The 72,089-nt window shown below is 43.6% G+C and overlaps 3 protein-coding genes across 3 annotated transcripts; all 3 read right to left on the reverse strand.

Moving 5' to 3' along the window:
• Positions 1 to 2,318: 2,318 nt before the first annotated feature.
• LOC120033946 (all-trans-retinol 13,14-reductase-like) lies at positions 2,319 to 7,517 on the reverse strand. Its single transcript, XM_038980349.1, has 11 exons — positions 7,352 to 7,517; positions 6,446 to 6,628; positions 5,817 to 6,058; positions 5,493 to 5,688; positions 4,982 to 5,179; positions 4,693 to 4,812; positions 4,405 to 4,543; positions 3,724 to 3,833; positions 3,201 to 3,367; positions 2,731 to 2,890; positions 2,319 to 2,473 (listed from the first exon to the last, which is right to left on the reverse strand). The coding sequence occupies exons 1-11, from the start codon at positions 7,515 to 7,517 to the stop codon at positions 2,319 to 2,321; spliced, it is 1,836 nt and encodes a 611-aa protein (XP_038836277.1).
• Positions 7,518 to 10,105: 2,588 nt separating this feature from the next.
• LOC120034524 (MAGUK p55 subfamily member 2-like) lies at positions 10,106 to 26,210 on the reverse strand. Its single transcript, XM_038981115.1, has 12 exons — positions 26,180 to 26,210; positions 23,649 to 23,752; positions 18,770 to 18,922; positions 18,419 to 18,574; positions 17,869 to 18,096; positions 16,128 to 16,259; positions 15,842 to 15,947; positions 12,391 to 12,462; positions 12,077 to 12,238; positions 11,644 to 11,846; positions 11,385 to 11,513; positions 10,106 to 10,282 (listed from the first exon to the last, which is right to left on the reverse strand). The coding sequence occupies exons 1-12, from the start codon at positions 26,208 to 26,210 to the stop codon at positions 10,106 to 10,108; spliced, it is 1,653 nt and encodes a 550-aa protein (XP_038837043.1).
• Positions 26,211 to 40,756: 14,546 nt separating this feature from the next.
• pyya (peptide YYa) lies at positions 40,757 to 44,657 on the reverse strand. The gene is made up of 4 exons (XM_038980863.1): positions 44,538 to 44,657; positions 43,493 to 43,680; positions 41,468 to 41,548; positions 40,757 to 41,181 (listed from the first exon to the last, which is right to left on the reverse strand). Exons 2-4 carry the CDS (start codon positions 43,678 to 43,680, stop codon positions 41,157 to 41,159), a joined length of 294 nt encoding a protein of 97 aa, XP_038836791.1. The 5' UTR covers positions 44,538 to 44,657; the 3' UTR covers positions 40,757 to 41,156.
• Between the last annotated feature and the right edge of the window lie 27,432 nt (positions 44,658 to 72,089).

Below are 72,089 nucleotides of genomic sequence, written 5' to 3' on the forward strand. Positions count from 1 at the left end.
GCCAATATGACAGACTGGGATTGAAACCTGGGTCTCTAGTGTGCTTCTGGACTGTGTTAGCCCGATGAGCTAAAGCCTAGGCATTAACTTGAGGAACTAACACTTGTCTTCAGGAGAGGTGTCAGTGCAAAGTTACTCACTCATCACGTGAGTGTGATTCGTCAACTTTTATATAGTATACAGTGCATTCGGAAAGTATTCAGACCCCTTGGCTTTTTCCACATTTTGTTACGTTTATTATTCTTATTCTAACATGGATTAAATAAAACAATGTCCTTGTCAATCTACACACAATACTCCATAATGTATTAAAAATTTAAAACAGAAATACCTTATTTCCATAAGTATTCAGACCTTATGCTATGAAACTCGAAATTGAGCTCAGGTGCATCCTGTTTCCATTGATCATTCTTGAGATGTTTCTACAACTTGATTGGAGTCCACCTGCGGTAAATTCAATTGTTTGGATATAAGGTATTTAAGGTCCCACAGTTGACAGTGCATGTCGGAGCAAAAACCAAGCCATGAGGTCGAAGGAATTGTCCGTAGAGCTCCGAGAAAGGATTATGTCGAGTCACAGATCTGGGGAAGGGTACCAAAACATTTCTGCAGGATTGAAGGTCTCCAAGAACACAGTGGCCTCCATCATTTTTAAATGGAAGAAGTTTGGAACCACCAAGACTCTTCCTAGAGCTGGCCACCCGGCCAAACTGAGCAATCGGGGGAGAAGGGTCTTGTTCAGGGAGGTGACCAAGAACCCGATGGTCACTCTGACAGAACTCCAGAGTTCCTCTGTGGAGATGGGAGAACATTCCAGAAGGACAACCATCTCTTTAGCACTCCACCAATCAGGCCTTTATGGTAGAGTGGCCTTATGGAAGCCACTCATCAGAAAAAGGCACATGGCAGCTCTCTTGGAGTTTGCCAACATGCACCTAAAGACTCTCAAACCATGAGAAACAAGATTCTCTGGTCTGATGAAACCAAGATTGAACTCTTTGGCCTGAATGCCAAGCGTCACATCTGGAGGAAACCTGGCACCATCCCTATTGCGAAACATGGTGGTGGCATGCTGTGGCGATGTTTTAGAGGCAGGGACTGGGAGACTTGATGAAACCCTGCTCCAGCCAAGACAACGCATGAGTGGCTTCGGGACAAGTCTCTGAATGTTCTTGAGTGGCCCAGCCAGAGCCCGGACCTGAACCCAATCAAACATCTCTGGAAGAGACATGAAAATAGCTTTGCAGCGACGCTCCCTGTCCAACCTGACAGAGCTTGAGAGGATCTGCAGAGAAGAATGGGAGAAACTCCCCTAATATAGTTGTGCCAAGATTGTAGTGTCATACCCAAGAAGACTCGAGGCTGTAATCGCTGCCAAAGGTGCTTCAACAAAGTACTGAGTAAAGGGTCTGAATATTTATGTAAATGTATATATATTTTTTTTTTAATCAAATTTGCTAAAGTTTCAAAAAGTCTGTTTTTGCTTTGTCATTATGGGGTATTGTGTGTAGATTGACGAGGGGAAAAACAATGTAATCCATTTTAGAATAAGGCTGTAACGTAACAAAATGTGGAAAAAGTCAAGGGGTCTGAATACTTTCCGAATGCACAGTAATACTTGTTGTGAATGTTTAAGTGTTTTTAATGGCATGGGAGTTCAATGTCCAGTTCCCAGCATAGTGTTTGTACTGAGACGTGAGGTGCAGTGAGAGTGACTTATTTTCCCCTATCTGCATTTGAGTCGATAGAACAGGACAAGCTGAAACCTACCTGGCGGCTGTCTACAGTACTAGGTGAAAAAATTACAGCAGTGTAGTAACAGTGATAGGTATTACAGTAACAACATTACTTGGTTACAATGGATTGTAACAAGTATTATTTAAAAAAAGTCTGGTTGAAAGTACACGCAGTGGAGAGGATGAATTTAACAGACTTTCAAAGGGGGGGGGCAAAGTGCACCTTAATTAATGAGTTGTGTCTATACTACAGAAGCACTTCAACGGAAACAAAACATAAAACACACCCATGTTTCTGCCTGCGATCTGACTGAAGTGTGGTAATCATTCACGACTGCGAGGAATCCAGTGAGGTCATTTTTTCCGAACATCATTAAACAAAGCTAAAGAGATGGCAACATGTAACCATAACAGGTAATAAAGAAAGACACCGTGTTTTAATTCAATATAAGACAACATGGCACTGTTACATGAAACTGATAGATAGGGGGAAGAAATGTGACGTACTGTAGGCAGTAGTCTACATGGTATTGGTTTATGTAATGATTTTGACTGTGGTCAGTGCTGTGTCCAAATAGTTTCTCAGGCCTTGTTACGAGCCTTTTCACGAGTCTGCTTTTTGAGCTGTTTCTTCAGAGCTAGGAGGTCCATGTAGAGAATACGGTCCAGAACTGTCGAGGCACACAGGATTCCTCCGTGCAGAGCACCGGCCATCCCGTTACAGAACACGTCCTGGCCTGGGGTTCAGAACAACACAAAGGGTTTGCTGATATGAAAACTACGGACAGTAAGTTTGAACAATGTGTAGAACCATCTGGAATAGATCAGAAACAGTGTTATCTATGGTCGCACCTTAAAATGACTTTCAGTTCTTGCATGTTACGCTGCTGACTAACTCATAGAACTGCCACAGTCAAGCATCACCTTGTGCCTTTGTGACCAATGTACTCAAATACAACTCAAATACTACCACAGTGACCCCTTTCTTTCTCACCGGTGAGGTAGAGTCCCTTGACGGGGGTGGTGGGCCGGGTTCTGGCCACCGTCTCCGGGCTGAAGCGGTCCAGGTTGTGTTCGGCCCCATACATCTCCCCACGCGGGGCGCCCAGGTAGTGCATGTTGGTCAGGGGCGTGGAAGCCTCCATATACACCACCTATAGAGAGACACAAGGTACCTAGTGAGCAAACTCGGTTGAAAGACGGTTTTTCAACATCTTTCAACCAAAAATACGTATTTTCAACAGCTTGTGCTGGTAGGTACAGAGACAGCCAGCAGGTATGAGACATCATTACAATTGGATGACATCATTGCCTCAAAGAAGACTTTGATTCCAAGCACAATGGGTGTGATAACGAATTATAATGCCTCTTTGGATTGTCCAAGAAACTCTACTCTACTGTATACATCAGTAAATTGAATACGACAGTGTATTTTGTTCAAATTACGCTATACTTTCAAAGTACCTTATCCCTGAGCTGAGGGAAGATAACCAGTGCCCAGTCTAGGAGCTCCTTGGCCATGCTCATCTTCAGGTCTTCGTAATTGGACCCTCTCTTGTTTATCTTGGTATCTTTCCAGTCCTCAAACCACTCAAACTTGGCCATGGTCAACAGCGTCATACAGGACTTCCCTGTCGGGAGGTGGAGAGAGAGTCTTAGAACACAATCATTTGAGCTATAAAAACTCTTTCTCATAATTAATACCTTATTAAACTATCTGCCTTTGTTTGTGTGAAAATCGACTTTCAGCAGCATTGAAGTACCGATCATCACTGCTCATCTCAAAATGTTTTATTTGATATATTATACGTCACTCTGTCTTTTCAGCGTTTCTGTTGGTGTGACGGGTGCTCTATGAATTCAAAAAATACCGTGTTGTATTCTAGGTAGGAAGGATTTCACTGTTAGTCTACAGCTGTTGTTTACGTGACAAATGGAACGTAATTGATGTATTATTGGTGCAGGTGTGTGTTGTTGAGGCAGCTACCTGGATGGCGGGTACTGGAGGTGGGGTCTTTGGCAGAGGGGGAATGAATGAACATCATGGGGATGTTCCCCACCACCTCATCTCGGCTCAGAGAACTGTAGCGTTCCATCCTACAATCAAAACATCACACGTACCGCTGAAATAAGTAATGTGTTTTAAAAAATAAAGGCATGTAATACTGTGATTAGGGCCTCAAAGTGTCAGGGGCCTCAGCTGCAGTTAATTTCATTTCATTTTCTCTGCTCATTCAGGAGTAAGTAGTTAAGGCCTAGTGCACTAATTTGCCGTGGAAACATTTGTATTTATTTGATTTGTATATTCATTATTTTATTATGATTTATCAGGGGACGCTGCAGCACCCTCAGCACCCCTACTTCCCACGACTACGGGTGTCACACCTTTCCCCCATCCCTAGCAAACACAGCTCATAAAAGGAATTGCATTCTACACTGAAGATCATGATTAGTTGATTACTGGAGTCAGGCGTTTTAGCTGAGGCAAAAGAGTGACACCAATCAGGCCCCCAATGACTGGAGTTGCCCATCCCTGAATTAAATAGAACACAATAGAACACAAATGCTGTATTATATTTCGCTACAGAATGAACAAAAAAAACTAATGAACGAGCAAATGAAAGAATCAAAGAGAATGCAACTCAAGAGACCCCACTACTGTACTAACAGTGTGTCCAGGTCGTTATCTTTGTACATCCAGTAGTTCATAGAGGTAATGCCCAGCTCCTCCTTCGTGCCGTCCAGACCCACAAACACCAGGAAGTTGCCCATTCCATGCTGCATCCTCCCCAGCAGGGCCTGGATGTCTGGGAACATAGAACACATCTGATTAGCCCAACTTAGTCAAACACTGTCTACTAATCACGTGTTCTCATGTTTCAACCTGTTTCCTGATGTTTCAGTAACAGTTCAGCATGGCTAGAGTTCAGTAGTATTCATGACCACCACCACTCACCCGGCTTGGCCTGTATCTCTGGGGGAAGGAACTTCTCAAAGGTGTTGAAGATGCCAGCATTGGAGATGACCACTGGAGCCAACACCTCCACCTCCTCTTGACCTTTCCTCACCGTCACACCTGACAACCAGAGGTCAATCAGAGGTCAGTGGACATAGACCAATGACTCACTTTGCAACGAGTCCAATGTAACGCCAAAGATTCCCATAGAAGACGGTCAACAGTAAGCATATCTAATAGTACAATGAGTCATTGATTTAGTGCTTTCCCCCCTGAACTAGACACTGACCATACGCTGAGCCCTCCTCATTCAGAAGGACCGTCTGTACAGGGGCTCTGACCAGCACAGCGCCACCTGCCTTCCGGATGACTGGGATGATGTGGAAGGCGATCTCACTGGCCCCTCCAATGGGGTAGTAGGCTCCCCTCTTATAGTGCTGCAGCAGTAGAGTATTCATTAGGAAACTGGATTCCTTAGGGGGAACACCTACCAGCAGGGGAAACAGTTACATTTCACATTAGAGCAGGGGTTCCAAACCTTTTTACCCCAGGGACACCTATTTCACATTTGAAAATGTCAGGGCGCCCCCCCCCCCCCAAACCACTGCATTACAGAACATGCAGAGCGAGACAAACATAACCACATGCTCTACATTCAAGAAGGACAGAAGAGCACTCAATTGTATGTTCTAGGACTACGTTGTAAACTAGCAAGAGTGTGCCAGTTCAGTTCGGAAAATAGTTGTCCAATGAAAAAGTATTGGAATTCACCCTGGGAGTGGGTGTGTACAGGGACTGACCATAGAAGAGGTATGCGGAGAGGGCGTGCAGGTCTTTGTTCTTGGTCAGAGTGGCCATCTTCTCTGTGTGTTTGGTGATGGCCATGCGGAACACTGAGGAGATGCGCTCTAATAGGCCGGTCCGAGACAGGAAGTCTACCAGCCACATGGGCATCATCTTGAGGCCGGCCAGGAGATTGATACGACGAGCTGCCTTCTGCAGCATGGGGAGACATGAGAGGGGTTATGATCTCACACACACACACACACACACACACACACACACACACACACACACACACACACACACACACACACACACACACACACACACACACACAGTACCTTCATATACTTGAAATATTCATTCAAGGCCTCCACATCATCAGGAAACTGCCTCTTCAGGCTCTCTGCCATCTCCGTCTTCCCCGAGAGGATGTGGTAGTCCCTGCGGTCTTCACCCTGACCTAGGATCAGTGTGTCAAAGTGCTGCTCCAACCTGGTGAACTGGATCTGGCCCTCACTGATCTGGTCCAGGGCCACACGAAACATGCTGTTCTCATGGAGCTGGCCCAGGTAGTGGATCCCTGACAGAGGGAGGGGGTAGAGGTGGTGAGAGAATATTTGCTGGATCATTTGTGTATGTATTAGAAGCTTTGCCCAATGATCCTCCCTCACGATTGTGCCTAGATTGAGTTTATCAAACACCACTCGCCATTTCATTTTGCTTAATCTCTGCAACCCTGAACCAACTCTTGCGTGAGCACTGGCCTCTGGCCGTCTGTCACCATTCACCAGAGACTAGTTTTCGCTTTGTAAGTTCTCAATGATAACAAGTTCTGCTTTTTCACTGAGATTAACAAACATGGAATAACCTTACTAGACCGAACATCTTGAGTGCATACACTTTAAAACTTCTTCTTAAGGCCTTATTGAGTGTAGTCCATGGTCGGTTCCATCACAGTGACTCTTACCTACGTCAAACTCAAAGCCCTGGTTCTCAAAGCTGTGAGTGCAACCTCCAGCCTTGTCATGCTGCTCTAGAACCACAACCCTCTTCCCTGCTTTGGCTAGAACCGCCGCTGCTGTCAGCCCCCCGATACCGCTGCCAATCACTATAGCGTCAAGGTTCTCCGGGACACGGTCCATTCTGAAACCTGGAAATGTTGATAGGGGGGGTAGTTAGTATCATCATAGATATAGGCAGAAAGAGGATATCCTATTCATAAAAGTGAAGTGTGTTTGTGTACTTTCTGCTCGGTCATTTTCACATGTTGGTGTCAAAGTCGATTCTAAAAACAATCATTCAGAATAACATCAAAGTGATTTAGACAGACAATCACCGGGGAATCAACCATCTAATTGAGAAGACTGGCAGAAACTTCACGCAACGTGAATGCACTTTTTCCTTTTTTCGTCATCCACTCACCAAAAAAAAGGTATTTTAAGGAATGGTGAAGTCAAATGGGATATTTCCAAGAGCTGCTAAGTTGGTCACACCACGCACATGCCTCACACCTGTTGTTTTAATACAGTATGTAATTCAAATGCGTAGTCATGTTTGTACCCTTGTCAAGTTAGGGTATTGCTGTCAAGTAACCATTCATTGTTTAAGCACATAATGTTGAAGCCTACATTATATTAGGTATGGCCTTTTCAGACACAAACACAACAGTAACAGATCCAATTTAACTTTGTATACAGTAACCCAATCCAGATATGGATATATTCCTGTCTCTTCTATTCATAGCATGGCGTCATTTTCAACAGCAGTTCAAAAACACAGCTAACTATTCCCCCATCTTACTTAGTAAAAATGTCAGCAAACATAGCGTCATCAACAACATTTGAGTCCTGTACCGTTGACAACCATGACTCACCTTTCTTCAGCACCTCATCTCTCTGCTTCTTGTCTGTCACCAATGGCCCCGGTGGTCGCAGGCACTCCTGGGAAAAGACCCTCTTTCTCTTGGAATAATTCAGAATGTAGACGGTCACCCAGGCCACCACCAAAGCAGTGAACACACCAAGCAGCATTGGCCACATCCTGGACAGTTCGGCAGAAGTTTAGAGGCAGAAGAAGCACAGTTATCTGTCACGTCCTGAAGGAAACACCTACGCTTGTTGGAACTGTTTTTAGTATTGTGTTCGTCGGTTGGTAGATGGCTGAATGTCCTGAGCTGGAAAATATCCTAAAGACACCTGGCCGCCTTTGACCTACAAAGGCAAAGAGATTCCCTGTCTGTTGCGGAAGAGACTGAAGGTTGAAGCAGTGGGGGAACTGAGGGATGGAAAGAAAGAAGAGAATGATATATATAAAACAGATTAATAAATAATCTAGATCACCCACCATTTGTGCTTTGGCCTTGGGGGATGAGGAGGGACAATGGCAGGGCTCTTAGAAACACAGGGGAACTGTTTCTATCAATATTATCTGATGAGGCATTGATAATCTAATATTTGATGCTAGTTTCATTGAATATCAGTTGGAACAATCCATTCTTTTTAGTGGCAGTGGGAAATGGAGTCAGATGAGGTCATTATGGCTTGGAATGCATATCATCATATCATGTGCTTGGGCTACCACATGTGTTCTTAACACTGGAAAACCTTTGCACGTGGGCCTAAAAAGTGGGAGAGTTTCTGCTGTTTCCTAAACTCCCTAATATATGTAGCTTTACTGGGATGCTATGGGGTGGCAGGTAGTCTAGTGGTTAGAACGTTGGGCCAGTAACCGAAAGGTTGCTAGATGGAATCCCTGAGGTGACAAGGTTAAAAAAGAAATCTGTCGTTCTGCCCCTGAACAAGGCAGTTAACCCACTGTTCCTAGACCGTCATTGCAAATAAGAATTTGTTCTTAACTGACGTGCCTAGTTTAAACAAAGGTTCAATAAAAAAATGGATCCTTCCACAGAATCAGATGTCAATTTGGTCTCATTGATTTTAAGCATTTAATTGTGGCCTCATCAAATGTACAGTTCATTTTCCTATAAACAACACACCATCACTGTAGCTAGCGTTTGCCTCTAGTCTATTGTATATCTACATTCACAGTCTGTCATTTACAGTACATCTAGAAACTGTGACTGATACACAGTCAAATACAGAAGCATCTTGAAATTGTTCAATCATGAATTCATCTAATTGAAATCCCCAAACTCATATTCTAGGTATTTGAAAATGCCATGGATACATGTGAGCATCGTGGAATGTAGAAACCATACTAAAAGTAAGAAACTATGACCTTACACTCATCGGGAGCACACACACTTGTCATTGTTGTGTGTCGTTCCTCTGGAGTTTCCAGGGTCATATTCATCAGGGCACATTATATCTAAATGTTTCGCAACAGAAACCAAAAACAAGCGTATCCTATTGGGAAAGTAGTACATCCACAGTCTGTTATTCTTCTGTTTCGTGTCTAGTGAATACCACCCACAACTCTGGGGTCATCTGCCTTTAGCTTTCTCTTCCCAAACGAATTATCACCAAATTTCCCAAAGCCTGGGGTGCATCGATTTCAACTGACCAAATAGACAACGCATCCTGTACTACTACTGCATCACAAGGTCCTCTGTTACGAAAGTGTAACAAAAAGGTCCGCCCAGTTTAACAAGTAAACGGCTCCAGGATTTTACTTGCCGGGTTCCTTGCTGTTGGTTACCAAGAAGGCCTGATGAATGGCTCCAGAAGGCCTGATGAATGGCTCCAGAAGGCCTGATGAATGGCTCCAGAAGGCCTGATGAATGGCTCCAGAAGGCCTTCTTTGTAACCAACAGCAAGGAACCCATTGTGTGAAATTCTGGAGCCGTTTATTTGCCAAATTGGTGTGTGCTGTACTGTACAGCAGACCTGGGTGGAAATAGTATTTTTATGAAATAAAATAGAAGGCTTTTGACACGTCAAAAACAAATAATAAAAAAGTGCCCGTGTAGTCACATAAATAAAGGTTGTACTTATTACAGTCTATCTATCGTACACGTCTCTCTATGTATCTACATGCTATCTTCAAATGATTTGAATGTTTTATGTTCACACCTCAGTGCCTTGCCTTTTTTGAAATGATAGAAAAAAGAAATACCCAACAGTAGGTGTCAAAAAGGGTTTCAACTTGAACTCCTCATACAAGAAAATAGAATGTGGTAATAAAAATAAAGAATCAATGTAGCGAACATGATTATGGTGAAGACACTCTGCAACCACAGGAATGCACACACACACACACACACACACACACACACACACACACACACACACACACACACACACACACACACACACACACACACACACACACACACACACACACACACACACACACACACACACACACACACACACACACACACACACACACACACACACACACACACACACACACACACACACACACACACACCAGAATCACATAATGCCCAAACAAGAAAATCCTTGACGTTTTGTCGACAAATTTCCAAAACCAATATGTACACAGCAAAAAGAATGCTGTCAGTTCAGTCTTATGTATGGAGTCCAAAGGTCAGAGGTCCAGAGGTCACTGTGAGGATGAGCCAGACAGTATCATCGGATGTCTTGTGTTGACGAATGAGAGAACATTCGTGTTCAACACCACCCTCTTGTCCTTCTGTCTCCCACTAGAAGACCCAGGTGACTGGGACCCACTGCTGGGTAGCAGAGACCTTCTCCAGAGCTGCCTTCAGGTTCCTGTAGCTCTCGTCCAGGTTGTCGTTGACGATGGTGAGGTCAAAGTAGTGTCCGTAGGCCGTCTGGATGCGGGTGCTCTCGTCCACTGTTCTCTTTAGCTCTGAGTCCTACAGAGAACAAAGACGGTGGTTGTTAGAACTTAAGAGTAACAGGAAGGGAAGAGGCCCTGCACAAGCTAGTTAGTTATGTTTATGAGGCGTTAATAGCTACGAACCTGGAGGTTCAGACATGTAGCTATTGAGCAACGTTAGGGCGTTTCAGCAAGTTGTGACCTTGGGTCTATAAGGTTCTATCTGTGCAAAGCATAGTTCTACCTGAACTAGTCATGTTCACTGTTGCTATTTGAATATACAAATGATAGAATAACACTATTGTACCCAGATAAAGTCAGAATACATCCTCAAACACATCAAGAAATGTATTATGATCATCAGACGAATTACTGGCGTCACTGAACAACGATGTGACATCGTTTACTTTGAGATTTCTGACAGTGTTGTCGGCAAAGACACGTCCTGATTCGTCCGTCTGTATTTGTTCAGGCTTGTGATTGGATAGTTCCAAGTTCAGATGGGTTGATGCAGTTCGAACTTTCTAGTTTTGACTTTTTTTTCACACTTTTACTTTTTCAAAAATCTAACTTCACAGACGTACAGTATAAAGAACCATCTAAAGATCTATTAAATGTGGCTCACTCATTTTTGACAAAAAAAAATCAGTTGTGTGAAGTTGGATGGATGTCCTTTAGGTGGTGGACCATTCTTGATACAAACGGGAAACAGCGTGAAAAACCCAGCAGCATTGCAGTTCTTGACACAAACCGATGTGCCTGGCACCTACTACCATACCCCGTTCAAAAGCACTTAAATGTTTTGTCTTTCCCATTCACCCTCTGAATGGCACACATACACAATACATGTCTCAATTGTCTCAAGACTTAAATGTCCTTCTTTAACTTGTCTCCGCCCCTTCATCTACACTGATTGATGTGGATTTAACAGGTGACGTCAATAAGGGATCATAGCTTTCACCTGGACAGACTATGCCATGGAAAGAGCAGGTGTCCTTAATGTTTTGTATACTCAGTGTATAATGGCTAAACAAAGTGAGGCATGTTGGTCTTCCTGAATGAAAGACATAGCCAGTGGCTGTCATTGATTGTTTTCCGTTCAGTCATTATCCTCTGCTTGGCTTCACCCTGGTGCTTACCGTCAGCTGCTTGGTGACGACTCCAGTCTCGATGGCCGACTGGTTCGTGGCCTTGAGGACCTCGAAATCAGGGGCCTCGATGAACACCACGTAAGGCAGGAACTCAGACGTCCGCAGTACCTTCAAGGCCTGGAAGTAGTGCAAGGAATACAATGTCTGGAAGAGGTACCAATGTCTATAGCTGTTAGAACCCTGCATTCACCCATATCGGGCTCCAGATTGTGGTGTGTGAGGTCACAATGTGGCCAATCGCTGCTACCTGAGGATTGGCGTCCAGTACACAGATGCGACCGGCCTCCGCCACCTCATGGATGGAGTCCATCTTGGTGCCGTAGAGATTGCCGTCGTACTCGCCATGCTCCAGGTAGCGACCGTTCTTGATGTCTGCCTCCATCTTGCTCCGCGAGGTGAAGGCATACATCTGGCCTTCCCGCTCCCCTGACTTTGGCTTTCTGGAGGTGTCTGGAGGAGGCAAGAATATTATCTACATTTAAGTTATTTAGCAGACAATCTTATCCAGAGCGACTTGCTGGAAACTGTTTCAACAATCACTAGTTACTGTATGAAGGGGTCCTAACACAATGGATTCAATCCAAATTCCAAAGAACATTCTTGGATTGTTAGAACGGCTAGCTTTAGCATGTTAGCATTTTTTGTTGTTGTTAATTAGTTGGAAGGTTAGCAACACTCACGGGGGATGGTGGTGCCGTAGTGTTGTGGGTCAGACAGCAGCAGTTTGTTCTTCAGGCTGCGTCGGCCCACTCCCAAAGCACCAATCAGAACCAACGTCTTCCTGCGGAACGGAGGCACCTTGGCAACATCCTCATAGATCAGTAACTCATGCCTGTCAAACTCTAAGAGATCGAGAAATAGAGAGAGAGAGAGGGTGAATAAAAACAATGACAGATAAAGACAGAGAGATACAGTGACAAATTGATAGCTTTATTTATTTGTCAACCTTTCAATGTAACTTACAGAATTTCTCAGAATTCAAAGAAATTCCCACCTGCATTCTTAGTGGTTAGATACATCATCTTTTTCTTCTTGTTCTTTCCCGCCACTCCAGTACAAAGGTTTCCTGTCACAATAACACACATGTAAACAACGATGATCCCATACAACCTTAATCCCATACAAACATGATCCCATACAAACTCCATCTATCCACATGCATCCACAGGTATTCACATGGCTTTCTTATTAATCATCCATTTGATTTTACACTAGGGGGCAGTATATAACAATGCCAAGTAGAGGTCATGGGTCCAAAAAGATGGAAACATTCCGAAACGGACCTGGGGCTTTCCCACCCGGACCCAATATGCATAAATATTTTTTTTTAAATAAAGAGACCTGTTCTGAACGGACCTGAGGACAACTAGACCCATTCAGTATAGACCTGGTTCCTGACTCGATCCGAGTAAGAGAAGCAGCAGAACCCGGAGCTGATCACGCACGAGGGAGAGGAGGGAGAGGTGTCACTCTAGCAGGTGGGGGAGGGAGTGTGTTAATGTGAGCGAGTGACACAGGGTGGAAGGAGGGAGAGACGAGAGACATCAAACAACAAAGCCGACTTGCACTATAGCAAACGAATAGCTGCCATAGCTAGGTTATTGATCATCCAATATAATTACGTAGTGCCTGTCTTGACTGCATCAAACCGGGAGAAGCTAGTTAAGCTATCTAGATAGGCTAATTGAGGCTACAGTGCATGAGCTTTCTCGTCATACAGTTACAAATAAAAACAACTCCATTCAGAATATTAAGTAGCAGCCTAACTGTTGGCTCATGGTCGTTGTTGCCTATCCTGCTCCTTAAACTTTTAATTCTGTGATTTGAATTCCATCTTCCATTGATTAGATATCTCCGAACTTTTGCCACGGAGGCTCTATGACGCTTTGATGACTTATGATTGGCCAACAACAAGCTACAAGTGCCACTATCGTGAAAAGAGCAGCAGCATATATTATACAATTTATCTCTCTCTACTGCAGCAGTCGCCTTCCGGGTATGTGCGGGTCCTTTCAGGCAAGTCAGTTAAAATTAAACATACCCGAAGACCCCTGACAATCATATCAGATCCGACCCGTGACATTATTTAGAATTCTGGATCCGGACCCACTCGGGTCCCAGATCGGGTCTCTGTATTCTGTACCTCACCCATCATTCCCCTCTACATAATAAGCTACACAATTAGCTACACATCTAGGATCTGACGATATGGCTCATATTAAATGCTGTCTGTTCATTAGTGATGAGTGAGACAGACAGACAGACAGAGACAGACAGACAGACAGACAGGCAGGCAGGCAGGCAGGCAGGCAGACAGGGGGTAAGAGTTATGAAGAGTTAATAAAGTGGGCTCCACTGGTAGGGCTGTTGGGTGACTGTATGACTGCCACATCAGCAGCTATGAGTCATGACCGCAGAAAAATTCCATTTGACCATTGAGTGATGGTAATCTCCTTTTATGCACTCTAGACACGCTTTGGTTGTACCCAACATGATTGTGCAGTTATACAATTTAAAAAAATGTAACTTTTATTTAACTAAGCAATTAAGAACACATTCTTATTTACAATGACGGCATACCGGGGAACAGTGGGTTAACTGCCTATTTCGGGAGCAGAATGACAGGTTTTTACCTTGTTAGCTTGTCGGCCCAACGCTCTAACAACTAGGCTACCTGCCGCCCCAATACATAGCCTACTGCACATTTTGCATGGCAGAAAACAAATGAAACAACACTGATTTAAGATGTCTGTGGGACATAATTGTTATAGCCTATGTTCCAAAATGAAACAAATTTGAGTAATCGCCTTTGAGTGTGGAGTGTATTAGTATGCATACTGGATGGACTACAGTAGTTACCTTACGCTACGCTGCAAAATGTCTATCCATGAGTCTGGGAGAACGTAAAGCCAGTCCTAGGCGATGCTGTCGGCTCATTGATTGTGCAGGGCGGTTTACAGTTACTCTACAATTAGTGAATTTGTATTCGATTTTAAATAGCCTTGTAATAGTTTTTTTTAAATATATATTTTCCTAATTAATAGTGTCACGTTACCTTCAGCTATACAGAAAACCTCACCACCTCCTCCGCTCTCTCGTAATTCCTTTCTTGAGCACGTTAAATTGCGTTTTTTTATATCGATGTTCCCTAACAGATTTCACTTGCTTCCCCAAATGAAGCACTGGGTGGCTGCAGGAACAAGGTTTGAGAGCCCATGGTAGTAGTTTGAGCTACTCATATTTAAGCACATGCTCCGCAATACAAACCGAAGTAGCTTACAAAACAGACCCGCGGGAAGCACGGCCTCCATTTCGCTATTTGAGGGCATACAGATGACATGCATGGGCCATTCTAAATCGAAACTACTTTTACAGTATTAAAGTCAAGATAAAGACAATCTTGTTTTAGTAAAGACAAGATTAAATTGAGAATAGTCTGATGGGTGAAAATATGATCACTTGATGAGAGAACAGCCTGAGGCAAGGAACAGAGCGTAAGCTTTTTTTTGTTACTTTCTCAAATCATCAATAGTCTCTAGTCGCATCCTGCAGCCCATAATATTTTTTTTATTTCTAAGACATTCTAAGGTTTGTATCATTCACAACTAAAGTTACCAAATAACTCTCAATCTAAGCATATGGGACCTGTTTCAAATGATCACTTTTATGCCGCACTCGCTCTGTAATGTGAAAAATATCCTTTCTATTTTATTTAGCTAAATTCTATTATATTCCTACTATAACATCTAATAAAAATAAAATAATAAGCATATCTTGTCAGCTAAATGAACAAGCGAAACAGCCTATGGCATGGAGCATAGCCAGATAACATACTGTAATGACCCGGCTGGGTCATAAAGAGAAAAGAGATGGACTCTAGGTGTGCAGGTCAGAACACAGGTTTATTCCTAAACTGGGCTATTGTTCAGGCCACAGCCCACGCCGCTAAATGCCGAACGTACACAATTATACCATGTCGAGTTAAGGGTCACTCTCATAGGAACAGATCAAGGCCCGAACAGAAGAGAGAGAGATGACACAGTAACCCCTATTTATGCATTTCCAAACCCCGCGGGATTACCCATCATACCCCCCCAACCTTTCCATCTGTCCTGACATATTTAACCCCTGCTAGTAGCCATGAGAACCATAACACACCCACAAACACAGAACACAATACCGGGTCGTTACAATACAGTAGGCCAACTCATATTCAGTTTTTCTGAAATACATTTTGATATGATAATGTTCCTAATGGATTTATTGTGATGGTGTATATTAAATAAATGTATTATACTTTTTTTAAATGCAGACGTTCCAAAGGCACGCATCGGTGGCTTGTAATGTGTGGAGGCCTGGAGATGCGTGAGACCGGCAGTCTTTTCCATGACAATAACCGTCGGACAAAATGTCGTGACTGCCACAGCCCTACGCACTGGTCCTACCTGGCGGGGCTAGCTCCACGTCTCTCTTGACAAAGGCTTTTCTCTTCTCCTCTAGCAGCTGACTGGGGATCAGCCCAGCACTGCCTCCCTCCACACAACGACGAGCCTGACAGACCCACAGGATGATACTCTCATCAATACTTAGGCCCACCAGCACGCACACCGTTTACCGACAGGCACAACTAGCCAAATATAGAGGTGATAGTATTGACAGCAGAAGCAATACACAAAACAATGTGTGTTACATACAGTACAGTACATGGCAAAATAATCCCATTGGACCCACCTGCCACCAGTTGAGGTCATCCTGATTGACGATCTGCAGGATGTCACCGGTGTAGAACTTAAGACCCGCCTCTTTACACGGGATCAGGTTGTCATTGGCCGGGTCGTAGTCATAGTGACACTTCACAAACACCTGTGGGGAACAGGAAGTCGATACATCCAGACGGTTACGAGTCTGTTACTGTTGGATAGTGTTGAACATTTCGTACCAAATTCAAAAGGAGAAGCTTGAGTCGTGCACATTTCTAACTTGCAAAGTTTACATTTAAACTTAAATACATCTGCACATCTATCACTCCAGTGTTGACTTGATATATTGTAATTATTTCGCCACTATGGCCTATTTATTGCCTTACCTCCGTTATCCTACCTCATTAGCACACACTGTATATAGACCTTTTCTATTGTGTTATTAACTGTATGTTTGTTTATTCCATGTGTAACTCTGTGTTGTTGTTTGTGTTGCACTGCTTTGCTTTATCTGGGCCAGGTCGCAGTTGTAAATGAGAACCTGTTCACAACTAGCCTACCTGGTTAAATAAAGGTGAAATTTAAAAAAAAGTTGATCGAAGTGGAATTTTTGCTCTAGAGCACGCCATACGTGCATTCAGAGTATAAAGCTGTATACACTATTCCAGCTGATCACAGCAAGCCATTATCAACAAGAATGCATAAAAACAAACCACTTTCTACAAGCCTCAGATGAACTACATTAGGCCTACTGTAAATATCAACTCTTCCTCAGGAGCCATTAACACCCTTCCGCTGACGACTTGTTTGTACTTTCAGAGTAACTTTCCATCCCCCTTTTTTCCCATCAGCCACAGAACGAGTGAAGATAAAAGGGAAGAAATCCCCCAAAATGACGTAAAGGGATTACTCAGCCCCCTCTGCCTGGTGGTATCCATGACAACCAGAGGGGGTGAACACTAGCAGACAATGTGACACTGTCATAATCCACCCCTCAAAGTATATTCTTAGAGCCAGTAAATTATGTGCAAACTGTGTAGTAGATTGAAGTTCATTGGCAGGGGCAGATTAGTGCATTTACCTACCGCAGGGCACTAGAAGAGTACCCCTCATAGCCTGGTTCCTCTCTAGGTTTCTTCCTAGGTTTTGGCCTTTCTAGGGAGTTTTTCCTAGCCACCGTGCTTCTACACCTGCATTGCTTGCTGTTTGGGGTTTTAGGCTGGGTTTCTGTACAGCACTTTGAGATATCAGCTGATGTACGAAGGGCTATATTAATACATTTGATATGATATTTGGGTACAATAGTGGCGACCTGTCTGTGGAGCTTACGGCTCGTCTGTCCGGAGGCATAGGGCTCTTGTTTGTTTGGAACGTTTACCTGTCTGTTGGGCTGGTAGCATGCTGTTACAGTAAGTGTCGTGTATGTTAACCCTTACCTGTCCACTGGTCGTTTGTTAGGTCACACTTTACTTTGATAGTCTGGATGGTCCATCTGTAGATTCTCTACAATCAACAAACTATCTGTTGATAAGCAACTCCTTGCTAAGGTTACGGTTACGGTTAGGTTAAGGTTAGGGTAAGGCTTAAGGTTAAGGTAAGGGTTAAGTTAGGGTTAGGACAAGGGTTTACGTTAGGGTTAGTAGATAGTTAGTTGAAATGTTACTGATCGTCTGTTGAGCATCTACAGATGTACTATCCCTCCCCCCAAAAAGTGTTATCGTTTGTTATTAACATGTACGTTGTCTGGGGCCTTGGTACTTTATTGCTCTTACCTGTCCTGGCGCATGGCCCTCCTGATAGCTGGGGAGGATCTTGAGCACCACGCTGCCGCTGGCCTCCTGCAGCGTCTCCTGCAGCGCCCTCGGGTCCTCACCCACCTCCTTCCCGTTCACCTCCTTGATGATGTCACCCGCGTGGAGGAGACCCTGCTGGTCGATCATCCCTCCGTGGAGGACCCTGGCAATCACCAGCTCCCCCGCCTCCACACGGAACGTCACGCCCTGAACAGGTTCAACACATATAAACCAACGAGGATGTGTGGCGTGGGGAGTTGCTACTTTGGCACAAACTCTCTCCTCTCTTCATTGTCCTTCTACAATGTCCTATATGTTCAATAAAATATCTAAAATGACAAAATAATAATCTCCTGAAAAAAGGACATGAACGAGGATACACTACGGTTACAATTTTACACTATGATTAAAACCACTAGCCTGTTTGTGATTCAGCCAAAGGAGTAAGAGTTGACTAAAACACCTCAACTCTGGGTGCCATGCTATCTATAACAGATAGGTGATAGACAAAGAGCAAGGTGGTACTAACCAGGTGTTCACCAGCCACTTTGCGGATGCCCACCATCCGGACGGCATCTGGGGGCACGGGCTGGTTGCTGACGGGGGGCTCCATGTAGGCACAGGGGCTGGGGGGAGGGGTGTCACACACCTGGGACGCCACCGAGTCATGGGTCTCCAGCAGAGACTGGGAACCAGTCGGCAGAGAGAGAACATTAGATTGACAGCAGACCGAGGCAATACTTCCTTAAGACTAACTAGTGGATTATGCGATGAAGGATATGTCTACTCTGCATGTCCATGTAGGTGTACGTGTGCATTGATGTCCACATGAGTGTGTGGTTTAATGGGTATGGGTATGTGTGTGCGTCTGTGTGTGTACCTGAAAGTGGGGTTCGTTGAGGATGCGCGTGAGCTCTGCTGCGCTGTTGCTTTGGTGTGTGAAGGGACTCAGCTCTCTGAGGATCTCCTCGACCAGCTCTACGTTGTTGTCCCTCACCGCCTCCAACCTGGTCTCCTCCAGACTCTCTGGCTCCTACGGGACATAAGAAAACACACACATACTTATTGTTTTATTTGAATACATATTTGAAGTACAAATGTATAATATTAAAGACATGCTCTGGAAGTTTTTTTTATTTTGTTAAAGCTCCCACTTTGGGCAGGGTGTGTACTTCATACATGCCCAATCTATGAGCAGAATTACTGTTTTACCTCAATAAGCTACGAAATCCCTAGTTTGAAAGCGACTGTTTTTCTGTAAGCTGTGCTGCGACGTTTTCCCTACATTTCCCCCCACGTGAGTCAGCCCCTCGCCATTTGAGTGACAGCTAACAAAATGCACACACTTTTCGGGACCACTTTTGGCTCGTAAGTGTCCCTTTCAGAACTACTGGCTAAAAAGTATACAAAAGTACTGGAGAATCTCTTTAAGATGGAAATAAATATGTTTCAGAATGGTTTTGGGATCTTTAAAAATAGTTAGTTCATATATTTAAAGTGTTTTTAATGAAAGGGTTGTTTATGAGACCTAGCAAAGCTTTAGGTGGGCTAACATACTTTGCACCTTAAAATATATATAAAAATCTTTCAAAATCATTGACACTTTTTTTGCTCTCTTCAACTTTTATCTGATTAATTAAGTATTTTTCATCAAAGTAGAGTGGAAGCCATTAATATTTCACAGAGTCTCCAAGATCTGCCCAAACTGTCCTTACTGGCTGGCTGACTTTCCCTTTGAAGTTCATTCACAGAGGGAAATGAGTTCAAAGTCAGCTGATCATGTCTTTAATGTAAAAGCAGATGCTTGAAAGTAATTACTGAGAGAATTAGTGGACATTAACAACTGAAGGGACAGGCCAGACACGACCCTGGGTTCTGGGACTGAGTGGCATCTGGCACGAGCCTGGAATTTAGGCTTCCAGCCCAGTGGTTGTCATAAGAGCAGATTTAGGATCAATCTATCCTTCTTTAACGTAAATTTACCATGAAGAGGGATTTAGCAAATATGTACTGGGATCAACACTTAAAGGCAAAGTGACCCACCTACACAGAGTATATGGGCCTCACTGCCAGACCAATTAAATCATGCCACCTGGTGGACTAGTAGTGCACCTACACCTTAAATCTGGTTCATTGACAAACTGTGGTTCAAGGCAAATCAGTATGTCAGGCCTCCCTTAGAAGTGCTAATTTAGTCTGGGCTGTCACTTCTGATTCTGTATATATATATATATATATATATATATATGTGTGTGTGTGTGTGTGTGTGTGTGTGTGTGTGTGTGTGTGTGTGTGTGTGTGTGTGTGTGTGAGAGAGAGAGAGAGAGAGAGAGAGAGAGAGAGAGAGAGAGAGAGAGAGAGAGAGAGAGAGAGAGAGAGAGAGAGAGAGAGAGAGAGAGAGTAACTCCTCTCATCATCTGACATCAAAGCGGTCCAGCAGCAGTCATTAGTGCTGGGGCATGACAGTTCCACATCCTCAGATGTCGACATAGTTTCAGATCATATTACCCTCTTCAAGAGATTACCTAATTTAAGTCATTTAATTTACTTGCCCCAACTAATCATGAATAAATGAATAACAAAATGACAAAGACCTGTTGTGCTTTAAAAAAAGATCTGTGTCTTACTAGCAACCCCGTGCATTTCCAACAACAGTACACAGACACTTCCCCTTTAATCACTGAGCAAGACTTAGTAGCCTTTGTTCCAAAACAACCTCGTGCATTTCCAACAACAGTACACAGACACTTCCCCTTTAATCACTGAGCAAGACTTAGTAGCCTTTGTTCCAAACCAACCCCCTTCATTTCCAGCAACAGTACACAGACACTTCCCCTTTAATCACTGAGCAAGACTTAGTAGCCTTTGTTCCAAACCAACCCCCTTCATTTCCAGCAACAGTACACAGACACTTCCCCTTTAATCACTGAGCAAGACTTAGTAGCCTTTGTTCCAAACCAACCCCCTGCATTTCCAACAACAGTACACAGACACTTCCCCTTTAATCACTGAGCAAGACTTAGTAGCCTTTGTTCCAAACCAACCCCCTGCATTTCCAGCAACAGTGCCCAGACACTTCCCCTTTAATGACTGAGCAAGACTTAGTAGCCTTTGTTCCAAACCAACCCCCTGCATTTCCAGCAACAGTGCCCAGACACTTCCCCTTTAATCACTGAGCAAGACTTAGTAGTCTTTGTTCCAAACAAACCCCCTGCATTTCCAACAACAGTACACACACTTCCCCTTTAATCACTGAGCAAGACTTAGTAGCCTGTTCCAAACCAACCCCCTGCATTTCCAGCAACAGTGCCAAGACAGTTCCCCTTTAATCACTGAGCAAGACTTAGTAGCCTTTGTTCCAAAAAAACCCCTGCATTTCCAGCAACAGTGCCCAGACACTTCCCCTTTAATGACTGAGCAAGACTTAGTAGCCTGTTCCAAACCAACCCCCTGCATTTCCAGCAACAGTGCCCAGACACTTCCCCTTTAATCACTGAGCAAGACTTAGTAGCCTTTGTTCCAAACCAACCCCCTGCATTTCCAGCAACAGTGCCCAGACACTTCCCCTTTAATCACTGAGCAAGACTTAGTAGCCTTTGTTCCAAACCAACCCCCTGCATTTCCAGCAACAGTGCCCAGACACTTCCCCTTTAATCACTGAGCAAGACTTCAATTAAAAGGTGCAAAATCTTTCTCCTTGGGTACCATTCATTGAACAAAAGTCTAAACATCCAATTTATTTCCAAAGCAATTGAATGATTCCCCTTTCTGTCTCCGTTGTTTACAGCTGTGGTTTCCTTTTCCCCTCAGACATGGAGAGAGTTGTAATGACTTATACAGCTCTCACTGCTATTTTCATTTGGTCGTAAATCATCTAACGGATTTGCAAAGGTTGATGCGTCCCACTTTTTTAAAATGCATGTCAGCAGAAGGGGGGGGTATCAGTTGCAATTACATGCTGTGATGCCTCTGTCACGCCCTGACCATAGAGAGCCCTTGGTTCTCTATGGTGTTGTAGGTCAGGGCGTGACTAGGGGGTGTTCTAGTCTTTTCATTTCTATGTTGGTGCTCTTGGTATGGTTCCCAATTAGAGGCAGCTGATGTTCGTTGTCTCTAATTGGGGATCATACTTAAGGTGTCCCTGTTCCCATCTGCTTTGTGAGATATTGTTTGTGTTTGTGCACCACGTAGTCACGTTTTGCTGCTTGTTTATTGTTTGGTTGAAGAAGTTTCACTTTAAATAAATATGTGGAACCCAACACACGCTGCGCCTTGGTCCGTCTCTTACAACAACCGTGACAGAATATTTCACCAAACAAGGACCAAGCAGCGTGCAACGGAGGGAAAAGTGAGTTGGACCTGGGAAGAGATCATGGGAGGATGCGAGACCCTTCCTTGGCGGGAGTCACCAGGAAATCAGGAAGGACAGCGACGACGCCGGGGGCCGCGGCCACAGAAACCCCAAGATTTTTTTGTGGGGGGGCACATGGAGCTGAGCAGAGGGAAGAGCCAGAGACCGTCAGGGAGGCGATGGAGAAGTTGGGGGAGAGAGATGTTGGTCAAGTGTGTTCTGCTCAACATTCGACCTGAAGAGCCTGTCAGCAGTCTGGTGAAGTCTCTGCCGGCTTCACGCATCTGGCCTCCAGTGCGCATCCCCAGTCCGGTACGTCCTGTGCCAGCTCCCCGCACTCGCCCTGAATCACAGTTGGCACCGGACTGGTGACACGCACTTCAGGGCGAGTGCGGGGAGCTGGCACAGGACGTACCGGACTGGGGAGGCGCCAGTCCGGTGCCGGCTCCACGCACTAGGCCTCCAGTGCGCCTCCCCAGTCCGGTACGTCCTGTGCCAGCTCCCCGCACTCGCCCTGAAGTGCGTGTCACCAGTCCGGTACCACCTGTGCCGGCTCCATGCACTAGGCCTCCAGTGCGCCTCCCCAGTCCGGTACGTCCTGTGCCAGCTCCATGGCAGTAGCCTTCCTCTGCGCTGGTGCCCAGTCCAGGCACGGCGCCCAGTCCCGCTCCATGGCAGGAGCCTTCCTCTGCGCCGGTGCCCAGTCCAGGCACGGCGCCCAGTCCCGCTCCATGGCAGGAGCCTTCCTCTGCGCCGGTGCCCAGTCCAGGCACGGCACCCAGTCCCGCTCCATGGCAGGAGCCTTCCTCTGCGCCGGTGCACATGTTGGTGCTCTTAGTATGGTTCCTAATTAGAGGCAGCTGATGTTCGTTGTCTCTAATTGGGGATCATACTTAAGGTGTCCCTGTTCCCACCTGCTTTGTGGCATATTGTTTGTGTTTGTGCTTGTTGCACCACGTAGTCACGTTTTGTTGCTTGTTTATTGTTTGGTTGAAGAAGTTTCACATTAAATAAATATGTGGAACCCAACACACGCTGCGCCTTGGTCCGTCTCTTACAACAACCGTGACAGCCTCTCACCTTTTATAGAATGCATGTCCAGAGGGAGGGTGTCCGTTTACATGGCATTGTCTCTGTTGACATACAGGGTTGTGAGTTTGTAAAGGCTTGAATGAGTTATAGCTTCTGGGAACTTGCAATGTATTTTTGGTACTGGAATTTCTTGGTTTTAGGACTGTGGGCCTTATTCAACACTCTCTCTGGTATGTGTGTGTGTGACCCTACATACTAGGCCTACATATTTCACCTTTCTCTGACTCACTACAAGGCTCTCTGTAGGCTTGTGTGTGAATACATTCTGCCATGTTTGACTGTATGTGTACTAGGTCTCTCTCTCTCTCTGACTTACCACGGGGCTGTCTATGATGCCCTTGAGGAAGATGAGGTCCAGGTCATTGGCGGTGGTGGAGCTGTTGCTGTCACTCAGGGTATCCAGGATCTGGGGGGGTACCACTATACACAGAAACACAGATACAGATTCAGAGGAAGGAATTTCACACAGAAACACAGAAACACAGATACAGATTCAGAGGAAGGAATTTCACCCAGCTTCACACAGAAACACAGATACAGATTCAGAGGAAGGAGTTACACCCAGCTTCACACAGAAACACAGATACAGATTCAGAGGAAGGAGTTACACCCAGCTTCACACAGAAACACAGATACAGATTCAGAGGAAGGAGTTACACTCAGCTTCACACAGAAACACAGATACAGATTCAGAGGAAGGAATACACCCAGCTTCACACAGAAACACAGATACAGATTCAGAGGAAGGAGTTACACTCAGCTTCACACAGAAACACAGATACAGATTCAGAGGAAGGAGTTACACCCAGCTTCACACAGAAACACAGATACAGATTCAGAGGAAGGAGTTACACCCAGCTTCACACAGAAACACAGATACAGATTCAGAGGAAGGAGTTACACCCAGCTTCACACAGAAACACAGATACAGATTCAGAGGAAGGAATACACCCAGCTTCACACAGAAACACAGATACAGATTCAGAGGAAGGAGTTACACCCAGCTTCACACAGAGACACAGAAACACAGATACAGATTCAGAGGAAGGAGTTACACCCAGCTTCACACAGAGACACAGAACACAGATACAGATTCAGAGGAAGGAGTTACACCCAGCTTCACACAGAGACACAGAACACAGATACAGATTCAGAGGAAGGAGTTACACCCAGCTTCACACAGAAACACAGATACAGATTCAGAGGAAGGAGTTACACCCAGCTTCACACAGAGACACAGAAACACAGATACAGATTCAGAGGAAGGAGTTACACCCAGCTTCACACAGAGACACAGAAACACAGATACAGATTCAGAGGAAGGAGTTACACCCAGCTTCACACAGAGACACAGAATCACAGATACAGATTGAGAGGAATGAGATACACCCAGCTTCACACAGAGACACAGAAACATGGATGCAGATTCAGAGGAATGAGTTACACCCAGCTTCACACAGAGAAATAGGACTAATTCAGGACTGACCCTTGGAAAGAGGAAAGACTCGCCCTTTTGCGAAGGCAAGTTAAACTTGAAGTTCAAGTTTTGGAGGAGTTATCACATTTCTACTGCCAAGGTTCAGGAGGTTTTCTGGACCACCTTGAACTTGAATGGATCATAAGTTTTAGCTTCATCTCATAAAACCTTCAGCATGCAGCTAAATGTATGAAGCAAACCGTTGCTTTACAGACTTTCAACTCAATTTACAGCCCAGTCATTAAGCTCCCCCCGTTAAACAAGATTTGTAACTGCATGCTGTCTCTGCATTTCTGCACCCAGCTATGAGTGACTAAGCTATGAGTGACTAAGCTATGAGTGACTAACAATGTCATACATCTATATGACATCAACATGTCGTTAGCATGTCACTCTCCAGTACAGGATATAAGGACTTTAAAAATAGATATACATATAGTTAGTCACAATCAATGGCCGTATCCTATAATGTCACAGTATCTCATACGTGGTTTGCCCAAGGTCTCAGTTGACCATCTTCTGCTATTGATTAAAAACAGTCCATTTTGTGGTAGTTTTTTTGTTTTTGTTTTTTGTCACAGAAAATACAAGTGCTCATACAGTATCTTCTCTCTATATCACTGCTGGGTAACATTTGTGTATCTTAAAGGGGCAGTCAACAGTAAAAACAAGTATTTACTAACCACTGTTTCGGTAAAAAGCTGAGGGGACGAGGCTGGAGAAGTGTTACCACTCTCAAATTCATAGAAAGAGCTATGGATGCAAGGACTGACCATCCATGATATCACAATTATAGTTTTAACCATGTTTTGAGGTTATTTACATTTATTATTTACATTTATTTTGTTTAAAAACATTGGAGTAAAACAAGCTTATTTTGGGTTGTGATGGGGCACGGCAGTTGAACTAAGGTCACGAGGCATTTCTAAGTTATATTCTTCAAGAATCAATGGGTACATATCATTTATTTATAAGTAAACAAATGGATGTAGCAACTGCAGATTGCCCTTTAATGTCAAGTGTGACCCAAGTCTCCCTCCACCAAATCCCAAAACTTATGCAGTTGTCTGGACAAGCAGTGAAAAATGGGTCTACTTCCAGGAAGTAACAGTCAATCTCCATTTAGGGGACACATTATATGGCTTCATTAAAGTAGCCCTTTTCTGGCTGCGGCATTGAGAAACTGTGGGTCATAATGGCTGTGTGGTGTGTTTATGGATGTGGGTGTCATATAGAACATGGGGCGGCCCCATTTATCAGAGCTACGGAGAGAGGAGATGGACTGGGTAAGGGAGGAGGAGGTTGAGGGGCTGGAGGAAGGAAAGGAGGGATGGAGGGGGGAAAGGACAGGAGAGGGAAACAAAACTCACCGCGCTCGGTGCCAGTCGACGCCACAGGCATGTTGAGGCTTTAGTCAAACTGTGTCAGCTGCCGGCAGAGAGGAGAAGGAGAGAGAGAGAGAGAGAGAGAGAGAGAGAGAGAGAGAGAGAGAGAGAGAGAGAGAGAGAGACATTAATAAACATTTAGTTTAATAAAAAATTCATTTGTATTGAGAGTGTTCCCTCATGTGTGCCAGAACAGACATCCATTTTGAATGCGGGCATCAGAGCTAAAATGTATGGTAGAGGCCTTCACGAGTCAAAAAAATTGGACCCGTTCCGAAATGGACCTGGGGTTTTCCCGTCCGGACCCGATATGCATAAATTCATTTCAAAAATATAAAACCCATTCCCAACGGACCCGAGGACAACTAGACCCTTTCCGTATAGACCTGGTCGGTTCCAGACCCGGTCCGAATGAGGGAAGCAGCAGAAAAATCTATTTAACCGGAGCTGATAAAACATGAGGGAGAGAAGGTAGAGAGAGGAGCAGGGGCTGTGCTGTGTGTGTAGGTTACGAGCGAGTGACACATTGAACAGGGAGAAGGGCGGGAGACGAGAGACAGCAACCAACCAAGCCGACTCGTGCTATAGTAGACTAATTGCTGCCATAGCTAGGTTATTTATCATCCAACATGATTATTTAGTACCGGTTTTGGCTGCATCAAACCGGGAGAAGCTAGTTAAGCTAGTTAAGCTAGTTAAGCTAATTAACTAGCTAGGCTAATTGAGGTGGCTGTATGCCCTTTCTCGCTCTACACAGTTACAAACAACAACAAGTCCATTCAGAATATATAGAGCCTTGCAAAAGTATTCAGCCCCCTTGACGTTTTTCCTATTTTGTTGCATTACAACCTGCAATTTCAATAGATTTTTATTTGGATTTCATGTAATGGACATACACAAAAAAAATCAAAATTGGTGAAGTGAAATGGGAAAAAAAAACTTGTTTAAAACAATTCAAAAAAATTACAAATGGAAAAGTGGTGCGTGCATATGTATTCACCCCTTTGCTATGAAGCCCCTAAATAAGATCTGATATAACTAAGTACCTTCAGAAGTCACATCATTTGTTAAATAAAGTCCACCTGTGTGCAATCTAAGTGTCACATGATCTGTCACATGATCTCAGTATATTTACACCTGTTCTAAAAGGCCCCAGAGTCTGCAGCACAACTAAGCAAGGGGCACCACCAAGCAAGCGGCACCATGAAGACCAAGGAGCTCTCCAAACAGGTCAGGGACAAAGTTGTGGAGAAATACAGATCATATCCATCCTGCCCTGCCTTTCTAAAGTCTTCGATAGCCAAGTTAACAAACATATGACTGACCATTTCAAATCCCACCGTACCTTTCCGAGCTGGTAATGGGTGCATCTCAGCCACACTCAAGGTACTAAACGATATCATAACCGCCATTGATAAAAGACAGTACTGTGCAGCCGTCTTCATCGACCTGGCCAAGGCTTTCAACACCGTATTCTTTTTTTTTTGTACAATATAATTATTGGCATTTCTTTTTTTACAATTTAACAATCAGAAAAATATGACACAGATAATGCCCCGTTATTCCTTCCACCTACACAAAACACCATGCTACATGGGGGCACATCGTGCCAAACCCTTCCCTCCCCAACACAGGAACACCCCCCTCCCTCCCCTCTACCGGTATTAGCTTCACTGATTAACAACAACAAAAGAAACAGAATGACCTTCACATTCCATGCTAGAAAATAAATGATTCAACACAAAAACAAATAATAATAATACATGAATGAAGAAAGTAGTAATGAGGCAGCTAAGGTGATGTCTCTAGAAACTGCAGAAAGTCCCCTCAGACATCAGTAAATTCAAAGGGTTTTTTACATAAATTGTATGTTATTTTTTCAGATGGAATATAGGAAGTTCTTTTAGCCACATCTGCTTACTTGGCGGAGTGCCACTCTTCCATATAATAGCTGTGCAGTTATTGTCTGCAATGACCGCCAATTTAATGAATCTGGTTTTGCTACCAATATGAACTGGTAGAACAGAATCATCTCCAAGAAGAATAAGGGAAGGATCTAGTGGTACCGTCATATTAGTGACCTGTGATAAGATCTGAATAATGTCTTTCCAATAATTGCTTAGTTCAGGGCAGGACAAAAACATATGCATAAGTGTGCCCACTCCCGTTTTACACCTTAGGCAAAATTTTGAATATTTAGAATTGATCTTATACTGTCTCGCTGGTGTAAAGTAGACCCTAGGAAAAATATTGAATTGCATCAACTTGTGCCTTGTGTTAAATGAAAGACGCTGAGCATCTAAAAAGAGCTTTGTCGTCCTCAATGAGACATCATGCCACTTCATGCAAGCTTTCAGAGGTTCATCGCTCCCCAATAGAGCTTGAAGCCTAGAGTCCATGTAAGAAATGACACCTTTTACCCCTTTCCTTTCCAGCCACAGTTTATCCGTTTTACTCATGGGCTGAATCCTACCTCCCTGATGTGTGATAATATAATGCCTAACCTGTAGGTATTTAAAGAAATTAGTTGAGGTAACTGAAAATGAGATGCCAGTTGTTGAAAGGATAGTAGTTCACCTTCTCTATAGAGATTACCAAATGTTTTAATTCCTTTGTTGAACAAAATAAAATAATACCATCTCTCTTTGGGTAAGATGGGGTTATTATAGAAAGGTGTTTGTTCATATATAGATCTAAGCCCTTCTGTTTGTTTACAGACTTCACTCCATATATTTAAAGTGTTTTTAACTTCTTATGGCTGGGGGGCAGTATTGAGTAGCTTGGATGAATAAGGTGCCCAGAGTAAACTGCCTGCTACTCAGGCCCAGAAGCTAAGATATGCATATTATTAGTGGATTTGGATAGAAAACAGTCCGAAGTTTCTAAAACTGTCTGAATGATGTCTGTGAGTATAACAGAACTCATATGGCAGGCAAAAACCTGAGAAAGAATCCAACCAGGAAGTGGGAAATCTGAGGTTTGTAGTTTTTCAACTCTTTTCCTATCCAAGATACAGTGTAAATTTGATCCGAATGCACTTCCTAAGGCTTCCACTAGACGTCAACAGTCTTTAGAACCTTGTTTGAGGCTTCTACTGTGAAGGGGGAGAGAATGAGAGCTGTTTCAACCAGAGGTCTGGCAGAGTGCCATGAGCTCAGTCTCGCCAGCGCCCGTGAGAGTTAGCTGCGTTCCATTGCACTTCTAAAGACAAAGGAATTCTCCGGTTGAAACATTATTGAAGATATTTATGTTAAAAACATCCTAAAGATTGATTCTATACATCGTTTGACATGTTTCTACAAACTGTAACGGACCTTTTTGACTTTTCATCTGGACCTAGTGCTTGCGCCTCATGAATTTGGATTTGTGAACTAAACGCGCGAACAAAAAGGAGGTATTTGGACATAAATGATGGACTTTATCGAACAAAACAAACATTTATTGTGGAACTGGGATTCCTGGGAGTGCATGCTGATGAAGATCATCAAAGGTAAGTGAATATTTATAATGCTATTTCTGACTTCTGTTGACTCCACAACATGGCGGGTACCTGTATGGCTTGTTTATGTGTCTGAGCGCCGTACTCAGATTATTGCATGGTGTGATTTTTTCCGTAAAGTTTTTTTGAAATTTGACACAGCGGTTGCATTAAGGAGAAGTGGATCTATAATTCCATGTATAACACTTGTATTTTCATCAACATTTATGATGAGTATTTCTGTAAATTGATGTGGCTCTCTGCAAAATCACCGGATGTTTTGGAAGTAAAACATTACTGAACATAACGCGCCAATGTAAACTGACATTTTTGGATATAAATATGAACTTTATCTAACAAAACATACATGTACTGTGTAACATGAAGTCCTATGAGTTTCATCTGATGAAGATCATCAAAGGTTAGTGATTAATTTTATCTCTATTTCTGCTTTTTGTGACTCTTCTCTTTGGCTGGAAAAATGGCTGTGTTTTTCTGTGACTAGTTGCTGACCTAACATAATCGTTTGGTGTGCTTTTGTCGTAAAGCCTTTTTTGAAATCGGACACTGTGGTCTGATTAACAACACGTTTATCTTTAAAATGGTGTAAAATACTTGTATGTTTGAGGGATTTTAATTATGAGATTTCTGTTGTTTGAATTTGGCGCCCTGCACTTCCACTGGCTGTTTTCATATCGATCCCGTTAGCGGGATTTCAGCCGTAAGAAGTTTTAATGAAAGGGTTGTTTATGAGACCTTGCAAAGCTTTAGGTGGGCTAATATAAGGTATAGATGCCAATGTAGCAGGGGTCAGACACTCCTCTTTCTGTCTCCAAGAGGGTGAACTTGTTGTTGTATCTTGCCATACCCACACAGCCTTTAACTGAGACGCCCAGTAATACAACTGGAAGTCAGGTAGGGTAAGTCCTCCTTCTGAGTATGATTTGCATAAAGTTGTGAGTTTCACTCTGGGGGGTTTCCCTTTCCACAAAAATGAAGAAACCTTCCTATTAAGTTGTTAGAAAAAAACTTTGAGGATAAGAAAGGGCAAGGTTTGAAAAAGATATAAGAATTTTGGTAATATATTCATTTTTACACAATTGACCCGCCCAATAAGAGAACTTGGTATATCCAATTTCTTCTCCAATTTCTTTCAAATATCCAATTCTTCTCCAACGTTTTTGAGAAATGGAGTATAGTTCAGTTGATATGTCTTAATAATTTCAGAAGGAATTTGCAATCCAAGATATGTCATTTTCTGTGGTTTCCAAGAAAACGGCTGGTCTAAGATTGGGTTCTGCATAGCTGCCCTGTTAAAAGGTATAATTATACTCTTTGAAAGGTTTATTTTATATCCTGAATTCTTTCAGGTTGTCAACTAATGTTCGGAGTGAAATTTCTAGTTTAGTGAGGTAAAGAAAAATGTCATCGGCATATGTCGAGACCAGATGTTCACACCCACCTATACGAACACCATGGATGGATGGATGAGATCTAAAAGCTTCTGCCAGTGGCTCTATAGCCAAAGAAAAAAGGAGCAGACTTGCGGGACAACCCTGTTCTGTGCCACGTGATAGGGAGAACTGTGAGGAAATGTTTCCATTAGTCAGGATCTGAGCTACCGGACATTTGTACAGTAATCTAATCAGGCCTACATACTTAGGTCCAATATTCATCATCTGGAAAACTTCAAACAGGCGGTTCCATTCTATACGGTCAAAAGCTTTTTCAGCATTTAATGAAGCCGCCACTACAGGTTCTTGGTCATTCTCTACATAATGGATAATATTAAATAATCTTCTGATATTATCAGGAGATGAGCGGTTTCTTACAAAGCCTGTTTGGTCCATATCAACCAAGTCCGAAAGAACCTTATCCAGTCTAAGAGCTATGAGTTTCGCAAGAATCTTGTATGAAGTGTTCAATAGAGATATTGGTCTATACGACCCACAAAGCAGAGGATCTTCCCAGGTTTTAACAAAACTGTGATCAGTGCCTGTTCAAGTGTGTCTGGGAGCTTTTCTCTCTCTATGGCATAATTAAACATACTGCAAAGAGGCTCAATTAGTTTGGGTAAAAAGGATTGATAGAATTCAATAGGGAATCCGTCTAACCCTGGTGATTTTCCCCCAGCAGTGTTGAAAATGGATTCCCTAATTTCCTCTTTCTCCAAGTGCTCTCTATCCTCATCAGTTAAAGTTTGTAAATTGAGTTTGTTCAAAAACTCATGCATTGTGGCAGGGACATCCCCTTCAGACTTGTACAATGTTTTATTGTTAAAATTAACAGCCACCACTGCGACCTGTATGCTCTCATCGGCTGGCCCTCGCTACATATTCGTCGCCAGACCCACTGGCTCCAGGTCATCTATAAGTCTTTGCTAGGTAAAGCTCCGCCTTATCTCAGCTCACTGGTCACCATAACAACACCCACCCGTAGCATGCGCTCCAGCAGGTATATCTCACTGGTCATCCCCAAAGCCAACACCTCCTTTGGCCGCCTTTCCTTCCAGTTCTCTGCTGCCAATGACTGGAACGAATTGCAAAAATCGCTGAAGTTGGAGACTTATACCTCCCTCACTACAGAAAAAAGCCATTGCTTAAAGAAAAAAATTAGCAAACACATTTGGTGTTCGCCAAAAGGCATGTGGGAGACTCCCCAAACATATGGAAGAAGGTACTCTGGTCAGATGCGACTAAAATGTAGCTTTTTGGCCATCAAGGAAAACGCTATGTCTGGCACAAACCCAACACCTCTCATCACCCCAAGAACACCATCCTCACAGTGAAGCACGGTAGTGGCAGCATCATGCTGTGGCGATGTTTTTCATCGGCAGGGACTGGGAAACTGGTCATAATTGAAGGAATGATGGATGGTGCTAAATACAGGGAAATTCTTGAGGAAAACCTGTTTCAGTATTCCAGAGATTTGAGACTGGGACGGAGGTTCACCTTCGAGCAGGACAATGACCCTAAGCATACTGCTAAAGCAACACTCGAGTGTTTAAGGGAAAACATTTAAATGTCTTGGAATGGCCTAGTCAAAGCCCAGACCTCAATCCAATTGAGAATCTGTGGTATGACTTAAATATTGCTATACACCAGCAAGAGCCCATCCAACTTGAAGGAGCTGGTACAGTTTTGCCTTGAAGAATGGGCAAAAATCCCAGTGGCTAGATGTGCCAAGATTATAGAGACATATCCCAAGAGACTTTCAGCTGTAATTGCTGCAAAAGGTGGCTCTACAAATTATTGACTTTGGGGGGTGGGTGAATAAGTTATGCACGCTCAAATGTTCCTTTTTTTGTCTTATTTCTTGTTTGTTTTACAATAAAAATATTTTGCATCTTCAAAGTGGCAGGCATGTTGTGTACATCAAATGATACAAACCCCCCCCCCCCCCAAAAAATAAATTATTCCAGGTTGTAAGGCAACAAAATAGGAAAAATGTCAAGGGGGGTGAATACTTTCGCAAGCCACTGTACATCCCTGGATACCTACAGAGAGCTAGGCTTGTCTGACCACAGATCTATAGGTCGATAGCCCTAGGAGATGTGTTATACAGCAGCTCTGTCTATTAGTCAGAGTGTGTGCAGATAAATCCGACCAGATCGACCACACTCAGTCCTTGGTGTGAGAATAGCATCATGGGGGACCTGGGGTTTCTGGCATACTGTACGTTTTATTGGACTGGACCTCTGTGTGTATGTCTGTGTGTGTGTGTGCATGTGTGTGTATGCTTGTGTGCATATGTGTGTGTATCTGTTGTGGCTCTCCCTACAGAGGGGCTATTTTCAGCCCTAGCTTATTAGTGTAGACCAGCGGACAAAGGGGAAAGGAGAGCTGCTGGCTTACTATGGGATGGATGTAAGGTAACCATCGGCAGCCAAGCGCACACATGCAAGTTGGAACACCGTTACATCTAATGAAATATTTCACAGGACAGATACTGTATGGCTGGATTGACTGATACACGACATATTTGTCTTCTTACCATTTTACAGATAAAGTATATTTTCTATTATGACTGTTTTAACAAGTCATACATTTCTTCCGCAATGAAATGTTATTCGAAGATGAGCAATGACAATTTCACTCCTTATCACGTTCATTAGTTGTGTCCATCTAATCAAATGTAATTGGTGCCACTGTCTATTTTAAATCAAACCAACTATTACTTTGAAAAAATATGCCTCAACAAAGTTTTGTGGGGGTAATAGGTAGGCTCGTCGCCGGTGTTGTGTAATGGATCTGCTGTTGGTCAGTGTGTTGGGGTTGACCACATGACTGCCCTCTGACAAGATCTGTAACGCAAGGGGGACTGGGACATGTGGATTTGCTGGCTGGGATGTGTTAATAGGCTACTGAGGGGGTTAACAGGCTACCAGAGTTCAAGGGTCACGAATTAAAAATGTTTCAGCAACAACAGTTCTCTATTTTGACTTTAGATCAGCAGTACGAGAGTAGAACCATTTGTGGTCACGAGAGTTTGTGGCCGTCATACCGATTAATTTGTTTGTCGCTAAGTCTTTTGTTTGCGGCTACACACACATTGTGCTTTCCATTGTGTTCAAAGTAGCCTGAATCCTAACTACAGTGATTTTGTCACGATTAACTTGAAAGTTAAGCTAATGTAAATCCTTACTTTGTTTGTCCTTGACTGTAATTGTAGAGGGGTCCTTCGTGTTTCCTGGTCGGAGATTGTGAGAGACAAACGGGGGTGCGTTCCAGAGCTTTTAAACTGTGTTGTGGTTCATGCCAATGTTGATTTGGCATGTTTCAATGGCTTGAATGAAATAACAATATGACAATAACAATTATGAAAACAACAGCGACAAGAATAAGAGTAGTACCTATAAACGTAAAGAAAAAGTATATATAACAGATTACACAAATAAATATCCAATACAGAAGTGTAATAACTGCAGTAATGGTAGAAGCATGTGTAATCTATGTGAGTCATTCATGAGTCACTCCTCATGTCTTACTGTCTGTCTTGCTGCCTCAGAAGAGTCTGTAAATGAGGGGAATCTGGCCGATATCTTTCTAGCAGACGTTATCAAAACACTTTGAAGCAGAAAAATGGCTTCTTACAGCAAGTGTGTTGGTAGAGTGCATGTGTCTGCCTGATATATCTGTCTGCCGCCCCAGACTCTTATTATTGTTTGCTTAGTAGGATTTTCCTCTCTCTCTCTCTCTCTCTCTCTCTCTCTCTCTCTCTCTCTCTCTCTCTCTCTCTCTCTCTCTCTCTCTCTCTCTCTCTCTCTCTCTCATTCAACATATACAGGACCTCTGTGCATGGTTTTCTCCTCTTTGTGGGGTGAGACAGTGTTTTGGTGGGGTGGTGCTGAAGTGGGGTGGGGCCACTGCTCTCTCTTTTTGTTCTCCTTTATTGCCCCTACCTCTCCATTCTTACCATACATTGAGCCTGTTGTCATGGATACCATGCATTAGCTACACCAGAAGCCCACTCTGTCTGTGACGGCACAGGCCTTCTCTCTTGTTCATGTCTCCTTACATTGTCCTGTGAGAATAGATACTCGCACACCGTCGAAGGGTTAGAAGAAATCCAAAACAAAGGCTTAGATTAGAGGTCTTCACGTTCCAAAATGGAACTGGGGCTTTCCTACCGAGCATGATATGCATAAATAAAACATGTTTATATAGAGATCCATTCTGAACGGACCCAAGGACTACTAGACCCGTTTCGTATAGACCTGGTTGGATCCAGACCCGGTCCGATTTGATCCGAGGAAAGCTACTAATTAACCAGAGCTGATAAAGCGCGTGGGAGAGGAGGGAGAGAGAGGTGCTGCTCTAGCAGGCGGGAGAGAGGCCGTACTGTGTGAGCAAGTGAAACGGGAGCAGGGAGGGAGAGACGAGAGACAGCAACCAACCAAACCGACTCGCGCTATAGTAGACTAGGTTATTTATCATCAAATGTGATTACGTTGTACCTGTCTTGACTGCATCAAACCGGGAGAAGTTAAACTTTGTCCCTGACCTGTTTGGAGAGCTCCTTGGTCTTCATGGTGCTGCTTGCTTGGTGGTGTTGCAGACTCTGGGGCCTTTCAGAAAAGGTGTATATATACTGAGATCATGTGACAGATCATGTGACACTTAGATTACACACTGGTGGACTTTATTTATGTGACTTCTGAAAGTAATTGGTTGCACCAGATCTTATTTAGGGGCTTCATAGCAAAGAGGGTGAACACATACACACGCACCACTTTTCCGTTTCACATTTTTTAGAATTTTGTGAAACAAGTCATTTTTTTCATTGCACTTCACCAATTTGGACTATTTTGTGTATGTCCATTACACGAAATACAACTAAAAATCCATTTAAATTGCAGGTTGTAATGCAACAAAATAGGGAAAATGCCAAGGGGGGATGAATATGAGATGGACTGTATGAGATGGACTGCCTCATTTCTTCCCCGTCAGCCAGTTGCTTTGACAATCTGCTAGTACAGTCTGCAGCCGCCATGGTGACCAGTAATGATGCTTAGGGAAAGGGATCGGGATGCATATTTTCAGCGCATGGCACATGCCAGAGGGGCTTCTGGGATGGAGAGGGGGGAGCAGGGGGAACGTGGGTAGAAGAGCACTGTCAGCAAGGGTGATTCATCTAAGCTATACACACACACACACACACACACACACACACACACACACACACACACACACACACACACACACACACACACACACACACACACACACACACACACACACACAGACAGAGACACGCCATTCCATCATTCCAAAAAAAGGAAAAGGTGATTATGCCCTGACGGGAGGTAGGCAACCAATGGGATGTACCGCTTTGTACCCCTCCCCTTTAACGCACATTCACACTGCTGCGAGGCTAGGCATTGTGTAAGAAGGAGAAGGGGGAGATAGAGAGGGAGTACATCTAGAGACATCTAGGGGCAATATGGTTCATCAATCCATAAAGCCACTGGTAGATGTGGTGGCTTGTTTGGCGTTTATGCACATAATTTCACCTAAGAGTGTATACACGGGGGAAGATGAATCTAACACAAAAATTAAGCAATGGTTGGAATGTCTGACCTAAGCCATGCTCAAATTATTTTTATAAAATGTCCCTTTTTAGGAGCAAGTCTGTGTGTGCGGATATTTATTCTGCATTTGCATTAGATTATTATGTGCAGTCAGCAATATCCATGGCAGAATGCCCTGTGCATGATTTTGTACCATAACTTGGCAGATACAATGCATTCTAATATTGATGACTTGTATACTGAATTATGATTCTGCCCAACAGTGCGAAACAATATAAAAAGTGTAGCTTTTATAATTGAATCGTGTATTTGAGCCCTTAGCAAAGCAGTAACCGTTACATTAATTAGACAAACAATAACTAGAAGAGATGTAGCTTATTTCAACATGGGTGCAGGCCACTAACAATATCTTTTTTTATTTTCTAATGTAACATATCCTCCCAAATGACTAAAGCTAACGAAGGTGCCATAAAGATTGCAAAATACTTGGGAAGAGATTTTCGATCTATCAGTTCCATGGCACATGGTTTATGAACTGATATACAAAACAACGCTGGATTCATGTAAGGAACGTCGTCGGGAGAAGGAGATGAGGACCAAGGTGCAGCGTAACAACTGAACAAAAACGACAAACGAACAGTTCTGTAAGGTGAACACACAAAGCAGAAAACAATCACCCACAACTCAAAGTGGGAAAACAGGCTACCTAAATATGGTTCTCAATCAGAGACAACGATAGACAGCTGCCTCTGATTGAGAACCACACACGGCCAAACACAAAGAAATAGACAACATAGAACACCAGACATAGAATGCCCACCCCAACTCACGCTCTGACCAAACCAAAATAGAGACATAAAAAAGGAACTAAGGTCAGAACGTGACAATTCAATACTTTTTTCAATATAAATTATTATTAAAAATTCTTGTAACTAATAGAATGTTATATATCTATATATATATGAATATGAATATATATATATATTGCTGAGAAGAGACAGAATCATTAGCTAATTTGTTTTGGTATTGTCCATATGTAGCTAGTTTTTGGTCGCAGGTTCAGGAATGGCTGAATGACTGAAGAATTACAACAATTACCTTGCGCTAACTCTGAAAATAGTACAGTACTTTCGGGTGGCAGGTAGCCTCGTGGTTAGAGTGTTGGGCCAGTAACCAAAAGGTTGCTAGATCGAATCCTCAAGCTGACAGGGTAAAAATCTGTCTTTCTGCCCCTGAACAAGGCTGTTCCTAGGCTGTCATTGAAAATAATAATTTGTTCTTAACTGACTTGCCTAGTTAAATAAAGGTAAACAAATCAAATCCATCTCATTATCTCTCTCTCCATCTCTCTCTCCTTCCTCTCTCCCCTACTCCATACACACGTCATGCTGTGGCCTCTTGTGCTAACGACACCATGTCCAGGCACTAACGAGATCACACGCTGATGTAAACTCCATCTGCGCCCCCCCATCCCTCCCTGCCCCACTCTCATCCACCCCCACCCCCTAAGAAATAGGCTGCATGCCCCATCTGCTTGGTGTGTGCATGGCTCCCATCAACACAGTGTGTTAGCCAGTCTCATTGCATTTTGTGGTTTGTTCCAAAGACTCAGTTGAGAGAGAGAGAAAGAAAGAAATAGAAAAAGGAATGTTTCATTTTAAGAGATTGAGCTCTTCAATTCCATTATTCAAATTACTAATAAGTCTTAATCAATTAATCCCCGACATATTTTCAAAAAGAAATATGATTTTTTTCACTGCCACCACACACTTATATAATTGGCTTTGAACTAATCACGTGGTTTTACTTTAATCGAAAAAGTTAAATTGGATTTATGTCATGGCAGGTCTATAATAGTGATGAGCGATTATTTATTTTTTTACTCACAAAAGCTCTGACGAAGGCCGCGATGCCGATACGTAAAGCTTATTAAAGATCAGTGATGCTGTTAAGAGCAGTGTGCGGTTTCCTTTTTCCTTCATCTTGTTCAACTGTTACCATGCACCTGCAAAAAAAGATTGCTCAGATGTGTGAGAGTGCCTTTTGAATTTTGAGGTCTATAATAGTGTAATAACTTTATAAGAAGGACAGTCCACTTTCACTTTTGTGCTTCAACCTACAATATACAAACTAGAACAGGCAACGTTCCAAAGGTCTGGTTCTTACACATGAGCAAACTCCTCCACACCCCAGACGGAGAGAAAGAGAGAGAGTATGGTTAGGTGCGTCTTATAGCCTCCATGACATGTGTGATATTGTGATCCTACTGTACCTTGCCAAAAGTATGCCGTGCAGGTGGTGTGCGTGCCTAAGTGTTTGAGTGAGTGTAGGGGGCGCATTGTATTGTTTTGCTTGCGGCATGCACCACTATACCACACTATTCACGAATGATATTTTTCCACTAACCAAAATACTGTATTACAAAACAGTCTTCATATTAGTGTGTATTTAGATCGAATTAAATGACTGAAGAGAACCGTTATCTTTGGTGCGTAGCCGATAGCTCACGCCCACATGTGGTAGCCAGACAGCACACCTAACGCTGCAACCGAGACACAGAGAAACGCATGCATAATTTAACATAAAAGCAATGCGAAACACAATTATGTAGGTATTAATAGAAATTGGGTTCGGTTAGGCTATGTCTTGGTCGCACTATTTGAGTATTTGCCTGACTCTGTATCTACATATTCGGAATCATCTACTACTTGACAGCATGATGCCCCCACACGCAAACAAAGCACAACGAAAAACACCTCACATCAAATAGACGATCTGTCATGCATTCCACTGAAAATATATCGTATCATTTAAAAAGATAAAAACGCAATTTCTACATAACCGGACTGCACTAACCTGTTCCGTCTCGTGGTCGCGTCTTTATCTCCGTTTAATTTGAGATCTCTGAACCTCTACGGATTGTCAAACCACTGTAAAGTCGTCGCGATGGAGATTTAAACCGGCAACGCACTTCTCTCCTCAATGTGGGCCCCACCAGCTACATATGGCCGTTGTGTAGAATAGATATCCTGTCCATGTCTTTTTAACAGCCTTTCTAAGCTAATAAACAAATAATTATTGCAGACCCATTTCATGTTTTTACAATAACAAAGAAATACAGTTAAACCTACAAGTCGAGAACACACAAATATTCTTGATACAAATAATTGACTACCATTACATTTCATGGATTACATGATTTTCATCACATGATCTGTGTGTAATATGGAATATTCCTATTCACATTTAGGAACAACTACACATTTGTTTGGGTTAAAGCCACACTCTTAAGTTGTGCAGAGCATGTTTAAAGTATCATACACAATGGCGTAAAATTGTCCTTATTGCTTTGGTTATGATAAGGTAAGGCAGGGCATCTATGAGTCACATTCCTCAGAAATCATGGCTATTCCATTCGTTGAAAGGGCAAATGAGCAAATGGAAAACTTACAGATTGTGGCTTTAATGGAACTGAATCGTTAAGATGTCAATCTATCAAAAATGCTCCAATTCCATATGCTCTTCAACTCGTGCAATTATGCTAAGTAGATGATTGTACTTATATTATGCATACAAGTATATAATATGTAGGCTGTTTAAACTATATGTACTCCATTATAATATATGTATTTCAGAAAATCGGTGTTTACTCTTTCAACCAGCGTTCACATTGTATTCACTCCGCACTCATGTTCATGTCAGGTACCTGCCTTACAGGAGCGACATCTACTGGACGAAGAGAAGTATTACAGTGAAGAAGAATCATCTGCATTATTTATCAAGACGAGACATCAGGGTAAGGCAGCATTCACATAGCCTGATGTCCAGTACTTGCACCAGACGTCTGATTTTCAGGCCGGCTAGTAGAAGTCACCCCATAGCCTTATGGCGACATGGTTGGGGAAAGTCCTCACAGAGGGTGTTATCCATTTTTGACTAGAATGAATGTCTTCTGCTCGTCAAGACATGATTTTACTCCGAGAGATCCTTTTAAAACGCCACAATCATTTTGACTGTACGAACGAATGAGACACAATCATCTCTTTTGTCATAGTCATCCATCAAGCTTTAATCACACATTTATACAGTACCAACCATAAAATATCATTCTCTGTTAAGACATACAGCAGTGTAGGTTACACGTATGATTTCATCAAATCATTATATATTTTTTATTTTATATCTTAATTCAACTATTCATTATGTACAATTGTCTTCGTGTGAAGAAGTGAGGCTGAGACTTCGAGTGTGAGAGAGAGAGAAGTCTGAGAGAGAGAGAGAAAGAGGGGAAAGGAGGGTTAGGTATATAAGGTTGATTTTACGTTGTCTTAAGGTCCTGTGATGGTCATTGGTTGTGGTCAGGGGTCAGAGGGGGTGGCGGTTGTGGGAGGCACTGGTCGGCCTCTCCAGGTATTGGTGGACACCTGGAGAGAATTCCCAATGAGGAAGAGGAATCACCACATGTAGGAGTCGTCATATCTGGAGATGGAACAGAGGAAAGAGGGAGCGAGGGAGAGAGAGAGACAGGAGAGAACAATTTGTCCTGTGGAAATTAACCTTTTGTTTACTCCTGGGCTATCCAAAGACAGACCTACTAAATGTTGTGCATGCCAGTCTTTTTCTGTACAGTAGGTGGCTGTAGCTGATAAAGTGGCCATTCTTTGACACTACCCTATTGAAATATCCACAGAAACAAAGAGATATCAGTATTTGCACCTTCCGTTGAAATTGCATTGTCCATTTTTTATATATTTGATGGACTGACCTTGATCTCTGGTCTCTCTCTGCGTTGTTTCCGAACAGCAACTCTGACATCACTCCCTCCTGGGTGGACCTCTTTCCATACCTAGAAAAAAGAAAGGAAGAAAGAAAGAAAGAGAGAAAGAGAGAGAAAGAGAGAGAAAGAGAGAGAAAGAGAGAGAAAGAGAGAGAGAGAGAGAGAGCAAAGACTGTCAAACTTCCACTCCACTCTAAGCATACTGCAGGAGGATCCCACTTCTCAAGGACAGGTAGAACATTTTGCTGTCTGAATGTGTCTAAAGGTGCCAAGGTAGCTGTCTGAGGTGTGTGTAATGGGAGAGGGGAGATGTAATTATGTGTATGTTTGAAACTTGAGCATGTCAGCCCACAAACTCCTACAGACACTGGGGTCGCCAGACAAGGCCAATTAGAACCTATGGTGAGTCAGAGCTCCTTTCCTCTGAAAAGAGGCTGTTCGAGGCCTTTCTCGCTCAACCACCAAAGATAATGAGGGTTGTAAATGGCATGATAATGTAGTTCTCTGTCGTAAGGTAGGTAATAGACTGAGAAACCATGCCTTGGATCATTCAGGCAGAAATCGAATAGTTTTCCTTTCCTGTGTGTTTGTCTGGGTTTGTATGAGCACTCCCTGCGCAGATAATGTCTGTACAAACGATCAATTTCTCTTTGAAATGTAAATTGGAAGTTGAATATCTCAGCGGGATATGGCTGGAATTGCTTCCTCTGTGGGGGGAAACATTTTGAGTGGAAGATGTTGACGTTCCCCATCATGCCACCTAACCTGGCATTCATAATGGCCGTGCAATTTCACACTCCAATTCAACCCCACTAGGCACTCCAAAGCGAGGCCAGTGAAGCGGAGGTAAGCATGATCAGCCAGCCTTCTAAGAAAGCGACCGAGGCAATCACACCTGCTCCACAGCCAGCCGGCTGTAACAAGATGTAAAAGGGAACCATCATTGTCAGACCATATCATCTCTCCACTTAGAAACCACTTTGTGAGGATGCAGAAGACAATATTACTGTTCTATATTTTTGGTTCCAGGAAAATCATTGCTCTCGCAGCAGCCAAAGCTTCTGTAATGTTCAAATGAGCATTTCCGATTGATCATTCATATTTGGTAGCCTAACGGTTAAGAGCGTTGGGCCAGTAACTGAAAGGTCACTGGTTTGAACCCCCAGGCTGACTAGGTAAAACATCTGCCTATGTGCTCTTGAGCAAGGCACTTAACCCCGAATTGCACCTGGAAGTCACTCTGGAAAGAGTGTCTGCTAAATGACTAAAATGTCAAATGTAGTCCAATGTGTTATTATGACAGACAAGAAGAACAAGCTCCACTAAGTGACATCCTCTTGGACTATGTAGTTCTGATCTACACTATTCCAGTATATTATTGGTCATCATCCAGGCCATTGTGATATTATGAAAACTTAAATGTGGATGCTGTATGATAATGGATTACAAAAGAGTAAACATTTTCCCCTCTAAATTGAATGTAAGAGGGTTGGATATATTTTCTTAAAGATCAATGGCCTATTTGAATATCATGAATAATATCAGTTGTGCCTGATTCAGTGCCATATCAGCATAAGACAGAGACCACCTATTCAACAGACATCACCATATCAATATAGAATATGTTATAGGGAACCTGCCGGCACACAGAGATCCATAATTCGATTTGGAGACTTCACATGGGTCTGTCTTCACCGGTTTTATTGCTATGGCATTATTTATATGGAGGGCCAAAAGCTTTTTTTGTAATAAAATGTTGAAAATATATATCATGGTGTATGGAACATTAAGAGCTTGAGGTAAATATAAGAGCAGAAAACTCAGGGGCCACTGTCACAGTAGACGACTTAACCTAGACTGGAATAAAAATGAAATACAGCTCCATTTTCCATAAAAAAAACGAGGTATGTGGTTTATGACTTAATAGAAAACATTTCCCTTGATGTTAGGACCAGGAAGAAATATAATTTAAAAAGCAAAAGCTGCCGTATGGCGCGCGCACGGTCTGCTTACCTCTGTCTCGTGATGAGATTGATGTAGTGTCTGAGCGCGGTGTAGTATTTGGCCAGCTCTTCGGGAGGCGCGTCTTCTCCGGGGTTCTCCGGTTTAGGCGGGTAAGCGTCCACGAAAGTCCCGAGACACACCAGCACGCACAACACCAAGGCGACCAAGACGGTCCAGGGTTTCAGCATAACGGCCATCTGTGGTCAGGAGAATGGGGTTAGGGAGCACGCGATTTTAACATTTAACAAAGCCCCAACCGAGCTTAATAATATAGCCAAAATAGCCTACCAATCAATATTACACCAATTTCATAGATGAGCAGGCATCCTAATAAAAACATGTTTTAGAAGGCTAACATCGGGCGCAATGATGTCCACCTGTTAGTAATAGATCATTTCGATCCTGCATTATTCTTGAATGAAATATGCATTTTCTGTAGGCTACTGAATGCGTATTGAGAGGAAGTTACAGTACAAGCTAATTCTCCATGTTTGATTACTAATTCGAACTCATATCTAAATAATTACCGACAACGTAACAGGAATGAGTTTGAAAGGGAACAAGCAATCATTAAAACAGCAGAAAGAATTGGTAAAAGCTTACCAATTATATTATATTTCCCCTTTGAAACATGTTTTCGCTATAATTCACCAGTCATTGGTAAAATAGTAGGCTATTCAACGTGAACATGATTTATTATGCTGTTGTCAAATATTTGCAACTGTTATAGGAATGCATGTTGTGTCTGCAGAAATCACGACTTCATCCAAATTTCATTTGCGCAACTTTCGCCCCGTAGCTGTCCATGGTCCTGAAAAGCATTTTCTAGCATTTTCAAACCAACTCCAGTTGGGGAAACGATTCTAACTGCAGGTTGCAACATGCAGGTCTTTGCTGTAGGTGATCGGACCATTCACATTTTTTTCAATGACGAACTGCACAAATAACTACTCATTTTTTCTATGTCCAAATATGCAAAGACATTTAAGCATAAAGGTAATACAAGCAAAACTAGCAAACATTTAAAATGCACAAGACTAAAAGTTGTACTTACTTTGAGAAGACTTGACGTGAGCTACAGGTAGTTAAGACAAGTGGTGTCTGCGTCCAGCAGCGTGGATTCTATTGCTTGGCTTCTGCCTTGTTCCTTTTCCAACTGGTGTCTTTGCAGCAAATCGCTGGTCTTTTGTTTCACTCTAACACAAGGGGGTTTATATACCCATCGTCGCCTCGTCAACGAGGTGGGACGGGTGGCTGTGATGTGATGGTTAGAAGGGGGATGGCGGCATAATACCGACGTCACCTGATGATTAACATAATTTGTTACTAATGCATCACCCTAGTCGAACTATGTTGGGAAACGCAATTGGAATCTCTGACGTATGCTATAAGGACATTGGGGCAATTTGGATCACACCTGTCCTATTGACATTGACAAACCAATGGAATGGTGTCAAACAGTTTGGATGGACGATGTCAAACATAGTTAAATGGTGATAAGCTCAAAACAGGCTATATATCGATAATCATTAGGCCTTTACTCATTTTTTCACAATTTCCAATGGATATCTTGGTTAAAACAGCAGCAACATATAGGGCCGGGCCTCGACATATAAGGATTACACTGATCAGTAAGCTAAATTAATATTGTCTATTATTATTATTTACAAGGGATAAAACTCCCTATAGGTCAGAAAGTGAAATGTACCCATTAGAGTGTGTGGTGGAGTAGCCTAATCCAATAACCACCAGGTGGCGGTAGAGTTCCTATTGGTACAGTAATGCCCTTAAAGCCAAGCACCACAGGCTGAAATAAAAATGTTGCATCTACCTGTCAATTTTGAGATTTGTTGGTATTTTGGCCCATTAATATTAGTATTTTCAAAAAAGTAAAATTGAAAATGTAAAAAAAACTTGATGAAAATGTATATTTTCTAAAGTTGATCATACTGCCATTCACATTTGTATGAATTTTAACCACATAAAATGGGCATGTGTCAATAATTTCTAGGCTAACTACATTGAATGACACATCATTGCTAAGCCCATTTCATAGAGAATGTTACAAACTGGACTACGTTTAGTAACTTTGAAGAAATGATGATTGTGTCTAAATAGGCTTTTGGCCTTTTGTAGTCTTAATTCAGTGGTGTACTTGAAATGAAATGCCATTTCTTGAAAGTCAGACTCTTCCCACAGGCCAACACATTTTTCTCAGTTTCAGAAGCATCTGCCTTCACCAAATTGTATATGGTTATCCTTAGATATATTCCTCAGACTGGCCCAGAGAGACTTGTTGATATGTTGGACATTTTCTATTCCAGACAACATTTTATGTGAAAAAAAAATGCCATGAAAAAAAATGTGAAAAAAATGCATTTTCAATATATATCGTTTAGTATTTTACAGATGGAAAAATGAAAAAAATATTTATCCATAATCTGCTCTGGACAAGTCTGGTCCTGTAGTGTCTTTAAATGAAACCAAAATATTTAAGCTGACTACATTCGGTGTCCAGAAAATTATATTTGCGCAGTTTGCAAATACAGTGGCAAGAAAAAGTATGTGAACCCTTTGGAATTACCTGGACTTCTGCATAAATTGGTCATAAATTTGATCTGGTCTTCATCTAAGTCACAACAATAGACAAACACGGTCTGCTTAAAATAACACACAAACAATTATTTTCATGTCTTTATTGAACACACCGTTTAAACATTCACAGTGCAGGGTGGGAAAAGTATATGAACCCTTGGATTTAATAACTGGTTGACCCTCCTTTGGCAGCAATAACCTCAACCAAACGTGTTCTGTAGTTGCGGATCAGACTTACAAAACGGTCAGGAGCAATTCTGGACCATTCCTCTTTACAAAACTTGTTCAGTTCAGCAACATTCTTGGGATGTCTGGTGTGGACCACTCTCTTGAGGTCATGTCACACCATCTCAATCAGGATGAGGTCAGGACTCTGACTGGACCACTCCAGAAGGCATATTTTCTTCTGTTGAACATTTTTTACATTTTAGTCATTTAGCAGATGCTCTTATCCAGAGCGACTTACAGTAGAGTGCATACATTTTTATTACATTTTTACATACTGAGACAAGGATATCCCTACCGGCCAAACCCTCCCTAACCCGGACGACACTATGCCAATTGTTCGTCGCCCCACGGACCTCCCGGTTGCGGCCAGCTGCGACAGAGCCTGGGCGCGAACCCAGCCCAGCCTGGGTGCGAACCCAGAGACTCTGGTGGCGCAGCTAGCACTGCGATGCAGTGCCCTAGACCACTGCGCCACCCGGGAGGCCCTGAAGTAGTTCTGTTGTTGACTTACTTCTGTGTTTTGGGTCATTGTCCTGTTGCATCACCCAACTTCCGTTGATCTTCAATTGGCGGACAGATAGCCTTACATTCTCCTGCAAAATGTCTTGATAAACTTGGGAATTCATTTTTCTGTCGAGGATAGTAAGCTGTCCAGGCCCTGAGGCAACAAAGCAGCTCCAAACCATGATGCTCCCTTCACCATACTTTACAGTTGTGATGAGGTTTTGATGTTGGTGTGCTGTGCCTTTTTTTCTCCACACATAGTGTTGTGTGTTCCTTCCAAACAACTCAACTTTAGTTTTATCTGTCCACATAATATTTTACCAGTAGCACTGTGGAACATCCAGATTCTCTTTTGCGAACTTCAGATGTGCAGCAATGTTTTTTTGGACAGCAGTGGCCTTTTCCGTGGTGTCCTCCCATGAACACCATTCTTGTTTAGTGTTTTATGTATCGTAGACTTGTCAACAGAGTTGTTAGCATGTTCCAGAGATTTCTGTCAGTCTTTAGCTGAAACTCTAGGATTCTTCTTAACCTCACTGAGCATTCTGCGCTGTGCTCTTGCAGTCTACTTTGCAGGACGGCCACTCCTAGGGAGAGTAGCAACAGTGCTGAACTTTCTCCTTTTATAGACAATTGTCTTACCGTGGACTGATGAACATCAAGGCCTATAGATATACTTTTGTAACCCTTTCCAGCTTTATGCAAGTCAACATTTCTTAATCTTGGGTCTTCTGAGATCTCTTTTGTTCGAAGATCAGATCTAATTTTATGACCAATTTATGTAGAAATCCAGATCATTCCAAAGGGTTCACATACTTTTTCTTGCCACTGTATGTGCACATTTAACGAGCCTTTGCATATTTTGATAACATATTTCAGAAAAAAGTTAATATATATATATATATTTGTATATATGTGTCTACATTCAACTGTTAAAAGTTGACTGTGATATGATTAAGAGAAATAGGTGGCACTATCCCATATGGGCAACACTTTGTATAGGGCTATCTATGTTTTATATCCGTCTTTTATTACCAGAAATAATCAAGTTAATTTCATTATTCACAGTAATCTAGCTGCTGCGTGTCATAACAACATATCCTCAATGAGCTATAATTAGACTTCATTCGACTCCACATCCTGTAAGAGTGTTAATAATTGGATATTTATTGTTCCCTTTTCTCGGTTCACGATAATTAATGGCACTGTATATTATCTGCAGGTGATTTGGAGAGGAGAAGACGTGGGAGACGGGCGAATCAGAAATCAAACACAGTTTTCCACAGGATTATAAAACACACAGACTGTTTGCCGTCCGGGCCGAATCAATGCCTTCCATCAATTACTGTCCGAGACTACGAGTGAGTAATTATCGGACCAGTCAAGAGACGCATACCTTAGCTTACTCAGGTCAGTGTGACTCAAGGGGGGACTAGGACTAAACAAGTCGTAGATTTTATCACAGGTGTAGAGGGCTATATTTGTACAAAGAAACACTTTTACAATGCATAGGTATGTCTGAATATGAGCAGAGATTTTGTGAAATCATCACCGTGGGCTAAGTATTTAAAATGCTGTCAACACACAACCAAATGAATACACACGTTAGAAATGAGAATGATTAGGCCTATTTTAAATAAGCCAGAGGCCAGGTTTTATTCTAGTGAAAAAAATCCATATGAGTGTTAGTCAATCAGTGTATGACACTGAATCAAATAGCACCAGTTGTATCTCTAAAGGCCCAGAGGCTCTCCCCTCCTTTCCTCCCTTTCGCTCTCTCCCCCTCTCCCCTATTTGACACTTCCTCTTGATTGACTATGACCATTCTCTCCCCTTTCTGTTGTTGTTGATTCACTCAACTCACCCACCCGGCCGTAACCCATTTGGACGTCAAATGGCTCAAAATAACTTCAGGGCTCATGCCCTCTCCCCATATACACGGGCCCCCTTCCGAAAAGACGCCCAAAGCGTCTGACGTGGCTCCACATGAGGCGTCAGTGGCTTTCTCATCCATACTAATCCTCCTCCGCCCGGAGGGCATCTATCATCACACACACACACCACGTCCCTCACAACTCCTCGTGGTGTGAGCTAGTCACAAGGCCCCAAAAAACCAACCTAACCTCCATCTCAGTATTCCACTGTTTACCGTTTTAACTCGATGAGAGATGGAAGGGAAGCAGCCAAATACGATCGGGAGGAGAACGCGAGGCAGAGAAACGAGAGAAGGAATCCGTCTCTTCTTATTTTCCTTATTGTGTGGCAAGTGACTTGCAAGTGAAGATCCAATTAGGTACTAATTGCTTTTATCTCAAACCCATCAAGTGTCAAGTTGCCCTCTCTTAAAAGCGAGAGGAACAGATTACATTAATGATTTGGGTGTACGTGCTGTAATATAGCTGTGTCTCATTTGAAGAGTTATTGCGCAATCTAATCCACATAGCGTTACCATTAGCAACAACTGCATCATGACGTTGTGAATAATCTAGTCAGTGAACACACACACACACACACACACTGAAAGATCAGATGTATTCCGCAGATTACCGTAAATTCCCATGCTTTGAAATGTCGCCCTAAGTGTAGTATGACCTCTGACTCTGGAGTGTCAAAAATGTTAAGAAGTCTTCACAGTGGCATACGGTCAATATTACTACACTTAAGCGTTATCAATGTGTCTTACTAGACATCAGATGGCATGTCCACCATGTCACATAAATTGCTTGAATAACAATGATTTCAATGTATTTTTCCCTACAACTTTCATTGAGCTTGTGTGTGTAAAAACACCAATTCCAGCGTCTGGTGAAATCAGACTCTTACCTCAGTTGACAAACGGATTACTTACTAGAGACATCAGTAAACACAATACCTCGAGAAAATACAACTCTAAACCCAACCTACCGCTGGAACATGAGATTGTCATTAGTGTTGAAGGGAGGAGAGCTCGATTCTTATAAAGTACATTTGCTACGGTGAGAAAATTGATACTAACTGGTTATTAAGAGAAGAAAATTCTCACATATCATATTGGAGGTATGAATTCAGTTATGAAGCGTAAAATGTAGACATGTTAATGCAATATGAAGAAGTTGATGAGATATAGCAATATTGTGCAATTGTATCCTAGTCAGTAATTCTACAGCAATGTCATTTATTTATGTATCTGTTATTATAATAACCTTCAGAGAAAGAACTGTTGCATGGCCCCTGCTTTTGCAGGAATTGACATTTTTACCAACTCTTTCCACCACTTTCAGTTACTTGCCTATAAGGACGCTATCCATGGGACATTCAATGACCACAATGGGACGTTTCATGATGGTCAAGGGGTCGTCTCATGATAGTCCCAATGGAACATTCTCTGGGGAACCTTTGTCTGGTTCCCTGTTCCCTACCAGGACGTCACGGAGGACCATGTCAGGACTTTTCAGGACGTTCTCAAACGTTCATTTTACTAGTCAATAGGATGTTGCGTGACAGTCTCTAGGGAACTTCGCTGCCAACAAAAATTAGCCGTGATCCTCGAAGCCGGTGTTTGGAGGATATAATGGCACGGTTTGCCGGCCCGAGACCAACAACACCCGTGCCAATATATCCTCCAAACACCGGCTTCTCGGGCATTATCACTCAATTAAGGTAATTGGTGCACTGTTCAGCTAAAATAGTGTACAAATCTTTAATCGATGACAATATGATTACACTAAGTACCAACTTCTCAATATGACCCCACATGGGATTCGAACTCACAACCATTGAGTTTGGGGTATGCTGATCTTTCTGCTGCGCCACAAAGTCTGTTGAACTTCATAAGTCCCCTACGCGTTCATTACATATAAGGAAGGAAGATGAGAATGCGGTTGAACCAGGAGGATGGGAGTTCAAATCCCTGTGAACCAAGAGGTTGTGAGGACAGGTTGAATAATAATTACTGTATGAATAAACATCTGCAATCATGTGTGTCAAAAATGTAGTAAGTTGAAAACAGTGTATGTTCAAAGCAGTGTGTGGGGGGCTGTGATGGGCTTGGCAACAGTAACAAGGGGTGTGTGCAATGGAACTAGGGCGTGATCAGGTGATGTCCCCGGAACAATCTGGGTAGGCCTACTAGGCAAAAACACCCAGGGAACCATGACACCACATCCCAAGAACGTCCGCAGGGACTTCCCCACGACAAACCACGAGCTAGACAAAAACCTCCAGGGGACCATGAAATTATGTCGTGTGAACATCCTAAAAATGTCCTCGGGGACCATGACACAACGTCCAGACTCCTTTACGCAACCATTTTGTGATGTTCTGGGGACGTTCTAACTACTGATTTTTGTTTGCAGGGTAGTTTCCATGCGATTCTTCGAAAAGGAAAATCATTCTATATAAAATAGAATGTAAGGGCATGTTTTCTAGTGGGCAACACTGCCTTTGTCAGCACAAGGGGATCCATCTTTCCTGGAAAGAGAGTATGAAAATACAGACATCTCATCACCATACAAATCCCATTATCATTGCCTCTCTCTGGCTCTCAATATCAAATCATTTCTGCTTAACGATTAAGTACCTTATTGTGATTTTTTAAAATTAAAATGGTAAAAAAAAAAAACGAAAATAGCTTCTTAGCAAATAGCAATTTCTCAAGCTAAAATGTTGCTAGGGCTGTCTTGGAGTGGTCTGAATGGGGAGGGGAAAACTGAAAACTAGATGTTATTGGCAGAGAGGTTTGGAACTCTCTTTCTTATTAGAGTAGCATTTACCAATAGAGGCCAAAACTCCATCCAAAAAAACAGGCTGCAATTTCAGAACAGCTCTCACACTAAAAGGGCATTATCATAATGTTAACAATTTCACAGTATTATTCCAACCTCATAGTGTGGGAATATATATAATACACAGGAAATCACGTTTTTTTGACTGCACTGGGCCTTTATTCCATTTATTTAAGCTGTGTGTGTGTGTGTGTGTGTTTGTGTGTCCGTGGGTGCGTCCAACCACTGAATCTGAGTGATGGGAATCAGCTTTGTGTAGACGCACACTGTCAGTCAGTCAGACCCAGCTGCTGGCCTGGACGCCTGCAGACAGACACACAGACGGACAAAGAGACAGACAGACACCCCTAGACAGATACCATTGGCTGGCCCACACACACAAGAGCACACACACACACACACACACCTGGCACACCTGGGGACAAACAGACAGACGGACGGAGACACCTGGCCCACTGTTGCATGGTCTCCCAGGCAATACAGCGACACACCACACCACATCTTCCATCAGAGAGAGGGCAGGCCTGAATAAATTATCCAAGACACCCCCGGAGGGGGGGTGTGTGTGTGAGAGACAGAGAGAGAGGTGTGTGCCATTTACAATTCTACCATACGGACACAAGACCAGCTGAAACAGACTCTCATTGTGAAGATCGTTCTGTTGAATGCCAGCTGTAAGGCTAGGGTGTCCATATCTGACCTCCCACTCCCACAACACTATGACCTATACGTTTTCCCCACCACCGCCCCATCATCATATCATCAACACACTTAGGACTCTTCTACTTCTTCCAAGCCAAGATTACATGTCCCACTCCGATCAATGTTTATGAGCAAACACAGGACAGCACTCCTGTCTGCCGCAGTGCGTGTGTGTTTGTGTGTGTGTGCGGAAGCTCTCCATGTGTATATAGGCTGTTTGGACAAGGCTATGCGCCTCAGTTCCTTCCTCAAACACGTCTTGAGCTAACGTGTTTCCGAAAGGGCAATTACAATTGAGATCACTGAGAAGGGGGAGGGATGTTTGTGATTTCTAGCGAGCAACTCTTGGGCTGAGAAAATGTTCCGGGAGCTATTCTATGGGCGTCTGATGTTCACTATGGGATGGGATATGTAGTCACGCTGTTGTATACAGATGACCCTTAGCCTACACTGCTCAATTTCAACCATGACCTGTTGAATCATTTATGTTTAACTTAACTCCATTTAATGATTGTATTTATTTAAATGTATCCATTATTTTACCAGGTTGACTGAGAACACATTCTCATTTAGAGCAGCGACCTGGGGAATAATTACAGGGGAGAGGAGGGAGGATGAATGAGCCAATTGGAAGCTGGGGATGATTAAGTGGAGATGATGGTTTGAGGGCTAGATTGGGAATTTAGCCAGGACACCGGGGTTAACACCCCTACTCTTACGATAAGTGCCATGGGGGCTTTAGTGACCTCAGAGAGTCAGTAGTCAAAGACTTTGGAGTGAAATATACAGTAGACTTGACTCCTCAAGGAGATAGGATGGAGATTAGAGACAAATTGCTTTGAATATGTTAAAGGATTAGTTCACCCAAATGACTAAATAACATAACGGTTTCCTTACCCTGTAAGCAGTCTTTGACATTGGACATGATGTGTGATAAATGGTCATATAAGTCCCATGACATGCATGGGATTTGTGCCACGAATGCTAAAACGTTAGTTAGCATGTGGAAACTAAACCAAAGCATGGATTGCTGTCATACCTTGTCCATAGACTGCTTACAGGGTAAGGAAACAATGACATTTTGTAATATAGGTGAACTATCCCTTTAAGTGATTGTTCACATCTGGTATAGGTTGCAGCTGGTATTGAGTGTGTGTATTTTCACTTAGAAGTTGCTGTAATTCGAAATAGCTTTTATTGATGAAGTATGAATTGAAAGGTTGAAGGGTTTAATTGACAGGTTTGTACGCATTATTTAAATAAGCATCATCGTACCTAAAAACAGTTGCCAGGTTTTCTTGTACAGGGATTACTTCAGAACTAGTTTTTTTTAAAATTCAAATGGTGATTCAATTGCCCAGAAGAATGATTTGTCTGGATCAAACAGGGATGCACAATGCTTATTTTGTACGCCTCGGTGATTGTTCCCAGAAGCTTTACCTGCTGGCCCGAATTGGCATCCCCAGCCCACACCTTGCCAACTGCGTTGAAGGTTCACCTTAGAGGGACGGTTCAGAGCCCACTATCCGCCCTGTCCAGACTTCAAGCGGGGGTGGTGCAGAGAGAGAGAGGCATCATGAGACTGCTATGGATCCAGTCTGGTTTTTGATCAGAGTTGACAGCTCTCCCCCCCTCTCCAAGAGTCTCAGTTGCCTCTAGCACCTGCTGCCTGTGCACTAACCAGCCCAGCAGTAGTGACCCAACCTTCCAACCTCCACACTTTCATAATCACAGCCGGGAACTTGACGTGGGCAGGTAGTACTGCATCATGCATGTAATCTGTATGCGGGATGGTGGTGGTCGTGCAATACGCGTGTTGACGTGTGCTTGTGTTTGATTTCTCCCTATCCATCTTTGTCATCCCAATGCGTCGTGTATAGAGTTGTGATAGGTCGAATTTGAAAAAGACCCATGCTTAAGACTGTTCTTACCAGCTTCTAGAACAATTTGGAATGGAGGGCGTTCTCAGTGTTGCTACGTATACTTGGGAAGCAGAGCCAACTGGGTAATTGGTAGAATCTCTGTTCTGTACGTAAGTACCTTCAGAAAGGAGTCTTGAAGTACTCCATCTGGGCAGACCGCTCCAACCCATAATTGTCCAAATCAGGGCCAAGTCAAACCAAGGGTTTCCTAGAGGGAGCCTGTGGTTGGTGGAGGAGCCTGTGGTTTACAGATTCTTAATTAAGCAAACACCCTCTCCTCCAGCAGCCTATGCAGCATTACATAACCAGGCTAGTGCCAGCTCAGCAGTGAACAGGGCCAGGTGGTGTAACCCTCTTAGTCTTCCCCTCTAATGGAAGGGAAAATACTGTTAAAACAACATTAGGCTAAATAGCAGTGGGCATCAGATCGGAGGCTGCCACGACTGGGCCCTACACTAGCCACGCACTGAGCAATGAGTGGGCCAGACAGAATGGAACCGCTCTTGTCAAAACCAGACCGTAAAGACAACAATATGACACGCATTAATAGAGGGATCAGTGCCAATCTGATTCCCAATGATATTTGATAGTACATTTGTTCTCCATCTCTGGCGCTTGGAAGTCTTTAGCAGCGCCGAGGATATGTCGGGCACGGCTGATGGTGTGATAGGCGGTAGGCTGCGTCTAGCTGCGTCTGACTGTTTTGACAGGTTGCTTGCCGTTCATGGTGATGTCAAACGGGACATTGGTAAAAGGTCATTACAAATGGAGGTATTAAACAGACTAGCAGAGAACCTTTCCGCTATTGGAGATAACAAGAAAAAGCTGTCATTCTTACATGTGATTATTATTGCCTCGTTTAATCAATCCCTGTATCCAGCTTGTCCAGGAATTAGTCAAAAAGTTTCTATGTGCTGTAGAAATGCACCACAAAAGCGATCATAGCATGGGCCTACAAGCAAGAAAAATACTCGGCTTCATGCTTCCTTAATGTAAAATCAATTGCAACACAAATTAAATCCGCCTTGTAGGCTTACAATCTACCGTGACCTCGCAATTTCTCAATGTCAACATGATACTATTGAGAGTCATCCAAAGCCCTTGATAGACTGAACTACTTGAGTCATGGGGTTCAGCTGTGACATTGTGCATTATGGAAATAGCAGTGCAAATTTGTATTTATTTCAGTAATATAACTACAGACAATGCCGCTAGATATTCCATTGAAGAGGGCAGAGGAAATGTAATATTCTGATCAAAAGCCAACAATTCTGGTCACTCTTAATAACCCATTGACCAATTGTAAACGGGAACATTTCAGATCCAGCTGCCCCAAATGATCCATGGATATCAACACTATATTTACTTATTTGCATGTTATAAAAATTGCTTCTCAAATATGAATAGTGGGGACATTATGTTAAAAGCACACCCTAATCAGTTCTCTGATGCCGAAGTTACTCAGTCGATCACAGATTTTTGTGTTATTGGTTCATTCTTATCTAACAATATGACAGGTTTTACAGTTTTATCAGCAGGATGTTCGGTTTGACCAATGCTCCAGGTCAGCCAGAATAACTTAGATGGACAGAACTTTAACGTTTAAACATTTGCACTTAACACACATCTCTTACTTTTTTTTAGACAGGAAACAGGCATTTGATCCCAGGTCTTATCTTCTAAGTGAGGGATCCAGAGCACTCTAGGAAAGCACCGCTTGTTTATACTCCAGTGTTTGTCTATGGGATGGCCGATAAGCTACCCAATGATAGTGTGATTCAACAGAGCCAAGGCAAGCAAACAAATTCAACGTCGGAAGACTGCCCAATGGCCACGATATACAGATAATGCACAACTACCAGTTGTACCGGGTTATAAAACACGATAGATACTACCATAGGTACCTCAATACAGTACATTGATCTGAATTGTGGCACAAAACCACTAAAAGACCCATAGATTTTTTTTGTTAAAAGTGTAAACACAAGCCTTATTTTCAATTGTGTCATTGTGTGTCATTGTGGCTCCTCTGAATATGAGAGAAATTAAGCTAATTTAATCCACACATAGTGCAGGTAAATACATGTGGTTAAAGCTGCAGCCGTGACATTCAATAGATGGGAATAAGTGGCCTATCACCGAAGGGGATAGGAATCATTTCAAGATTTGAGCTCAGGCTACAACAGAGAAAGAAATGTAGATGTGAGAGTGACAAGGCGCAGTAGGCAGATAATTTCTTAACCCAGGGAATATAACACATCTGCTGGGCTTCCCAGATCCTATTTTAATCTATTTACTCAATTCACAAAAAAAGGAAGTGAACAGATCAATGGCTGGATATGAAACATCGTGGCACTACTAGTGTCGCTTCTGTCCAAGGGGAATGTCTTTATTTGATCCGTGAGACCAGTGTATAAACCACACTGTGTCTTTACGGTTTGACAGAACGTTTGGAAAAATATATTATATTCGTCGAATTTTAGGTTTTTGTCCATTGTTTTGTGCGATATAAAGAGGTCCTCTAGAAATAGTATAATTGTCTGTTTGATTTATTTGTCTCTTAGATGTGCTGTATCTATCTTTGCCTCCCATATCTGTCTTTCATGATAGATATTACAGTTGGTGAGCTACTCAGCTTACTGAGGCTAAGCCTGGTCAATAAAACACTTTATACGGTCAGGATCTCAAAGGCCGTAAGGAAGATGTCATCCAGAATAACCTATACAGCACATATTATGGTCTGTGAAGAAAGTGGAACTGATATTGTGTCGTTATGAACAAAACATTATGAACACCTGCTCTTTCCAAGACATGGACTGACCAAGTGAATCCAGGTGAAAGATACAATCCCTTATTGATGTCGCTTGTCAAGTCCAAATCAATCAGTGTAGATAAAGGGGAGGAGACAGGTTAAATAAGGATTTTTAAGCCTTTTTTAAGAGGGTGATTTGGAAAGACAAAAGATTGACGTGCCTTTGAACGGGCTATGGTAGTAGGTGCCAGGTGCAACGGTTTGTGTCAAGAACTGCAACGCTGCTGGGTTTTTCACGCTCAACAGTTTCCTGTGTGGTCCACCACCCAAAGGACATCCAGCCAACTTGACACAATGGTGGAATGCTTTCGACACCTTGTAGAGTCCATGCCCTGATGAATTGAGGCTGTTCTCGTGGCAAAGGGGGTGGGTGGGGGTGCAACTCAATATTAGGAAGGTGTTTTTAATGTTTCTTACACTCAGTGTATATTCCCATATGTCATATCAAAATGACTTTCAAATATCCCTAAGAAATGAATTGTATTCACACATTATGCCCATGTGTTTATAACTTTATAATGTTATGTACATCTGTTTGTAACAGCTAAAGCCTGAAGCCTGTCGTATGAGACAGTTCATCATGATTTCATGTTCGTTCATGCACTGCCAATTTACCATGATTAGGGTAGGAATGTATACTTTATTTGCTCATGGGTCGCAAATGTCTCACAAAAGTGACGTCAGCTAAATTAAAAGTGTCATTGGGTTATTGTAACAAGGTAATATTAATGGCTGGCAATTTCCACTAATCAGAGGAATTGTTTGGAGTGGAAGGAAGCAGAGAAAAGGGGTTTGCCAAATGGCCACTTTGTAGTCATTGCATGTGTCACGAAAGAATATATAGTTTGTGAAATGTTTTGTTTTCTATCACCTGTACTTTGTTATTATGACAGGTGACGTATCATGTTTATGACAGCTTTACGTAGCTTTACGTAGCTTTTAGGATACACAATACAAGTGAAACAATACTGGAAATCCACAGGGCTGTATTGGCTCTTCAGGGGCTTACCAGGAGTGCCATGTTGAGTGGTCGAGGAGTGAATGGGAGGGGTTGACCACCCAGGACATACATTTTAATCATCCTCCTACATTTCATCCATTTTGTCAGTACTAGGGGGGGAGGGGGAAGAAAAGATGGGAGTGTGCATTTGACGGCTTCGGGTGGGATCACAAAGCTCATGTCGACCATTGATCCATCCTTTGGAATGAAGCACCTGTTGTCTCTTTACCTTAGGACAGAGAGAGCGCGGGTGAGGTCAGTTGAGCAGTGAGGAATGAACATACCGCAGATTATTGAGACATAGACAATAGTGGTATCCTCACGGTATCATTTTTTAAAGATTTTTTTATAGACAGGATATGGATATGCACACAAGTCAGGATTTAGACCAAGTGCTTTCAGTGGTTCACTCCACAATGTACAATTACTTTAAAAAAGTCATCCAGACTTTTGTTTCTAGTAATATTGTCATCAGTTCCATTTTTCTCCTAGTCTCGTGTTTTTCTCTTAATTTTCTCCTTCACCAATTTCTTAGTGAAAAAATAGGGATAGTTTTCCTTTCAGGTTGACCATTTATTATATAAAAAAGGGATTGTTTTCCTTGTAGGTGTACTGTAGTAATGTCTAGGTAAGGTAAACAAAACAATATCAAATGTACTCCTTAACACGTAGCTAGGCCTAGTTCCATTCCTTTTTAATAGCTAGCTTCTAGCGTTTAACAAGTCTGCCTTGTCGCATGAAATTGTATTGTTCTTATTTGAAACATCTATCAAATAATGGCAGAAATACAGCTAGGCCTATTAAAAAGGGACTGATGCCCTACATTTGTTGTTTTATTCAAAACTGACCAAGAGGCTCACAGCCACGAGCATCAACAAGCCACAAACAAAATGGCCACCACTGTTATTGCAGCAGTTTGTCTCAGACACAACATGGTCGGCCCAGGAGCCCAGAGAAGGGCTGGAAACACTAGCGGCATTTAAATAACCCAAACAAGCATGTGGGTGACCGATGATGAAGGCAGTGATGAAGACACGTCGGCGACTTGTCAGCACTAAGGCACAGCCTGATCATTTGATCACAATTCGTGGCACTGTCCGAATGTATGGCCATATGTTTATACATCACAGGAGTGAGCACACCTTCGTCCGTGACTTCCTCCGGAGCGGGACATTCCCACAGAACTTCATACCGGAGCCCTCGGAGACTTGAAGGCTGATGAGACTTGTGTTGACTTGTGTTAAATGTAACTGTATGAATTTAATTGTCATGTTTCGGTCCTTTCAATAGCTCATAAAGAGCACAAAACTACCTCCATACTTCCTTTCGCTTGTACGGGTTACCTTCAGACGAGTCCCGTGACACTTGTGTTCGTGAGAGCCGTTTTCGTGAGAATATTGATTTTCGGGGATGTCTCATGGTCTGATTAACACCGCTGTAGCTCGGCTACCTTCCATTGCACATGCACATCGGAGGATGCGGAGGATTGAGACGCAGCCCATGCAAAAATCATTTCAATCATAGCCATGGTATAAAAGGGATAATCAACCCGTGGCGGTATGCGTTCTCTGGAAAATAATGCAACATTACCTTCCACGTCATTCATTATTTTCCATAGAATGCATAGCCTCTTGTTGATTATCCCTGACATATACCATGGCTTTCAGCCAATCAGCATTCAGGGCTCAAACCACCCAGTTTATGATTAGGTTTAGAGAATGAGTGTGAAGTTTTATGCCTTTCGCTATAGCCTATTGTTTCCTGGCCAGCAGAGTGACGCTAATTAAACGATGAGGGTTATTGAAATTGAGTTTGCCCTAGGTAGGGTTAAAGGTTGATGGTTGCTTCATTCATGGAGAAATTCTATTGCAAATCTCCTATTTATACCTTGTATGCCATAGTACGGTGCATTAGTTGCTTTGAAGACCTATGGTATGTACACCTTTGATAATTGTATTTTTATTGCCTAAACTTGTAATGTATCTTAATTACTTTTAAATTGGATTCATACTGAGGTCTTCATAATTCACATTATTCTTTGTTTTGTTGTTATGTGTAACGATCGTCTAAGGGAGGAGACCAAAACGCAGTGTGGTAAGTGTTCATTTTAATTTAATAAATAAACTGAACACAAAAACAACAAAGAGAGTGAACGAAACGAAACAGTCCTGTCTGGTGCAGCAGACACAAAACAGAAAACAACTACCCACAACACACAGGTGAAAAGGGCTACCTAAGTATGGTTCTCAATCAGAGACAACGATAGACAGCTGCCTCTGATTGAGAACCATACCCGGCCAAACACATAGAAATGGAAAACATAGAACAAAACATAGAATGCCCACCCCAACTCACGCCCTGACCAACCAAAATAGAGACATAACAAAGGAACTAAGGTCAGGGCGTGACAGTACCCCCCCCCCCCCCCAAAGGTGCGGACTCCGGCCGCAAAACCTAAACCTATAGGGGAGGGTCTGGGTGGGCATCTATCCTCGGTGGCGGCTCAGGTGCGGGACGTGGACCCCGCTCCACCTTAGTCTTGGCCCACTTAGGTGGCGCCTCTGGAGCAGGGACCCTTGCCGCCGACCCCGGACTGGGGACCCTCGCCGCGGGCCCCGGACAGGAGGGCGACTCTGGCTGCTCCGGACAGGAGGGCGACTCTGGCTGCTCCGGACAGGAGGGCGACTCTGGCTGCTCCGGACAGGAGGGCGACTCTGGCTGCTCCGGACAGGAGGGCGACTCTGGCTGCTCCGGACAGGAGGGCGACTCTGGCTGCTCCGGACAGGAAGGAGACTCTGGCTGCTCCGGACAGGAGGCCTTCGTTGAAGGAGGAGCCTCACTGGAGGCTTCGTGCCATGGATCATCACTGGAGGCTTCGTGCCATGGATCATCACTGGAGGCTTCTTGCCATGGATCATCACTGGAGGCTTCGTGCCATGTATCATCACTGGAGGCTTCGTGCCATGGATCATCACTGGAGGCTTCGTGCCATGGATCATCACTGGAGGCTTCGTGCCATGTATCATCACTGGAGGCTTCGTGCCATGGATCATCACTGGAGGCTTCGTGCCATGGATCATCACTGGAGGCTTCGTGCCATGGATCATCACTGGAGGCTTCGTGCCATGGATCATCACTGGAGGCTTCGTGCCATGGATCATCACTGGAGGCTTCGTGCCATGGATCACCACTGGAGGCTTCTTGCCATGGATCATCACTGGAGGCTTCGTGCCATGGATCATCACTGGAGTGGAGAGACACACAGGAGGTCCTGGCTCTGGCAGCAGGCACAGGACTCACCAGGCTGGGGAGACATGCAGGAGGCCTCTTCCTTAGCCGAGGCACCGGATACACTGGGCCGTGGAGGCGCACTGGCAGTCTCGAGCGCAGAGCTAGCACAACTCGTCCTGGCTGGATACCCCCAGGGAGTTGGAACAGGCCGCACTGGGCTGTGCTGGCGAACCGGGGACACCGTGCGTAGGGCTGGTGCAGTATAACCCGGGCCGAGGAGACGCACTGGAGGACTAGATGCGCTGAGCCGGCATCATCCCTCCTGGCTCGATGCCCACTCTAGCCCGGCCAATGCGAGGAGCTGCGATGTAGCGCACCGGGCTATGCGTGCGCACTGGGGACACCATGCGCTTCACCGCATAACACGGTGCCTGCCCGGTCACTCTCTCGCCACGGTAAGCACAGGGAGTTAGCTCAGGTCTCCTACCTGACTCCGCCAATCTCCCCGTGTGCCCCCACCAAAAGAATTCTGGGGCTGCCTCTCGTGCACGTTTCCTCGAGCCAACTCCTCGTAGCGTCGCCGCTCCGCTTTAGCTGCCTCCAGCTCCTCTTTAGGACGGCGATACTCTCCCGGTTGTGCCCAGGGTCCCTTTCCGTCCAAGATTTCCTCCCATGTCCAGGAGTCCATTCCACCACGCTGCTTGGTCCTTTGGTGGTGGGTAGTTCTGTAACGATCGTCTAAGGGAGGGGATGTCGATAGACAGCTGCCTCTGATTGAGAACCACACCCGGCTAAACACATAGAAATGGAAAACATAGAACAAAACATAGAATGCCCACCCCAACTCACGCCCTGACCAACCAAAATAGAGACATAAAAAGGATCTCTACGGTCAGGGCGTGACATTATGGACTAATGGTAAATATAATTAGGTTATACTACACATTTGGTTCCACCTTGACATCCCTGCTCTAAACTTGGCTCAATTAATTAATGCTAGAACTTAGATTGCTAGAATCAGCTCAGTATTTGGACTTTATTAATTGCATAACGGTGCAAGATATACATTATAGTCTCTGAGCCTGATGCATTGATTAGCTATCTTATTTTTTATTATTAATTAATAATTTAAAAAAATTACCCCTTTTTCTCCCCAATTGGTAGTGACAGTCTTGTCTCATCGCTGCAACTCCCATATGGACTCGGGAGAGGCGAAGGTCGAGAGCCGTGCGTCCTCCAAAACACAACCCAACCAAGCCACACTGCTTCTTGACACAATGCCCACTTAACCTGGAAGCCAGCCGCACCAATGTGTCAGAGAAAACACCGTACACCTGGCGACCGTGTCAGCGTGTACTGCACCCAGCCCGCCACAGGAGTCGCTAGTGCACGATGGGACAAGGACATCATTGCCGGCCAAACCCTCCCCTAACCCGGCAAATTCTGGGCCAATTGTGCGCCGCACCATTGGTCTCCCGGTTGTGGCTGGCTGCGACAGAGCCTGGACTCTGGAATCTCTAGTGGCACAGCTAGCACTGCGATGCAGTGCCTTAGACCACTGCGCCACTTGGGAGGACACAATTAGCTATCTTGCTAGATCCATCAGAGGGCCTCCTGCATTTTATACACAAGATTTTGGAGTCATTTTGACTTATTAATATGTTAGAATTCCTTACACTAATTTGGTCATCGTCAAAAGTCATTGTGGATTTTCATCCATAACTACATATGTTCTTTAAATTGCTATACTGTGATGGATTTGATTTCATGTGTGGTTCTATACTGATGTTCAAACCACAAAAGGAAAAACCAACGAGCCAGAGATGTAACAGAAAATACTTAATTGAATTCCATACTCAAAAGAATACAAAAAGTTCCATTTGCAAAGTACAATAAGTGCAAAAAATATCTATGCCATCAGTGTCGTAAGTACAGATTAGGATGGCAAGATGGCGCCTGAGAAGAAGGCCGACGTTCTACGTGTTCCTAACCAATTGTGTTTTTTTTTTGTGTTTTTTTTGCGTTGTTTGAAACTTATTTTTTTACTTATTTTGTACATAGTGTTGCTGCTACAGCCTCTTCTGACCGAAAATAACTTCTGGACATCAGAACTGTGATTACTCACCACGAACTGGCAGAATCCTTTTTTTCTGACGTGAATGACATACTGCTTTCCTGGGAACAGGCCCTGTTCCCCTTCATTTGCGTGAAGAGAAGGCGGAGAAAAAGGGGTCGGAGGGCGGGCTGCCTTCTGAGAATTCATAGGTGATCGAATAAACCCTCACTGCCTTCCATTCTGCTAGCAAACGTGCAATCTTTGGAAAATAAAATTGATGACCTACACGGAAGATTAAACTACCAACGGGACATTCAAAATTGTAATACCTTATGCTTCACAGAGTCGTGGCTGAAAGACGACGTTATCAGGGCGGAATCGGCAGGATAGAACAGCGGCGTCTGGTAAGACAAGGGGCGGGGGACTATGTAATTTTGTAAATAACAGCTGGTGCACGATATCTAAGGAAGTCTCAAGGTTTTGCTTGCCTGAGGTAGAGTATCTCATGATAAGCTGTAGACCACACTATCTACCTAGAGCGTTTTCATCTGTATTTTTCGTAGCTGTCTACATACCACCACATGCTGATCCTGGCACTAAGGCTGCACTCAATGAGCTGTATTCCGCCATAAGCAAACAGGAAAATGCTCACCCAGAGGCGGCGTTCCTAGTGGCCGGGGTCGTTAATGCAGGAAAATCTGTCTTTCTTTCTATCAGCATGTTAAATGTGCAACCAGAGGGAAAAAAACTCTGGACCACCTTTACTCCACACACAGAGACGCATGCAAAGCTCTCCCTCGCCCTCCATTTGGAAAATCTGACCATAATTCTATCCTCCTGATTCCTGCTTACAAGCAAAAATTAAAGCAGGAAGCGCCAGTGATTCGATCAATAACAAAGTGGTCAGATGAAGCAGATGCTAAGCTACAGGACTGTTTTGCTAGCACAGACTGGAATATTTTCCGGGATTCCTCTGATGGCATTGAGGAGTACACCACATCAGTCATTGGCTTCATCAATAAGTGTGTCGATGCCGTCGTCCCCACAGTGACCGTACGTACATACCCCAACCAGAAGCCATGGATTACAGGCAACATCCGCACTGAGCTAAAGGCTAGAGCTCCCGCTTTCAAGGAGCGGGACTCTAACCCGGAAGGTTATAAGAAATCCCATTATGCCCTCCGACGAACCATCAAACAGGCAAAGCATCAATACAGGACTAAGATCGAATCGTACTACACCGGCTCTGACGCTCATCGGATGTGGCAGGTCTTGAAAATCATTACAGACTACAAAGGGCAGCACAGCCGAGAGCTTCCCAGTGACACGAGCCTACCAGACGACCTAAACTACTTCTATGCTCTCTTCGAGGCAAATAACACTGAAACATGCATGAGAGCACCAGCTGTTCCGGGAAGACTGTGTTATCACGCTTTCCACAGCCGATGTGAGTAAGACCTTTAAACAGGTCAACATTCACAAGGCCGCAGGGCCAGACGGATTACCAGGACGTGTATTGCGAGCATGCACTGACCAACTGGCAAGTGTCTTCACTAACATTTTCAACCTCTCCCTGTACGAGTCTGTAATACCAACATGTTTTAAGCAGACCACCATAGTCCCTGTGCCCAAGAACACTAAGGTAACCTGCCTAAATGACTACCGACCCGTAGCACTCACGTCTGTAGCCATGAAGTGCTTTGAAAGGCTGGTCATGGTTCACATCAACACCATTATACCAGAAACCCCAGACCCACTCCAATTTGCATACCGCCCTAACAGATCCACAGATGATGCAATCTCTATTGCACTCCACTGCCCTTTCCCACCTGGACAAAAGGAACAGCTATGTGAGAATGCTATTTAAAAATAAAAAAATATTTAACCAGGTAGGCTAGTTGAGAACAAGTTCTCATTTGCAACTGCTACCTGGCCAAGATAAAGCAAAGTAGTTCAACACATGCAAAAACACAGAGTTACACATGGAATAAACAAACATACAATCAATAATACAGTAGAAAAATCTATATACAGCATGTGCAAATGAGGTACGATAAGAGAGGTAAGGCAATAAATAAGCCATGGTGATGAATGTGCAAGTAGAGATACTGGGGTGAAAAGGAGCAAGATAAATAAATAAATACAGTATGGGGATGAGGTAGATTGGATGGGCTATTTACAGATGAGCTATGTACATGTGCAGTGATCTGTGAACTGCTCTGACAGCTGGTGCTTAAAGCTAGTGAGGGAGGTAAGAGTCTCCAACTTTAGTGATTTTTGCAGTTCGTTCAAGTCATTGGCAGCAGAGAACTGGAAGGAGAGGCGGTCAAAGGAAGAATTGGCTTTGGGGGTGACCAGTGAGATATACCTGCTGGAGCGCGTGCTACGGGTGGGTGCTGCTATGATGACCAGTGAGCTGAGATAAGGCGGAACTTTACCTAGCAGAGACTTGTAGATGACCTGGAGCCAGTGGGTTTGGCGATGAGTATGAAGCAAGGGCCAGCGAATGAGAGCCTACAGGTCTCAGTGGTGGGTAGTATATGGGGCTTTGGTGACAAAACGGATGGCACTGTGATAGACTGCATCCAGTTTGTTGAGTAGAGTGTTGGAGGCTATTTTGTAAATGACATCGGCGAAGTCAAGGATCGGTAGGATGGTCAGTTTTACGAGGGTATGTTTGGCAGCATGAGTGAAGGATGCTTTGTTGCGAAATAGGAAGCCGATTCTAGATTTATTTTTGGATTGGAGATGTTTAATGTGAGTCTGGAAGGAGAGTTTACAGTGTAACCAGACAACTAGGTATTTGTAGTTGTCCACATTTTCTAAGTCAGAACCGTCCAGAGTAGTGATGCTGGATGGGCGGGCAGGTGCGGGCACCGATCGGTTGAATAGCATGCATTTAGTTTTACTTGCATTTAAGAGCAGTTGGATGCCACGGAAGGAGAGTTGTATGGCATTGAAGCTCATTTGGAGGCTAGTTAACACAGTGTCCAAAGAAGGGCCAGAGGTATACCGAATGGTGTCATCTGCGTAGAGGTGGATCAAAGAATCACCAGCAGCAAGAGCGACATCATTGATGTATACAGAGAAGAGAGTCGGCTCGAGAATTGAACCCTGTGGCACCCCCATAGAGACTGCCAGAGGTCCGGACAACAGGCCCTCCGATTTGACATACTGAACTCTATCAGAGAAGTAGTTGGTGAACCAGGCGAGGAAATCATTTGAGAAACCAAGGCAGTTGAGTCTGCCAATAAGAATGTGGTGATTGACAGAGTCGAAAGCCTTAGCCAGGTCGATGAATACGGCTGCAAAGTAATGTCTCTTATCGATGGCGGTTATGATATCGTTTAGGACCTTGAGTGTGGCTGAGGTGCACCCATGACCAGCTCTGAAACAAGATTGCATAGCGGAGAAGGTACGGTGCGATTCGAAATGGTCGGTAATCTGTTTGTTAACTTGGCTTTCAAAGACCTTAGAAAGGCAGGGAAGAATAGATATAGGTCTGTAGCAGTTTCGGTCTAGAGTTTCTCCCCCTTTGGGGGATGACCGCGGCTGTAACGATCGTCCTCCTCCTCTTCAGACGAAGAGGAGGAGTAGGGATTTGACCAAAACGCAGCGTTGTGATACGACATGAATATTTATTAAACCAGACGAAAACTAAACATACTCGAGAATATACAAAATAATAAACGAAGTCAAACAGACCCGAACAAACGAACTTACATAACACGAAGAACGCATGAACTGGTACAGACGACACAAACGAACGAACAAACGAAACAGTCCCGTGTGGTGCACAGACACAGACACGGAATACAATCACCCACAAACAAACAGTGTGAACAGCCTACCTTTATATGGTTCTCAATCAGAGGAAACGTCAAACACCTGTCCCTGATTGAGAACCATATAAGGCTAATTACAAGTGACCTAAACATAGAAACACAAAACATAGAATGCCCACCCCAACTCACGCCCTGACCAACTAAACACATACAAAAATAACAGAAAACAGGTCAGGAACGTGACAGCGGCAGCTTTCCAATCTATGGTAATCTCATACGATATGAAAGAGAGGTTGAATAGGCTAGTAATAGGGATTGCAACAATTGCGGCAGATAATTTTAGAAAGAGATTGTCCAGATCGTCTAGCCCGGCTGATTTGTAGGGGTTCAGATTTTTCCGCTCTTTCAGAACATCAGATATCTGGATTTGGGTGAAGGAGAAGTGGGGGAGGTTTGGGCGAGTTGCTGTGGGGAGCGCAGGGCTGTTGACTGGGGTAGCCAGGTGGAAAGCATGGCCAGCCGTAGAAAAATGCTTATTGAAATTCTCAATTATAGTGGATTTATCGGTGGTAACAGTGTTTCCTAGCCTCAGTGCAGTGGGCAGCTGGGAGGAGGTGCTCTCATTCTCCATTTTACAGTGTCCAAGAACTTTTTTGAGTTTGTGCTACAGGATGCAAATTTATGCTTGAAAAGCTAGCCTTAGCTTTCCTAACTGCCTGTGTATATTTGTTCCTAACTTCCCTGAAAAGTTGTATATCACGGGGGCTGTTTGATGCTAATGCAGAACGCCACAGGATGTTTTTGTGCTGGTCAATGGCAGTCAGTTCTGGAGAGAACTGGGGCTTTATCTGTTCCTGGTTCTAAATTATTTGAATGTGGCATGCTTATTTAAGATGGTGAGGAAGGCACTTTTAAAGAATAACCAGGCATCCTGGGATGAGGTCAATATCCTTCCAGGATACCCGGGCCAGGTCGCTTATTCATTGACTATAGCTCAGCGTTCAAACCATAGTGCCCTCAAAGCTCATCAGTAAGATATGTAAAAAAAAAATATATATATATATATATATACAGTCCCAGTCTAGAGTTTGGACACACCTACCTACTCATTCAAGGGGTTTTCATTATTTGTACTATTTTCTCCATTGTCACAACACAACTGATTAGCTCAAACACATTAAGAAGGAAAGAAATCCCACAAATTAACTATTAACAAGGCACACCTGTTAATTGAAATGCATTCCAGGTAACAACCTCATGAAACTGGTTGAGAGAATGCCAAGATTGTGCAAAGATGTCATCAAGGCATAGGGCGGTTACTTTGAAGAATCTCAAATATAAAATATATATTGATTTGTTTATACTTTTTTGGTTACTACATGATTCCATATGTGTTATTTCATAGTTTTGATGTCTTCACTATTATAATACAATGTAGAAAATAGTACAATTTGAACCTTCAATTTGTAAGTCGCTCTGGATAAGAGCGTCTGCTAAATGACTTAAATGTAAATGTTAAATGTAAATATCTGCATCCTTAGTTTGTCCTTTTTATGATTTGCGTGAGATTACCTGCTTATAGTTATTTATTATCTTACATACCACTAATAGCCACCGGCCCCATGAATATTTAAAGATTTGTCAAAGCAGAAATCTTTTTAAACCCGTGAGTCACATGCTGCAGCCTCATAATCCCACGGGAACACACACATGTCTGTCTGCTTAGTTTAGTACACCACAACATCTGCAACCTGCGGCTGAGCTATCACCAACATCACTAATGTGCCGGAGCTCCAGGTAAAGGACTGGAGACCCAGCTAAATGCTTTCCTGCACTCGCCCCTGTATCGGCTAGATGGCCTGACAAATCAAATCAGCCTTCGACCCCCTGCCTCGGCCCTGGCCATACCGAGACACCGTCGGAATCTATCTTTATTACCAGTTCATATTCGTCGCCCTGGCGAAGATCATTGGGTTTGACGCAGCGGACCACATGTCATGCTGTCGTCTCTATGACATCCGAAACCTTCGGGGGAGCTGCGCTCCAGACCTTGTCATACCACCCGCTCATAAACGCACAATAGCAACATGATCTAATATTAAACAGGTCTGTAATAGCTGATGGTGGCAATAATGTTTCCCCATTGCGCTCTCCAAATGAGGTACCCTACCTTGGGGAGATGAGAGGATTTCTAGAAGATCAAGACAAACAATAGAATAGAACCCTCTAAATATTAGAATCCTATTACATTCTGGAAGATACTGATGATGCGGAGAGACGTCAACAGAAAGTATCCCCTTTGAAAGGTCCTACGCCTATAAAATGGATATCTCGGATTAGTGCTAGAATATCTAACTCAACCAAAACACCACTGAGCCTCTAATTTCGGTTAACCCAGAACTTGCGTGATTTGGTCAGGTGAGTGATTTGGTTCTGGGTCCACACGTGTTAGAAATTGGGAGTTCCGATTTGTGAAGTCCACCCTCGCAAAATGAAGCTCTCAGCCAAAGCACCCCCTCCCATCCAAATATCAGTGAAGAAAACCAAAACACAGGAACTACTGATGCTATAGGAACATTTGCTGTGTTATCCTACACATTATTTGGATTACACACAAAATATGTCCAAGAGAGATTACTGAGCCTCTGAAAGCTATTCCCAGACCATTATCTTCATGGCTTCACTCTCCAGCTAGCAAACCCAAGACCAGGAACAAAGACCAAATGCCTGTGTCCTGATAGAACACATCATTCAGGTCAGACTACACCGATGAGACTCTGGAGGGTTGAGGCATAACATTACATTTTCTGTCTGTCCGCCTGTTCTTCCACCTCAGGGGCCACAGATGATTCCACATCATAATGGGCAGTCATAGTGGGGTATCGAGCTTGTAGGATCTTGTTCATATCCATAAAGTGGCTGTAGACTGTATCAGGAAGATCTGTAAGCCTTGTGAAACTCATCTAGTTTATCAGTATAAGTCGGGGAGTTTTTCCTGATTTTCATGTGACTTGGCCAGGAAAACTCGGGGCCCTTATAACTAGGGCAAGATCATTTAGTCTTACTCCACTGAACATCAGTGTCACGTTCCTGACCTGTTTTCTGTTGTTTTTGTATGTGTTTAGTTGGTCAGGGCGTGAGTTGGGGTGGGCATTCTATGTTTTGTGTTTCTATGTTTAGGTCATTGGTAATTAGCCTTATATGGTTCTCAATCAGGGACAGGTGTTTGACGTTTCCTCTGATTGAGAACCATATAAAGGTAGGCTGTTCACACTGTTTGTTTGTGAGTGATTGTCTTCCGTGTCTGTGTCTGTGTCTGTGCACCACACGGGACTGTTTCGTTTGTTCGTTCGTTTGTGTAGTCTGTACCTGTTCATGCGTTCTTCGTGTATATGTAAGTTCTCTCGTTCAGGTCTGTCTACATCGTTCATTTGTTTTGGAGTTTGTTGAAGTATTTTCGTGTTTCGTTTTTACTTTAATAAATATCATTATGTCATATCACAACGCTGCGCTTTGGTCCTCTCTTCCAAGTCAAGACGATCGTTACAGAATCACCCACCAAACAAGGATCAAGCAGCGTGAGAGGAACCAGCAGCAGCGGCAAAAAACCCAGGACTCGTGGACTTGGGAGGAAATATTGGATGGAAAAGGTCCATGGGCACAGCCAGGAGAATATCGCCGCCCCAAAGAAGAGCTGGAGGCAGCTAAAGCTGAGAGGCGGCGATATGAGGAGGCAGCACGGAAACAAGGCTGGAAGCCCGTAAGTCAAACCCAAACATTTCTTGGGGGGGGGGCTCTCGGGGAGTGTAGTTGGGTCAGTCAGGAGACGTGAGCCAACTCCTCCTGCTTACCGTAAGGAGCCGGTGAGGGCGGATTTGGAGGTGAGTGACGCAGAGACAGTAAAGGAGTTAATGGAGAAATTGGAGGAGAGAGTTATGAGGGATGTACTGGTTTGGTGCATGAGGCACGGCATCCGTCCGACTGAACGTGTTGGTGAGTTAATGTCACCAGGAACAGCTCTCCATACTCGTCCTGAGGTGCGTGCTAGCCGTCTGGTTAAGACAGTGCCTACACCACGCACCAAGCCTCCTGTGCGTCTCCAGAGTCCTGTGCGTCCTGTTACTGCTCCCCGCACTAGCCCTGTGGTGCGTGTCTCCAGCCCAGTACCACCAGTGCTGACACCACGCACCAAGCCTCCTGTGCGTCTCCAGAGCCCTGTTCCTCCTCCACGCACTCTCCCTGTGGTGCGTGTCTCCAGCCCAGTGCCTCCAGTTCCGGCACCACGCATCAAGCCTCCTGTGCGTCTCCAGAGCCCTGTACGCACTGTTCCTTCTCCCCGTACTCGCCCTGATGTGCGTGCCCTCAGCCCGGTACCACCAGTGCCGGTACCACGCACCAGGCCTATAGTACGCCTTGAGAGTCCAGTGTGCCCTGTTGTTGTTCCCCGCACTAGCCTGATGGTGCGTGTCCTTAGCCCGGTACCTCCAGTTCCGGCACCACGCACTAGGCCTACAGTGCGCCTCAGCCGGCCAGAGTCTGCCGTCTGCCCAGCGGCGCCTGAACTGCCCGTCTGCCCAGCGGCGCCTGAACTGCCCGTCTGCCCAGCGGCGCCTGAACTGCCCGTCTGCCCAACGGCGCCTGAACTGCCCGTCTGCCCAACGGCGCCTGAACTGCCCGTCTGCCCAACGGCGCCTGAACTGCCCGTCTGCCCAACGGCGCCTGAACTGCCCGTCTGCCCAACGGCGCCTGAACTGCCCGTCTGCCCAACGCCGTCTGACCTGAAGAGGAGGAGGACAACCGTTACAATCAGTGAGAAACAATACTGACGATCAAGGATCTACTGTTATGAGGCTGTGGGTTGGGTAGTGGATGAGAATGAAAACAACCCACACTATTCTCAGAGAGAGAGAGAGAGAGAGAGAGAGAGAGAGAGAGAGAGAGAGAGAGAGAGAGAGAGAGAGAGAGAGAGAGAGAGAGAGAGAGAGAGAGAGAGAGAGAGAGAGAGAGA

This window comes from Salvelinus namaycush, chromosome 41 (assembly GCF_016432855.1).
Source record: "Salvelinus namaycush isolate Seneca chromosome 41, SaNama_1.0, whole genome shotgun sequence".
NCBI classification, from domain to species: Eukaryota; Metazoa; Chordata; class Actinopteri; order Salmoniformes; family Salmonidae; genus Salvelinus; species Salvelinus namaycush.

Excerpts from the sequence above, each read along its gene's own strand:
- LOC120033946 (XM_038980349.1), bottom strand. The coding sequence starts at position 7,517 with ATGTGGCCAATGCTGCTTGGTGTGTTCACTGCTTTGGTGGTGGCCTGG. Across the intron at positions 5,180-5,492 it reads CTCCGCATACCTCTTCTATG|GTGTTCCCCCTAAGGAATCC; the intron begins GTCAGTCCCTGT and ends CCCTGCTGGTAG. Across the intron at positions 4,544-4,692 it reads AGAGATACAGGCCAAGCCGG|ACATCCAGGCCCTGCTGGGG; the intron begins GTGAGTGGTGGT and ends CTATGTTCCCAG.
- LOC120034524 (XM_038981115.1), bottom strand. The coding sequence starts at position 26,210 with ATGCCTGTGGCGTCGACTGGCACCGAGCGCG. Across the intron at positions 12,463-15,841 it reads CGTGGAGCTAGCCCCGCCAG|GAAACCTTTGTACTGGAGTG; the intron begins GTAGGACCAGTG and ends TTATTGTGACAG. Across the intron at positions 11,847-12,076 it reads CTACGGCACCACCATCCCCC|ACACCTCCAGAAAGCCAAAG; the intron begins GTGAGTGTTGCT and ends TGCCTCCTCCAG.
- pyya (XM_038980863.1), bottom strand. The coding sequence starts at position 43,680 with ATGGCCGTTATGCTGAAACCCTGGACCGTCTTGGTCGCCTTGGTGTTG. Across the intron at positions 41,549-43,492 it reads AATCTCATCACGAGACAGAG|GTATGGAAAGAGGTCCACCC; the intron begins GTAAGCAGACCG and ends TCTTTTTTCTAG. Across the intron at positions 41,182-41,467 it reads GAGAGAGACCAGAGATCAAG|ATATGACGACTCCTACATGT; the intron begins GTCAGTCCATCA and ends TTCCATCTCCAG.